The sequence below is a fragment of the Ambystoma mexicanum genome, chromosome 6q (assembly GCF_040938575.1).
Source record: "Ambystoma mexicanum isolate Mex_15411 chromosome 6q, UKY_AmexF1_1, whole genome shotgun sequence".
Lineage (NCBI taxonomy): Eukaryota > Metazoa > Chordata > Amphibia > Caudata > Ambystomatidae > Ambystoma > Ambystoma mexicanum.
In genome coordinates, this window is record NC_090937.1 from 916428821 (window position 1) to 916500909 (window position 72089).

Sequence of the window (72089 nt, forward strand, 5' to 3'; positions counted from 1 at the left end):
GTCTAGATCCTAGCCCATAGTTTCTCAGTGAGAGAGGACATGGGTGTATTGTAGTGTGAGAGTAGGCAGTATGTTTTTGAGGAGGGCAACTAAGTGTATGGTAACTCCCAGGTGGGCCATCAGAAGGAAGAGCTGGTTTGAGGTTTCTTTTCATTATCCTATCTTTGATAGCAAAGGCTAAGGTATCCTGAGATGATGGTCTAAGAGGGATTTTGGGTAGGGCAGATGTAATTCTTTCCATACATGGTTTTAGGAATGGTGATGGTCGAATATTATGTGACGGTGGCATATTGGTTGACATCCTTAAGTTGATAGAACGTGGGTAGTGGGCCATATTGTTTGGGCACAGAATCTCCAAGGTGAGAATGGGTAGAGTTAAAACATTCAAAGTCTTGAAAAGGCCTAACAATAACATATAATGAGCATACATTTTGTCTGCTACAGCTGGTGGACAGTTGGAGCACACTTACATGGAATTCCATGGGTATTGTGACTATGCAGTACATAAAACGGACTAAAGCAGTATGCTGAATCAACAGTTAGTTGCAGGAGCTTGTACTAAGGAGCATTGCAACACAGTTTGTTAGCTATTCTTTGGTCGATATACAACTAGGCTCATGCCATGAATCGTTAGTTATATAAACATTAGTTTAGTACAGGCTAAGCTCATGTAATGCGATTCATACATTGTGATAGGACATAGAAGACAATGGAGTAGTGTCTGTTATCATGCATTAAGATCTAAGTTCTGAGACACTATTAGCACAGTAACATATTTCAGATAAGGTAATCCGGAAATGTGCAATCGGTAACGTATAATGATACATATACTGATACGTATTATACTTTACAATAAAAGGGATGCGCAGGGTGGAATAATATGTCCTGTAAAAAGTGTGGCTTTGTCATAGAATGCTTCTGTATCTGCCGAAGTGACTATTGTTATTAGGCCTCGTAAGGGGCTGGGCTGTTTAAGGACGTAAGGCAGAGCAGACGGCAGTGGGAGGGTGCAGTCTAACCCTAAATGGGAGCTCAGTGGATTCAATGAGATTCTCCCAGTTGTACGGAGGTAGTTCTAGAGTGCCGGGTGTGCGTAGTATGCAATTAACAGTATACTGCTAGGGAATTACTAGCTTATCCGAGTGGTAGGAGAACAGTTTGGATTCCTCGCACGACTGCGTTCCGGCTGGTGACAGGCTGAGTACAGGAAGCAGCCTTCTGTGCGGGCCTTGCCTGGGAGGGCCGGCTCACGGCTCCGGTCGTAACAGCGTAGTAGATATGAGCACGCTGGCCAATCACAGATTGTGGAGGTGTCGTCAGGTTTGCCAGGCAACCGTTATGCATCAGGGACATCGGCCATTTTGGAGATTAAGGTTTTAATTTGGTTGCAGTAGGTGCTCCCTCTGAATAACAAGTTCCTATGAAATCATTGACCTCTCTGTCATCTTGGAACTTGAAATAGCGCACCAGAGAGGAGCCTTAAGCCATTTGAAAGTCGTTCTGTCTCCTGTTGATCATTTGTTGGAACTACCACCTCATATCGAAGGACCTTAATTGGTTTCTCAGTTGTAAACGGTTCACATGCATGGTTCCCATGCAACATGCTCAACCTTGCATCATTTTGTGATTCCATTTACTCCTACGTCCCGTCCCCTGTCCTCCATACTTATGCGACATTCCGTTCTTCGGGACGGACCGGAGCACTTTTGTAAAAAAAAAAAAAAAGCATCAAAACTTGTTTTTTCCTTTTATTTTTACGCACGTGACCCCACCCTTCTGAGATCCGCCCGCACGTTGCCCTTCAGTGCTTTTCTCCACGCATCCGGGACTGAGCACACTTGTATCACTGGGAGTTTTTTGTTTTTACTCCCGTTGTCCTTCCTTCTTGCTCCGGTTCCACGGTCGTCTAGTTCTCTGTCTATGCTGGAGCGTCTAGGATTCATGTCCTGTTCTTCATGCGAACGTCGTTTCGCAGGGGCGGATCCTCCTCCTGTTTGTCTGGAGAGTCTAGGCCCAGAACATCACTGGAACTTGTGTCTTTATTGGGACTCCCTGTCTGTCCGGGCACTCCAGTGTCGTCTTCGGTGGGAGATGGTGTTCCAACGCGTTCCTCAACCGCATTTACAGCTCTTCATCGACGAGAAGAAGAAACGCCTGGTAAGTTCTCTAGGGCACCCTGGCCTGGGAACTCCTTTCCGGGGTCTTCCGGGACCGGAAGGGGCGTGTGTAGCGCTCCTACCTGGGACATCCCTGAGGTGTCACGCAAGGGGCCTAATAGGCACACTGGAGCGTCCTCTGAGGGCTTCCGTAGCGGGCCTGCCAAAACCAGACATTCTTCCGAGGTTCCCCTTTTGGGGACTAAAGTTCAGCCAAGTTCTTCTGCGGCTCTGAATACCATTTCTGGAGCTTTCCATACCGAGTCACGACTCGAGGCCCCTATTAAGGGAGCTTTACTTCCCAGGTTAAAAACCCAGGTTCCTCTTCTTGGGGCTATATCCAGTACCGGCAGAATCGAGAGACCTTCTTTGAAGGTCTTGTCAGTGAGGTGAATTCCTCACCCTTACCACGCTCGGCGTGCAGGTACCCATTCTGTCGAGGGGGCAAGGAAGGCAGTCACGCACCACAGGTCTCCGAGTACCGGCTCTGCCAAGATTCCTCCACTGTAGGCTAATTCTGGGACAGTATCGAGGATGTCCAGTAAACATCCTAGATCTGACAGCACCGGCTCAACCAAGGATGTTTGTTTCAAGGCTAAAATGCTGCTTGTTTCCCCTGAGGTGACAGTTGCCTCACTTACTCCGGTAATGCAGTTCTCAGGTGTTGACAAAATGGCGGCTCAACCTCTGTGGTCCACGGTGGCCATTTTGGATACCTCTCTTGGATACCAACGTTCACGACGGCTGGTGCTCGGAGCATTCCTTTTGGGGCTGAGCAGTTTTTTCCACGCCATGTGGACAACAAGAACCCGTTACGCGCTTCTACAGATTGGCATGCTCGGGCGCCGCTGGCTCATACAGTCTTGCTTCCTCCTGGTTCTGCACCACTTATTTACATGGACCCAGCCTGCAGTGGGCCGTCCTGGCAACCATCCTCGTTGCACTCCTGGGCTATGCCCCTTACAAGCGGCCTCTGCCTACTCCAGCGCCTAGACCTTCGGAGGATGTGTTTTTTGTGAGATTTCAGATGCTCATGCGCTCTGATCCCATGAGGGCATACTTTAAGGGCCTTTTTAAGGAGCTGTACCCAGTCCTCCGGTACCTTCTTCGGCCCTCGTTGATCCTACCCAGTTCCCGGTGGTGCCACTTCCTCTACCTGTCGGACCTTCTCCAGCGCTTCCTCCTCTGCTTCCGCTATCCCCGATAGAGAAAACATCGGGTGAGCCTCTAGACAACATGTCAAAACCTGAGGCACCACGTGCAGCGGACAAGCCTCCTGTTCCTGCTTCACCGGACGAGGACCAGGTGGACCAAGACAGCGATGAACAGCCCCACTCTATCGGAGCATTCCATGACCGGGTGCCTGATATGATGAACTTGCTTGATATCCCAGTACCCGAGCCCCCGGTTCTGCAGAAGGGGGTGCTTTCTGGAGCCTTTACGCTAGCGTGGAAAGAGCATATACCGGTCTGTTCCACCAGAAGGATGTCTTGGCTGATGCCCGTAAGGTCTGGGACAAACTCCATACCGGGCTGCATCTCAACAAGAGGATTGACGCTCAATACAAGCTTCTCGCCTCAGAAGTTATAGCCTTGTAGGCTTGTCCACACCCATCATCCATGGTAGTGGCAGCTGCCACTCTCCAGTCCAAGCCGGCATCTGCATCCCCCACTGCAGCGGCCCAAATCCTCTCCAAAAGAAGTCTTTTCCAATTCATCAAGCTAACGCTGAGCTGATTCTGGTAGCAGCCAATCTTGGGCTGTGGAAAGAGCTAGCTGATTTCCAGGTGTGTATCCCTACGGACAGGCTAGACAACTTCAAAGCCAGTTTGTCGGACACCAAAGTGTTGGCACAGGATCAGTTTGAGGCATTATGGTCGGGGTCGACCTCTCCAGCCAAGCGTGGCTCCATGCAACAAAGTTTTGAAAAGAAGTGCAGGACAAAGTTCTAGACCTTCCTTTTGATGGCAAGGAGTTTTTCCATTCCTCCACAGATGAGGAGCTCACAAAGACAAAGGCGAGTACTCAGACCGCCAAATCTTTATCAGTCCTGGCGAAAGCTCCAGCTAAGGCCCCTTATACACAGAGGTTAGGGTCCCAAGCTCAGTCCTTCTGTGGGTTCAGGGGGTTTCAGAATCTCTGTGTGCGTCGATCTGAAGCCCCGGTTGGGGGGCCCCGCCGTAAACAACAGCACCAAAGGTGCTGGTTTTTCTCTCTGCCATCTGCCTCCTCTCCAGGGTCAGGTAGTCTCCCTGCCGACAAATCAGCCAAATGATATTTTTTGTCCGTTGCACGAAACTCCAGTGAGAGGACGAATCTCGTCTCATCTGGAGGCGTGGCAGACCATCACCGAAGACCAGTGGGTTTTGTCCATCGCTCGGGCGGGCTCTGCTTGTTCCTCCCCCAGAGCCCACCCTTCAACCCTCAGAGCCGAGTTACAGAAATTCCTAGACCTCAGAGCGGTGGAGCATGTTTCTCCAGCATGGGGTCTGGCATGGATTCACATGCTCATGAATATTTCCCGTCGTTCACTGATCTCTGGCTCATACTGCCCTCAGCCAATGACTGCCCTCTCACTAAGCCCCTCCCCCGGGAGCCATCCTCAGATTTTTACAGCACGCTCAAGTGTTGGGAGTCCTCGTGTTTAGCTCTCGAGCTTTTAGCTGCGTTTTCGCGCTTTTTCAAAGAGATTTTCTCATTTTTCAGTCAAATAGAGCCTCAAGCTCCACCGTGTCTACATCCGATCAACGGGGACCCGTTTCGGATTTTCTGCGCCCCTCAAAGGTGAAGTTTTCATCGAGTTACGCTTCTTGGAGGAGTCCAGAAGTTTCTGCGTCCTACCCGGACATCGGGCATGGCCCAGGAGAAAGGAAGCTCGACGCCCGGAAAGCTGTTCAGGGTTTCCCCTGGATGCCAGCTGCAGAATCTGTTCAAGGAGGACGAGCACTCGAAATGTCTCTACTGACTTCATGAGGACAAAAAGCACGTGGAGAAGGACTGTGCGTTTTGTGGGAACATGTCGGAACGGACCATCAGGGACGGACGCCTTTGTCTCTCCAACTGGCTGGAAGGAAAGAGCCCGTCAGGTGAGAAGAAGTCCGAGCGGTCTTCTAAGTCCTGTGAGGGCGCCCTGGCGACGGGGGCCCAACAGAAGACAAAGCACTGCGAGTCCGCGGGCACCGGGCGCGCGGAACGGTCGGGCTCCTCCGCTGCCAGGCAGGGCGCATCCTCTCCAGCGCCATCAACCACGAGCCAACCATGAGCTCTGGCTCAGGGAAGAGGAAGGCCGAGAACCTGGCGAAGCTTCTGGAGAGGCCCCGGTCGATCTCGAAGGATCCAGCCGAGGGGGACCGAGGCGGTGACCCCCCCCCCCCCAAGATGAAGGCCAACAGGCCCGCAGAAGGTTGTGAAGGCCTTGATTCACCCGGCCAAGGCCTCGATCGAGGAAGTCGCGGCCGCCCTGGCGCAGCCTGAGGAGGCTACACCAGTGGAGGCGACCTCGGGGCCCAGAGTCTCCCTGCCACCACAGAGGGAATCCTCTTTCAGGACCATCGAGAAGACCCCCGTGAAGACCCCGTCGGAAAAAGAGGGGGGGAGCCAGTGGCCATTGTGGACACGGACACAGCCTCCAAGGAGGAACTGGTTGAAGTCTTGGAGGGCCTCGACGAGGGCGTCGAAGAGGCCCGGTCCCACGAGAGGGATCCCGATGATGGGGACAACGAGAGCGACGGCAGCGCTTCCGCAGGACAACTCGGCGGCCATTTTGTTGGCAATACAATCCTTATGCTTGGAGATAAGGACGAGATTGCCCCTACCATCGACGGAGGAGCCGGAACGAAGCCCGACAGAGGAGCCAGAGCCAGGCCCGTCGGGAAGTCCCCCAAACAAGAGAAGGCAGACCCATCCAGCCCCGCCTTTTCAGCCCTCTCGGCCTGCTCAGCCTTGCTCACGTCCCCCGTACGTGGGGATAACACGGGAACGGACACGACCAAGACTGGTACGGATGGCGACAACGACTGCGGCGATGACGGGACGGAGCTCCCATCGCCTCCAGCCCGGTCCTCCCCGCCCGACGAGATTGGGTCTTTCCACGCTATGATCGCCAGGGCATCTGAGCTTTTTCAGCTCTGCCCCGAAGAGAAGGAAGGTTTCCTTTACCAACGGCGCAAGGCCAAGAGGAAGACAGTCCTCACTGTGCCTCTGCTGGATGACATCTGGGACGAAGGTCTCACCCTTCTCAAGAACCCGTCTACGACGCCTGCCAAGAGGGATCGTTACGAGAAGTAGACCGGGTCCCCGACGCGGCACCTTTGTGCCTTAGGGCGCAACCGACCCCTGGCTCGGTCGTCTCAGCGGCGGCCAAGAAGAAAGCGGGGGGGGGGGGGTGCATCGGCCTCGACGTCAACTTCCCCGCCGGACGGCGGAGGAAAGAAGCTGGATGCAATGCTACGACAGGGAGTTATGGTACAAGATCGCCCCCTGTTGGACTTCTTACCGGACGACAAGAGGGCTGAGGCCCTGGAGATCTTGCAAGAAGGTGAGGTGGCGTCGGACCACGCCATAACGGTGGCAACGGACATTGCTGACACCGGTTTCCGCCAGCTAGGCAACAGCGTTTGCCTCAGACAACGAGGGTGGCTCAAGGCGATGGATTTCCGCCAGGACGTACAAGCCAAGGTTTTGGACATGCCGTTCGACGGGAACAACCTGTTTGGGAAAACAGTGGATGAGTCCCTCCAAGCCATCAAGGTGGACACGGAGACAGCATAGGCCCTGGGAGTTCTCCAGCAACGAAGGCCGCCCTTTCGGAGTTCCAGAGGCAAGCAGGGTGCCTCCAAGGGATTCAGCGGTGGCTCCTCTACGTACCGCCAAGCGGCCCGCTCCTCGTCGCAGGAAGCCTATAGAGGACGAGGCAAGTCGGGTGGACCCCGCCGTCGTCGCCAGGGAGGCCAAGGCGTCCTCCAAGCAAGATTGAACCGACCGTGGCGTCGGGGGCCCCCACCGAAGCACCCCGGTGGGAAACCGACTGGCAAAGTTCGTCAGCGTGTGGGAGTTCATCTCCACCGACTGTTGGGTGCTGAACGCCCTGGCCCAGGGGCATGCCCTCGAATTTCTAAAAAAGTGCCCCCGCATTCCTCCCGTGGCCAGAAGAGAAAACCATGTCCCCCAACTGCTGTTGGAGGTAAGGGCGATGCTCAAGAAAGGTGCCATCGAGCTCGTCCCAAAGAGGCTCCGGGGCTCAGATTATACACAAGGTACTTCCTCGTGAAAAAGAAGACGGGAGGGTGGCGACTCATCCTAGACCTGCGACGACTGAACAAGTACATCAAGGCACAAAAGTTCCGGATGGTCACCCTCCAGCACGTGCTGGGACAGCTGGAGGAGGACGATTTCCTGTCGTCGTTGGATTTGGAGGATGCATACTTTCACTTTCCCATTCTAAAAGGGCACCGGAAGTTCTTCAGGTTCGTGGTCCAAGGGTGGCACTACCAGTTCAAGGCTCTCCCATTCGGATTGAAGTCAGCACCCAGGGTTTTCACCAAGTGCCTCGCTCCAGAGGAGGCGCGACTGCAGGGGATCCACGTCTACCCCTACCTGGACGATTGGCTCATCCGCGCAAGGACAAGGGAGCTCGCCGTAGAACACACAGCGAAGACTGTCCAGCTTCTCACAGACCTGGGGTTCTACATCAACTTCCCCAAGTCCCACCTGGTACCCTCTCAAGTCGCTCTGTTTCTGGGAGCCAAGCTTGACACAGTGGCGCGTCTGGCTTCGCCGTCGGAGGAAAGGACAAAGGCCATCCTAGGCAAGGTGCAGCGTCTGCTGGCCACAGACGTGGCCAGAGTGAGGTCCATCAAGTCCCTCCTCGGGATGATGTCCTCTTGCATTTATCTCGTGCGCCTGTGCAGGCTTCGGATGCGCCCTCTACAGGAGTTCCTCGACGCCCGCTGGATTCAAGCGACGGGCAGCTTCGAGGACAGGATCCCTCAACGACACCTTCCGACGAGCGATCCGGTGGTGGGGCACCCGTGCTCATCTAGTGGCGGGGACAGACTTTCAGACCTTGGCCCACCAGGCGACTGTGACGACGGATGCCTCCCTGGAGGGGTGGGGAGCCCACACCGGAGATCTTCACGCGAGAGGCCTTTGGCTCCCGGAGGAGAAGCCGCTCCACATCAACATCCTGGAGCTCCGGGCAGTGTTCTGGGGCCTCAGGTCCTTTCTCCCATCCCTCAAGGGCAAGGTGGTGAGGATCTTCACCGACAACACCACCATGATGTTTTACATCCGGAAGCAGGGCGGAACCAGATCCCCGGCCCTATCCATGGAAGCCCAGGACCTGTGGCATTGGGCCGTTGCTCAAGGGATGTTTCTGGTGCCGTTTCATCTGGCAGGGATAAAAAACACCATCGCCGACTCACTCAGCAGAGAGCTGCGCTCGTGCCACGAGTGGGAACTATGCCAGGATCAAGTGGACCGACTCTTTCAGCGATGGGGCAAACCCCAGATCGACCTGTTCGCGACGGCGACAAACTCCAAGTGCCAGAGGTTCGCCAGCAGGTTTCCCCAACCGAGGAACATGGGCGATGCTTTCTCGTTCCCCTGGGACGGCCTGTTCCTATATGCGTTTTCTCTGTTGCCGTTGCTGCTCCGACTCATCAACCAGCTCAAGAGGTCTCGGTGCAGAATGATCTTCGTCACACCGGCGTGTCCGAGACAGATCTGGTTCCCGGACCTTCTGGACTTGTCAGCGTCCACACCAGTCAAGTTGTCGACGGACACAGATCTTGTCTCCAGAGAAGGAGGTGCCATCCTTCATCACGACCCGGAGTCGCTGAACTTGCAGGCCTGGCTCCTGTAGCACTAGAGTTTGGAGGGTACGATATCCCAGCTGACTGCAGAGAGGTTCTTGAATAGGCCAGGGCGTCCTCAACTCTCAAGTGCTACGGACATAAGTGGAAGAGGTTCTCTGTCTGGTGCCGTGCACAGAAGATTAACCCTCTGCGGATTACGGCCCCTCAAGTACTGCCGTAACTACTGTCACTGGCCAAGGCTGGACTAGCTCACGCTTCCATCAAGATACATCTGGCTGCAATCTCCCGATACACCAGAACTACGGGACGGGCGTCCTCGTGGTCTCATCGCCTGGTGAAGGAATTTATGAAGGGACTGTTCCGATCGTTCCTGCCGGTGAAGGCTCCTGCCCCGGCGTAGGCTCCTGCCCCGGCCTGGGAACCCAACGTGGTGCTGTCTAGGCTCATGGGGGCGCCATTTGACCCTCTGCATTCGGCGCAGTTGAAGTTCCTGTCGTGGAAGACAGCATTTCTTGTGGCCATCACCTCCGCATGACGAGTGGGAGAGATCCAGGCCCTATCCTACAAGCCTCCATACTTGACTTTTCACGACACAAGGGTGGTGCTGAGGACGCACCCCTCCTTTGTGCCCAAGGTGCCGTCGGACTTCCACCTTAACGAGCCCTTGGTGTTACCAGTTTTCTTCCCGTCTCCTTCGTCGCCGGCCGAGAGGACTTTGCACTCTCTGGATGTGGCTAGAGCGCTGAAGTTCTACGTGGACCGCACGAAGAGTTTTCGGAAGATGTCACAGCTATTTGTGAACTTTGGACCTGTGAACCAAGGGAAGGCTCCCTCGAAGGCTTCCATTTCCAGATGGCTCTCCGGCTGTATCATGCACTGTCACCGGTTGGCAAACCGACCGTCGCCCGGCCGTCCGAGAGCCCATTCGACCAGAGCGATCGCTGCTACCACAGCGTTCTTGTCTGGTGTGCCCCTGCTGGATATCTGCAGGGCTGCTACGTGGAGGTCGACACACACCTTCACGAGATTCTACTGCGTCAACCGGGATTCCATGGAGGAGTCCAGAGTCTGCCAAGCAGTGCTGCGCAACCTGTTCGCCTGAAGGTGGGCCTGGTGAGGAGGTAAGAGTGCTTAATGTTGAGTTTATGTAATGCTTAATGTTGAGCCTTTGCCACCTCCTGTGGTTGTGCATGAATGTACTGCTATGTATTCTTATATTCATGAGGATGTGAATCCATGCCAGACCCCATGCTGGAGAAGGAACAAGTTACTTACCTGTAACTGTTGTTCTGCAGCATGGGTCTGGCATGGATTCACATGCGAACCCTCCCTCCTACCCCTCTGCGGCTCTTCACTTGGTCATACTGCCACTTTACGTGCTACCAAATCTGAGGATGGCTGCCGGGGGAGGGGCTTAGGGAGAGGGCAGTCATTGGCTGGGGGCAGTATGACCCAGAGATCAGTGAACGACGGGGAATATTCATGAGCATGTGAATTCATGCCAGACTCATGCTGGAGAACAACAGTTACAGGTAAGTAACTTGTTCCTTCTCTCAGGGGGCAAGGGGAGGGCTACTACTCCTGTCTGTTCAGTACCCAAACAGGCTGGCCTGCGCGCTATCCTCGATCTTTCCCAGTTCAGTCTATCTCTTCCCCAAGAGAAATTCAAGATGATCACGCCTTGACAAATGAAGTCCTCTCTTCGGAAGGGTGATTGGCTCAGTGTGGTAGACCTCCAGGATGCATACATGCACATTCTGATTTGGAGCCTGCATCGAAAATATCTGCATTTTTCCGTGGGAGCAGAACACTTCCAGTTTCGTGTACTCCCTTTTGGTCTCAGCTCGGCGAAGTGCACCGGAGACTCAGAGGGCCCCTGCAGCGGGTCTGCCAAAACCGGATCTTCTTCCGCGGTTCCCTGTTTGGGAGCTACTGTTGGGCCCAGTTCTTCTGTGGCTCTGGATACCAGGGTTCGCCCTGATGCTTCCGCATCTGGAGCTAACCACACCGAGTCTTGGCTCGAGACCCCTCTCGAGGTGACTATACGTACCGGGGTTAAACCTGAGGTTCCCCTTCTTTGGGCTGAATCGGACACCAAAAGAATTGAGGGTCCCTCATCGAGGGTCTTGGCTGTAAGGTATATCCCTCAGCCCTCCCACGTGCATGGCCGTGGTGATACTAGTTCTGTTGAGGGGGCAAAGAAGGCGGTCACGCACCATAGCCCTTCCAGTACCGGCTCTGCCAAGGATACTCCACTAGAGGCTAATTCTGAGCCAGTCCCTAAGGTTTTGAGTAAACACCCTAGATCTGTGTCACGACCCTCGTCCATAACCCCCTCTGGCAAACTCATTGGCCAGGTGGAGTCAGGACTCTGGCCTATAGAGCCTGGCATCCTCTTCAAAAGCCCTCATGGGGCCAGTCCTGGCGCCTATAGCGCCAGGCTCATACACCATGAAAAACAATGTGCTTGGGAACTACTTTATTGTATTGTCAGCCAACATGGAGGCATCCACATAGTTTAGTTCCTAAGAACCAAGCTATGCGGTCTAGTGTTTTGGGTGTGGTAGCCTAGGGACTACTTTACCCGGACTATTTTGTTGGGGCTATTTAAACCATACCCGAGCAAGACAACATGCTTCGCGCTACTTTGCAGTTTGCAACATGACGCTCACCGTGTCCAGCTATTCCCTCGGAGAAGCAGAACCTGCAAGGAGACAAAAGGAATATCATTAACAGCAGCATCTTACCTGCAGTCTTCATTTTTAAACAGTCGCAGCTACTGAGAACAGCTTCCTCGAATCTGCACGCCTCCCAGACAAAAGGACCTGAAAGAGGAAGATAGAGGTAACATTAAAGAAAGCAGTAGAGACATTTACAAATTACGAACTGCTCAAAAGGCTTACCTGGCTGGTCTCCTCTCGGCTGACACCACTCCGGACATTCAACTCGTGGTGAAGAACACCGCGACCTACAAGGAAGGAAAAGAGGTTAGCAAAGGCAAGACTTAGCGCTTGCTTACCGCATCATAGCGCTCTTAATGCGCCATCATTTACCAGCGGGGCTCAACCAAGTCAGTTCGCCGCGCTGAAGCTCCGCATACCTAAGGGAGGAAAAAAGACATTTTAAACAAAGAAAGGCATGCAGGATAGCAACAAAACCAAAGAACAGCAATAAGACCTACCTGAACAATATCAAACTGGCCGGCGTCGGTTAAGTAACTGGACCGCACTCGCCCATGAAAGACAACGTGCCCCTGCAAAGAAGGCAGGACGGAGAGCACGCCTAATTCTACCACAAGGTGAGGAGAGGGCGCCAGAGGAACAGAAATCATACGGGGGTGGAGGGAGGATACTTACCCCAGTCGGTCAGTCTTGAACACAGTCCTTCTGTATTTTCAGGCAGAACCTTCCCTGCAGACCACATCAGGGCAAAGCTAACAAGCATACCAACGAGTAACCCGGCTGGGTGGCGTCCCTGTGGATACCAGTTGAGCGTAACAATCTGCCAGTACCGGCTCTGCCGAGGCTCCTTGTTTCAGGGCTAACATGGCACACAAGGCCCCTGATTCCCCTGAGGAGACTATTGCCTCACTTGCTCCTGTGACGCAGTTCGCCACGGGCATTGACAAAATGGACCCCGGCGGCCATTTTGAATACCTCCCTTACAGCAACAGTGTAGTTTGTGTTCGCATGGACAATTTGGTGGCGATGTTTACATCAACAAGCAGGACAGCACCAAGTCTCCTCTCCTTGTGGATGTTGCCATACAAATTTGGGACTGGGCCATCAGCACAATGTTTGGCTCCAGGCTGTACACATCCCGTGTCACATCTATGTGGCTGCAGATTCACTCAGTTGTCGGCAGTTACGAGTGGGAGATGAACAGCAATGTCCTCTCCAATATTTTCCATCAATGCAGCACTCCAGGGGTGGACCTCTTTGCAACTTCTTCAAACAAGAAACTTCCTCTTTGTGCCCAGGGACGGGCTCAGAGCGTCCTCCCTGGGGGACGCCCTCGAAATCTCGTGGGACAACATGGAAGCATATGCTTTTCCTCCATTGCCTCTGATCCATCGATCGCTCTGCAAGCTCAGGAGCACATCGAACTGCACTCTCCTGTTCATGGCTCCTTGGCCAGCCAGGTTCTGGTTTTTGGTTCTGGTTTTTGTAACTACAGCATCTGTCTGTACTCCCCCGATCAGATTGCCGCAGATTCCCGACCTGCTTCACCAGAGTTCAGATCGTTAGCACAATTTGATCTGTCTGAAGGAAATATGCGCATTATCCAAGCGGCCAGGAAGCCTTCTACAAGAGCTCAGTACAGGAGCAAATGGCTTTGGTTTTGCCATTGGTGTTTAGCTAAACAGCTCTATCCCAGGCAAGCTTCGGTCGACACCGTTCTATCTTTTGTGTCTCATTTGGCCGTTTCCGGCATTCATGTTCTGTCATGCAGAACTTATCTGCTATTGCGGCCTACCTGTCCACGGACCGCTGTTCCTTTTCATTGACCAGCCCAGTCCTCAAAAGATATTTTGCGTGTCGCGGTGCGTACCCCTCATCCCAAATGGGATCTGAATGTAGACCTCACTGCGAAATGCCATAAGCTGTTTGAACCCATGGCCACTACCGATCTAAAGTACCTCTCTTGGAAGGTTGCTTTTCTGATCGCAATAACATTGGCAAGGCGAGTAAACCAGCTCCAAGCTCTTTCTGTGGAACATCCGTTGCTCACTTTCCACAGGGATAAGGTTGTGCTTCGCACTCGTCCTTCCTTTCTGCCTAAGGTGGTTACCGATTTTCATATGAATCAATCGATCTCCTTACCTGTCTTTTTTTTTTTTCCTAACCCGGCATCTGATGCCGAGAGAGTTTTACACAACTTGGACGTCAGGAGAGCCCTAAAGTTTTACCTCGATAGAACGAGTGAACTCAGGGGCTCCTCACAACTTTGTCACATTCGGAGACCTGAAGGGGAAACCGGCTTCCAAAGCAACTATCTCCCGATGGATTGCCTCCTGTATTTCAGAGCCCTATAGCATTCAAGGCCTTCAACCTCCGAAAGTAAACCATGCTCATCTTGTACGTGGCAAAGCAGATGCTGTTACCTTTCAAAAGTAAGTCCCTTGGGAATCCATTGCCAAGGCGGCTACGTGGTCTTCCCCATCAGCTTTTTGTAATAATTACTGCTTGGACCTGAGCTCCAGGGCCGCTGCCCAATTCGGCCAGGCTGTTCTTAAGAACCTATTCCAGTAAAGGGGTTTTTCCTTCCACCCGCATTACCTGTGAGGTGTGCTTGGGAACCTCCCACAAGTATGGTGGAAAGAGGATGGGACGTAGGAGTATAACAAAGTTACTCACCGTAGTGACTACCTTACCACTAGTCCATAGTCCCCTTTCCTCCATACCCACCGTCCCCTCTAAAAAGTATCCTCTATTATTGCTTAAATGGTCCCAGACCTGGCGATAGAAAAGGACTGAAGGGCGATGCGTGGGGCAGATCTCAGGAAGGCAGCATCACGGCCGCAAGCTGTGCCCCGCGCAAAAATAAAAGGACAAAAACGTGTTTTGATGCTTTTTTACAAAAGTGCTCTGGTCCTGTCCCAAAGGACGGAATGTCCCACAAGTATGGAGGAAAGGGTACTATGGACTGTAGTCACTACAGTGAGTAACATTGTTATTATTCCCATTGTACAGGACTAGTGCAAACTGATTTAAACTGCCAATTCTGTTGTCCATTCTTGCTACACTTTCCGCGTGGTTGGCAGCTCAGCTTCTCCATAATGGAGTCAAGTTTTGTAGTAGCTAGGATATTCTCCATCGGTGCAGCGAAATTCCAGAACACAGATTTAAAATATATTTTTCCAACTAAAATGTATTAAAAAAGACCAATTTAAACAAAAGTCTTATTTTTATTTTTTTAACTCCAGCAATTCACCAAGCGCTGTGCAGGCAATTGGATGCTGCACATTTAAGACAAACCGCTCAATAGCAACGACAATGCAATAGTGCGGCACAGTGCCTTATTTCTACCTTTGGCTTGCCTCAGCATGATCCCAAACCGTGTATGCTTTACACCTTTTTGTCAAATCCAAGCTGCGTTTATTTTACTTTGCCTAGTCAGGAGGTTTGACAATAACTGTTCTTTTTTTAAAAAAAGGTTTTAAAATAGTTTTATTTGTATTAAAATGGCTTTTTTGGGGAAATGCCATTCTGGCCAGAAGACCAAGGGGGAGCAAAGCCTTCTGATTGCTGTGTACAAACCTCTACCACAGCCACCTTAGGTCAGAGGCATTTCAATAGTAAAGGTAAAACCGTTAAATCTAGAGAGTATACCTCCTTTCCCTCTATAATGCTAGCATGGGCCCGAGGATATGCTATTCTCTTCAGAGTTGTGCGTAATCATGGGATGCTTCCAAACCACATCGCAGTGTAGTAAGTACCAACATTAAAGTAGTTTTTCAAGTTAAAAATGAAAGGAAGGAGAAAAAATAAACCCAATATAAATTAGTATTGCACATCAAATGATCTGAAAAATGATTTAAAAGTTGGCTTCATGAAAGCATTTGCTTAATACTGATTGTCAACCATGATAGGTTTCCTAATTAACTGTAAAATGTAATGATTTACACACCAGGGGCTGGCGCTCACCTGTATTGTTTATCCATTTATTATGGCATGTATTTAGTAATTTGTGCAATAGTTGCCTACAAACAGAGGGAGAAACAAATTGTAAACCTTCTTGTCTTTCAAATTTCTGTACCAGTCTAGCCAATTAGTTCCAGGGCACCTGGTCTGCCTGGGAAAGGACACCTAGTCCGCCTGGGAAAGGGCACCTATTCCACAAGCTTGCTACCCTAGTCTTTGCTTAGTCAAGCAGGTGGTCTTGATGCTGCCTACGAGTTCAGGCCGTGGCTAAGATATAGTGATCTATCCGGATGAGAATAGAGCACCGCAGTGTGTATTGTTGTATAGCCAAGTGCAAGATACACAGACAGATGCTCAATTACAAAAGAATTGTATTCACATAAAAAGGAAATCAAATTTAGAAAACCCAAGGAAAACCTCACCACAAGACTGTTAGTCTCCCCTCCTTCCTGCATTTCAACTTTACAGGAGTTCCACAACTACTTCTGCAAGTTCTTTTCCTCACTGAATTGCCTGTATCAGATTCCTGATTTCTTAAACCGCTGTTGAAATAAAAGTAGTTACTCTGCAGTAGGCTGATCGAACCAGGATCTTTCCTCCACTCCCTCCTCCTGAAAGTCTGCGGCTGGGGCCTTCTCCTACTGGGATCGTGTTCCCACATCCCTCTGCCCTTCTCATAGCTCTCTATACCACTTCTGGACTTCCTTTTCTAGGCTTTGTCCTCCCCTCCTCCTGTCTCTCTGTAAGCTTTCCTTGAGCCAGCCGGGGATTATTCTGCCTTCCTGATCTGTGTAATTTACAGGTCTCTAGGCTCTGTCTCCTTTTTATCTCTCCAATTATCCTATATTCCCCAATATCCTATTTGTTGTTTCTCCAAATACCTCTTGATGTTACCGCTTACTCTGCCTGCTTCTCTGATTGCCTTCAACCTCAGATCGGCGGCTGGGTTGTCCACGTGGTCGGGCCCTCTGGCCGACTTTTACAGTAGGGAGAGTGGGGTCAGGGTGGCCATATTTTCGGTATGTCTTTCCTCCTTTCCCCTCTTTACCCATTTGGTCTGGTCATCTTCCCCTTTGGCTATGGAAAGGACTCCTTTTAGATTCTGCCCTAAGTGTAGGGCCAGATATCCTTGGAAGGACAAACACAGGACGTGCAATGCCTGTCTCCCCCTAGAACACGACGAAAAGCAGTGTGCGGCCTGCAAACTCCTTTGGCCTAAGACCCTTAAGGAGCGCTGTGTAAAGCGGTGGGCCGCGTACGGTATGTTGCGGGTGAAACCCCATTCCCCCACCGCCACACCCGCTGAGAGTGACGGGGGCACCTCTAATGACCAAACATCCGTTGCGGATGTTATAGACCTCGAGGCTGACAACTAGGTCCGCCACGCCCGTCTCTGACGCTTTAAGGCCTGACTCTGGTCTCGCTTCAGGGACAACACCCGGCGACAGGGGCGTACAAACGCATCACACTAAGAAGACAACCCCTACACCATTTTCAACGTCTTCATCAAAAAAGGTGAACGCGCCAACAGGGCCGCTGAAAATTTTGACGGTTTCCACGGATCGCTAAGATCCAAAGCCTTCCCCACATCCGCAGCAGCGTCTTGCGACTGGGCAATCAAAATCAAGTAAGGGCGCTACTCCAAAAACTTCACATGTCGAAGCGCGTAAATCCAACGCTGCGACGGTCCCGAAGGCCGCGGTAGGCCCAAAAACTACAACTAGGTCCCTAGTCGAAAAACGGACCGCTAGGCCCTCTAGCACCGCAGAAGGCAATACACCGACCGATAGACCATCGGAGCAACTATCTCATGCCGATTCGGCGACTATCGAAGACAGCATCGGGAGAATTACGGCGGCAGTGGGTCTTACCCCGGTTCCGCCTAAAATCATGGGAGAAGCCGCGGAAAAATCTTCGGATGCGGTTTGGGACCCCGATTCTCACGATACGTATGAAGATAGCCAAGAGCCTCTCTCCGACATCCTAAGAGACTCTTTTCGGTGCCGTAGGGTGGAAGACGACGTTTTTCCACCCGTAGGTCCGTCTGGATCCTCCAAATGGACTAGAGAGAAATTCGAAGGGTGTATGGATCGATTATCAGTTTTTCTGATCATCCATCCCCGAAAAGGGGATCAGCCTTCTGTCCCCGTCCAGCAGGAAGACATTGTCCACATGGACACATATAGGGACATTTACAACAAAGAGGAAGAAGCTTCATTTCTGCAGAATTATGAGGAGGAACAGCAGGGTACCACAGACAACTGGGAAGAAACCCAGCAGGAAGGAACAGACCAATGGACACATCAATATCATGACACTGAAGTTTTGTGCCTAGATTCCCCTCCGTCCACCCCGGCTCGCCAGTCCTCGCCTGTAGATGACTAAATGGCCTTCAACTCTATGTTGAAAAAAGCAGCTGAACACTTTCAAATCTCCACTCAAGAGGCTGTCCCTGAGCAAGATTTTGTAGAGGATATCCTTAAGGAGAAGCCTCCATCTAGCCAAGCCGTCCCTCTTCTTTCTTCCATCAAGAGAAGGTTGGCCCCCTCCTTGGTATCACCTTCTCAAACTTGGGCAGTGAACCCAAGAGTGGAAAAATTGTTTCGCCCTTCTCCTTCTGACCCTCTATACATTAGAGGGCACGCCATCCCAGACTCGTTGATAGTGACTACCACCCAGAAAAGGGCAGGGGTACCCCTTGCCACTGGGGAAGCACCTCCGGACAAGGAATCCAAAAGACTGTATGCTCTAGGCAAACAAGTCACATCGGCTGCCGCATACACTACGTGGATTGCTAATAATACAACACTATTGCCAAGCTATGCTGACGCTCAGTGGAACATGCTCCAGGAAGGCCTCCAAGAGGTTCCTGAACCCGCCAAATCCAAGCTTCTCTCTATTGTAATCGAGGGAAGACCAGTTAACCAGAATGTGATTTAAAAACACCCTGGTCATGGCTGAAACAGGAGGCACGTCTATGGCCCAAGGGACCCTACTTAAAAGACATGCTTGGCTGCGTACAGGGTTTAAACCAGAGACACAAGCCTCTCTCATCAATAAGCCTATTGAGGAATCTAACCTCTTCGGGAAAGCGATTGATGAGGCCTTGGAAACAGCTAAAAAAGAGCATGAGATTAAGTGTCTGCAACAGATCACACAAAAACCTTCGCCGCAGAGAGGTAATAACTCTCGGCGGTCCTTTTGAGGAATTTTAATACAGGACAAACTTCAGGAAGCCCTGCATACTACCCTTCAACGGGTCAGCGACGCGGCAGAGGTAGAGGCCCCAATCCTAGAGGAGCCACAGCCTCTGGTCAGAAATGACCACCAGATCCAGGTCCCCTCCCATGTCACCCTGGGCGGGGGGCGATTAACATCTTTCCTCACGGCATGGGAGGGGATAACTTCAGACCAGTGGGTAAAACGGTTGCCCACGGGTACTGCATGGAATTCGCCCGACCTCCACATTTTAGACCGCCGTGCTCACGGTACCTTTCACCGAACCATCTGGAGATCCTGAATCAAGAGGTGGAAGCACTGCTGGGAAAGGACGCCATAGAAGCCGTCCCTATTCTTCAGGTAGACAAGGGTATTTATTCAGTGTACTTCCTTGTACCCAAAAAGGACCTCACCATGCGCCCTGCTCTAGACCTGGGCCCAGTGAACAAGTTCATAAAACCCCAGACGTTTCACAGGGTAACACTAGAGGAGGTGATCCCACTGGTGAAACAAGGGGACTACATGGCAACATTGGACATGAAAGATGCATACTTTCATATTTCAATGTTGTTAGCGCACAGGAAATATCTAAGGTTCATGATAGAGGACGGGCATTACCAATTCAAGGTACTCCCCTTCGGCATCGCCTCAGTGCCAAGGGTGTTTACCAAGGTCCTGGCAGTGGCTGCAGCACACCAGCGCAGACTATCTGTCCCAGTTTACCCTTACCTCGACCACTGACTCATCACGGGGAACTCATTCAAAACATGTTTTTCAAACACGCAAAAAACAGTAGATCTTCTCTTCAGTCTGGGTTTCTCAATCAACGAGAAGAAATCCAGTCTAGTCCCCAGTCAAACGAAACAATTTATGGGAGCTCTAATTCGGACGGAAGACGGTCTCGTCTTCCCCTCCAACGAGAGGGTTCAGAACAGGCTTTTTCGTACTTCTCAATATGTGGCCAGTCGGGAGATGACAGTGCGCAAAGCCATGCACTTGCTAGGAATGATGGCGTTGTGCATATACTTGGTTCTCCACGCGCGGCTGCGCACGTGTCCCATGCAAGAGTGGCTCAACAGCCAGTGGTGTCAGGCCAGCGGGCAATGAGAAGATCTGGTAGTTGTCTCGCCAGCCCTCGTTCTCTCTCTGCATTGGTGGTTAAGAGAAAACCTTGAAGGGGAAGACCTTCACCACCCCTGCATTGGAAGCCACTCTCAGGACAGACGCATGTCTCACGGGGCGGGGGGCTCCTCTGCTTCAGCAGACAGTGCATGGAGTATCGTCCCCTCAAGTAGCATCCAACCATACTTACTGGAGCTATTAGCAGTGTTCAAGGCATAGAAGGCCTTTCAGGTGCAACTACAAGGGTAGACAGTGCTGGTTCTAACAGGCAGCACTACAGCCATGTATTACCTGAACAAACAGGGGGGCACTCGCTCTCCAGGGCTATCCATGCTGTCACAAAACATTTGGATATGGGCTCTCAAACACAAGGTGTTTCTGTTGTCCCAACATGTTCCAGGGGAACTCAATCTTCTGGCAGACGTGCTCAGCGAGAATTTCCTCTGCCCGAAAAATACGAATGGCGTCTGCACGAAGACCTTGTGTCCAACGTCTTCGCAGAATGGTGCTTCCCAGAGATAGACCTGTTCGCATCTCGGGAGAACGCCCAATGCCAAGACTACGCATCCAGGTACCCCCAGAACCGATCCAAGGGGAACGGTCTCTGGATAACCTGGTCAGGGAAATTTGTCTACGCTACCACCCTCCCCCCCCCCCCCCCGACTCCCCTTCTCAACAAGATTGTGCACAAGATGCACCAGGATCCAGTTACCATGATACTGGTGGCCCCCATGTGGGCCCGCTAACCCTGGTTCGCTCACCTGATGGAAATGTCCCTCTCCCCACCAGTGAAACTACCCTGCCCGTACAACATGTTGTCTCAGGACAGGGGGGAGACCCTACACCTATGCCCACAAACTCAGAACTTAGCAGCTTGGCTCCTGAGGTCATAGAGTTTGGACACCTACAGCTCCCTCAGAGGGGCATGGACATACTCGGAGAAGCTAGGAAACCGAACACACGTTATTGCTATGCCAGCAAATGGAAACTTTTTGTCATCTGGTGTAATTCCAAGGGCGTCAATCCCATCGATTGCTCACCCACACACATTGTGCTGTACCTAACCCATCTGTTGGACACTGGGTTAGTCTTCAATTCCCTAAAGGTTCATCTGGCTGCACTGTCAGCCTACACCACATCACAACAAAAAGTGTTGTGGTGGAAGATACCAGTGATTAAGGCCTTTATGGAAGGGAATAAAATGATTTATCCTCCCATTTCTCACCCAGCTCTTGGATGGGACCTAAATGTTGTTTTGACCAGGCTCATGGGAGCTCCCTTTCAGCCTATGCATAAAGCAAGTCTGAAAGACCTGACTTATAAAATGGACTTCCTAGTAGCTATCGCTTCTATCAGAATAGTTAGCGAACTACGGGAACTTTCTGTTCTAGACCCCTTTGTTACAGTCCACAGGGATAAGGTAGTTCTGCGCACGCACCCCAGATTTGCGCCTAAATTCATATCGAAGTTCCATGTGAACCAGTCCATTGAACTACCTACCTTTTTCCAGAATACCACTAGCATGGCTGAAAGAAGCCTACACACAGTGGATGTGCGCAGGGCAGTCATGTTCTACCTGGAAAGAACTAAACCACTGAGGAAAACGAACCAATTTTTCGTTTCAGTGGCAGCTGGTAGAGAAGGGGATCCTGTCTCTAAATCAGCTATGTCAAGGTGGATTGTCAAATGCATCACACTATGTTGCACTCTTGCTAAGAGAGAACTGCCCTTCAAGCCTAGAGCACATTATACTCGAGGCACTGGGGCATCTATAGCATTCATTGTAAATGCTCCCCTCGAGTCCATTTGCAAAGCGGCAACCTGGAGTTTTGTACACACCTTTACAAAACACTATTGCCTAGACACTCATTCTAGGTCTGATTCTCAGGTGGGACAAGCAGTACTAATTTTATTTTTAAATTTGTTTATTGGCATTTTCAGTAATATCAGTTTTGGCTTTCAAATGTGCCTTACGCATGTTCAATTATCGTGCATTTCAATTTAACTTTAACATTATAACAAACAACAATAACTGTCTCCTTGCAATGTTCGTATGTTTCAGCGTCTCTCGTCTCGGGGGAGGGGGGTGTGAGGGGGGGGCAATCGGATTGCTCAGGGAGGGTGCGGGGGGGGGGGGGTGTCTTCCTGGGACCCACAGTATCTCCGATTAGTTCTCTTCAGTTGCCCTTGCCTGTTTTGCATATATATCTGTTTCGGATCGCTGACTCATGGGGGTTTGTCATCCGAGGGGGGAAACATATGTCTAGTAAGTTCTTTCGATGCCTCGAGGGCTCTGCTGGACTCATCAGTAGATCTGGCCACACATTCCTCCCAGGCCTTGGTCTCAGCCAGCAACCATCGCTCCGTTTCGCTGCGCCATACTTTATGTTGTGGTCCTGTAGGTTTTTTCCAGGACATGGCTATAGTTCTTTTAGCCAATATGCATGTTATGTCCATAAGCCTAACTGTGTGCTTTAGTTTGGCTAGTCTGGGGTAAGATCCCAGTAAGCACTCCTCGGGTGTCCATTTATAGCTGGTCATGCCTGTTTTCTCACATGTCTGTTTCACTGTGTCCCACAGTGTCTTTGTTTTGGGGCATTCCCACATCATGTGGATTAGGTCTGCTTCCTCCCTCATGCACCAGGTGCAGCTTGACTGCGCTTGTTTGCTAAATTTGGCTATTCGTTTTGGGGTTAGGTAGGTTCGATGCAGCACATTCATCTGTATTTGTCGGAATCTATGGTTCCTTGACACCTCTTTGGGGAATACGAGCGCTCTGTTCCACTCCCCCTCTGTCATTTCTCTGCCTATATCTGTCTCCCATTTACTTTTCATTTCCATGCTTTGGGGGTTAGGTATATCACTCAGGTGTCTGTATATTTGGGATATTGGTCTACTGCCCTCCCCGATATTGTATAGCAGCGTTAATAGTGGTTCTGTGTCTGGTTCTTCGGGCCATGTTTCCCATTTGCCTCTTGCTGTGGAGCGGGCCCTCTGGTACCAGAGGAACTGACCCGCATGAATGCCTTCTCTGTCCTGTAGCGTGGTAAACTCCTTAAAGGTGCCCTCCTCATAGAGATCTCCCCAAGTGTAGACCCCTTCCCTTTCCCATAATCTGATTTGTTTCAGGTCAGTGGCTGTTATGTATAGATCTGCGACCAATGGTACTTCTGGTGCATAAGCATTCTGAGTGTGAGTAAGTGTTCTCGCTCTGCGCCAAATTTCCCTCCCCAAGGTGACTATGAAGGGTGTTTCTCCCAGAATTTTCGAGGGTACCCAGACCAATTATTTCAAATGGAGCGGGAGGATCATGGTCTGTAGCAGGGGTGTTTCGTCTGTGGGTTCGTCGGAAAACCATTTGGATACAAAGCTGAGTTGAGCTGCTAAATAGTATTTTTCTAGATTTGGGAGCTGAATGCCGCCCTGAGTGTATGGTAGAGCTAATGTCGACAGCGCTATCCTGTGTCTGTTTCCCCCCCATATAAACTCTTTTATTAGTGTCTCAAGCAGTCGGAAAAAGGGTTTATTGATATAGTAATGTACATTCTGGAACCCATATAAGAATCGCAGTAAAACAATCATTTTAACTATTGAGGCCCTCCCCATCATCGATGGAGGGAGTCTCGACCAGAAATTCATGGACCTGCGCAGAGCCGGGAGTGCTGCCTTAGTATTGTGTTCATGCATCAGTGTAGGGGTGTGCAATATCTGGACTCCTAGGTATCGGAATGTGGTGGTCTGCCATCTTATCCCCACCACCGGGAGTGCCTCCGTGTCCTCATGTTTCAGGGCCGCTAGGGGGAACAAGCAGGATTTTGACTTGCTGAATTGGATCCCAGATACTCTGGAGTAATTAACCAGGACTTCCAGCATGGTAGGAACATTGAGGTGTGGGTCTCTGACATATATGAGGACGTCGTCCGCGTAGAGCGAAATGATGTGGTCTACTCCTCCTAGCCTTATGCCGGCGTCAAAGAGTTGCTTCCTGAAATAGATAGCTATGGGTTCCAGTCCCAGTATGTACAGCATTGGGGATAGCGGGCAGCCTTGTCTGGTCCCTCTTTGTATGTCCCAGGCTTCTGACACGTGTTTCCCAGATTTCACTCTTGCTCTTGGTCTGGTGTATAGTATCTGAACCCATCTAATGAACCCAGGTCCGAAGCCAAATTCCCTGAGTACAGCCACAAGCCACTCCCAATAGATGGAGTCAAACGCCTTTATGGCATCTATGGATAGTAGTGCATATGAGCCCTTGTCTTCGTTAGTTTGCGCTATAATGTGTTGCAGCCTGCGCAGGTTCATTGATGTGTTGCGGCCCGGTATAAAGCCGCTCTGGTCGGTGTGTATTATGTCCCCTATTATTCTGGACAGCCGCTTGGCTAATATCGTAGTTAAGATTTTCACATCATAGTTTAGCATTGCTAGTGGGCGGTAGGAATCGCACAGATCTACCGATTTGTTTGGTTTAAGGATCGGGACTACAAGTGTTTCTCTCATGCTTTCAGGCAGTATCCCCTCCTCATATGCCTCTTGGTATACTTTGTGTAGCAGGGGTGTGAGGGAGGGCTCGTAAGCTTTATAGAACTCTGAAGGCAGACCGTCCGTGCCAGGTGCCTTGCACGTGGCCAGAGATCTAATGGCTTCAGTTATGTCTTCCGGCGTGATTTCTGCGTCTAGTGCCATGGCTTGTTCAGGGGGCATTCTGTGGAGCCCTATCTCATCCAGGGTATCCGTAATCTGTTCTTGGGGGACCTGATCTTCATGTGAATATAGGCGTGCATAGAAACATTTAAAGGTGTTATTTATGTTCTGCTGTGTGTAGTGTATGTTCCCTTCCTCGTCTCACAGTGAGGTGGTGGAGTGTCTAGGGTGCTCCCTGCGCCATAGCCAGGCCAGTAGCCTGCCCGGCCTATCCGCCTCTGTGTGTGCTCTGTTCGTTTTGGCCGTGTAGTCGAACTTCTCTAGTCTATTCCACGCTGTCTCATTCTCCCCCCTGAGTTTCTGGAGTTCTGTTTCCCTTTTCCGGCTGTCTATGGGGGCTGCTTCCAGCTTTTCGATCTCCTTCTCCAACTGATCTAAATCCTTCCTGAGCAGTTTCCTGACTCCCCCTGCCTTCGCAATGGTTTCCCCTCTTATCACTGTTTTTAGGGCGTCCCATGCCGTGCTACTGTGTTCCACGCTTCCCACGTTAATTTCTATGTAGCTATCAATGGAGTCTTGTAGTTCTTCTCTGAAGGCTGGGTCTTTAAGGGCTTCTGCCGGCATTTTCCACATGGGGATCAGGGTTCTGGGGCCATTGTGGTTCCATGTTACTAAGAGTGGGGAGTGGTCAGAGATGGTTCTTCCTAAGTATTGCGCCCCCTCCACTTGGGGCAGGTGCTCCCTGCCTATGAGGATGTGATCGAACCTCGTGTATAGGTTATGCAGGGACGAGTAGTATGAATATCCTCTTATTGCTGGGTGCATTTCCCGCCATGTATCTGCCAGGTCCAGCCTGTCTATCATTGCGGTCAGAGCTGTCGTTGCTGCTGATGGGCCTTTCGGGTGGGGAATGGATCTATCAAGTTTTGGGTCGCATATGCAATTAAGGTCGCCCCCCAAATGAACAGGCCGTCTGTGTTGTGCAATTTTAGGATATAGTGAGTTCAGGTGGGCCGGTATGTTGCTATTAGGAAAGTAGGAGTTCATGATGCATATTTCTGTCTGCTCTATGTGACCCCATAGCATTACAAATCTTCCTTCCGGGTCTATTTCTGATTTGGCGAGGCGAAAAGGGAGCTGCGGGTGTATCCAAGTATATACTCCTCTGGCATATTTGGAGTAGGTGGTGCCGAATCCCTGCCCTTCCCAGTGTGTTTGGAGTTTGGCCACTGAGTCCGCTGTACAGTGGGTCTCCAGGGACAAGCAGTACTAAGACATCTTTTCTCTACTGTTCCTTCTCACAACCCACCTCCAACTCCGGGTACTGTTCGCTAGTCTATGCACAGCATGTGATTCTAAGCAGATTAACAAGCATCAGAAGACATGCATTACTCACCGTAATAGCATTTCTGATGATTGTATATGCTTAGATTCACATGCGCCCTCCCTACCTCCCCGCTCGGGGTGGAAGGAACATAGACGTCTTACTGCTTTCTCCAGTATGGGGTCTGGCATGGATTCACATGCTCATGAAAAATCAGTATCAGTTTCGTTTCTGATCTGTCTTTCTTAGTAGTAACCAATCACTGATCTCTGGGTCATACTGCCCCCAGCCAATGACGGCCCTCTCCATAAGCCCCGCCTCTGGCAGCCATCCTCACATTTTTACTGCACGCTCAAGTGTTGGGAGTCCTTGTGTTTAGCTCTCGAGTTTTTTACTGCGTTTTCAGCTTTTTCAGGAGAATTTCTCATTTTTTCGGTTTAATCGAGCCTCAAGCTCCACCGTTTCTACTTCCGATAACGGGGACCCGTTTCGGAATTCTTCTACGCCCCTCAAGGGTGAAGTTTTCGTCGAGTTTACACTTCTTGGAGGATTCCGGAAGATCTGCGGCCTACCTCAACGGACATGGCCCAGGACAAAGGAAGCTCGACACCCGGGTCCAAGCTGTTCAGGAACTGCCCAGGATGCGGATTATATAAAGTTTTCAAGGAGGACGAGCATTCGCGATGTCTCTACTGCCTCCATGGGGACAAGACGCACGTGGAGAAGGACTGTGCGTTCTGCAAGAACCTTTTCGGAATGGACCAAACAAGATCGTCGTTCCCGCCTCGCCTCTTAGCTGGAGAAGGGCACAGCAAGTGAGAAGGCGAAGAAGAAGGCTGAGCGGGCTTCTAAGTCCTTTGAGGGTGCCCTGGCGACGGGGGTCCAACAGAAGGCCAAGCACCGCGAGTCCGAGGGCTCCAGGAGCGCCGACAGGTCGGGCTCTTCTGTTGCCAAGCAGGGCGCTACTTCCCCGGCACGTTAGACCACGAGCCAGCGCTCTGGTTCGGGGAAGAGGAAGTCCGAGAACCCGGGTATGCCACTGGAGCGGACCCGGTCGATCTCGAAGGGGGAGCGAGGCGTTGACCCCCCCCCCAAGGCGAAGGCCCAGGACGCACCTAAGGTGGTGAGGGCCTTGATCCACCTGGCTAAGGCCTCTACCGAAGTGGTCTCTGCGACCCTGGCGGAGCCGGCTGAGACTACGCCAATGGAAACGGCCTCTGGGCCCAGAGTATCCCTGCCGCCGCAGAGGGAATCCTCTTTCCAGCCCACCGCTAAGACCCCCGTGAAGCCTCCAGCTGAAAAAGAGGGGGGGGGGCCGGTGGCCGTTACAGACTCGGAATCAGCATCTGAGGAGGAACTGGTGGAGACCTAGAAGGGCCTCAACGGGAGGTCCATAGGCCTCAACGAGAGGTCCATAGGCCTCAACGAGAGGTTCGAGAAGGTTCGATCCCAGGGGACGGTCCCTGCTGACGTGATCGAAGATAGCGACGAGGAGGACGAACAGGGCCCAGTGGAACGGCCATCCCGTCCGTCGCAGTTATTGCCCGAGCCCCGAGATTACCACGGACCCCGACGGAGGATCCAGAACCAGGCCCGTCTGGAAACCCTCCGAACAAGCGGAGGAGAGTCCACCCCTCTCCGCCCTTCGTGCCCGCGAGGCCGGTGGAGCCCTCATCCCCCTCGCTGGGAGAGGATACGGCGACAGGGACGTATAACGACGGCGGCGATGACACAGCAGACATCCCGTCGTCACCCGCCCCGCGGGCGTCCCTAGCCGACGAGGTGGGCTCTTTCCACGCCATGATAACCAGGGCATCCGAGCTCTTCCATCTCTGCCCTGAAGAACAGAAAAAGGAGGGGTTTCTGTACCAACGACGAGAGGCTAAGAGGAAGACGGTCCTTGTGGTGCCTTTACTCGACGACATCTGGGACGAGGGGCTTGCTGTCCTCAAGAACCCTGCCACGACACCTGCCAAGAGGGACAGGTACGAGAAGAAGTACCGAGTCCCTGATGCCGCCCCCTTGTGCCTCAGGGCCCAGCCCACGCCGGACTCGGTCGTCTCGACAGCGGCTAAGAAAAAGGCAGTGGGCGCGGCGGCTTCAATTCTACTTACCCGCTGGACAGCGAGGGTAAGAAGTTGGACTCTATGGGACGACGAGTCATCTTGTCGGCGGTGACGATGATTAAGGCGGCCAATGCCTTAGCGATCATGGCCCGCTACGACAGGGAGCTCTGGTTCAAGATAGCTCCCCTGCTAGATTTCCTGCCTGATGACAAAAGAGCGGAGGCCCTAGAAATTCTGCAGAGGGCGAGGTGGCATCGGATCACCCATTACGGTGGCAATGGACATTGCCGATACCGGATTTCGCCAACTGGGCAACGGAGTTTGCCTCCGACGACGAGGATGGCTCAAGGTGACAGACTTTCGCCAGGACGTCCAGACCAGAGTGGCAGAGATGGACCGGGCCCTTGGAGTGCTTCAGCAGCGACGGCCCTTTCGGAGCTCTGGAAGCAGACAGGGTGCCTCCAAAGGATCGGGCGGTCGCTCCTCGACCTACCGCCAGGCGGCCCGCTCCTCTTCCCAGGAGGCATATAGAGGTCGCGGCAAGCAAGGGGGTTCCCGCCGTCGTCGGCAAGGCCGTTTCCAAGCAAGACTGACCTGGCCAGGTGGTCGGGCCCCCACCGAAGCACCCCAGTGGGAGGCCGACTGACGAAGTTCGTCAGGGTGTAGGAGTCCATCTCCACCAATCGTTGGGTGTTGGACACCCTGGCCAACGGGCACTCGCTGGAATTCCTAAAGAAGTCCCCTTGCATTCCTCCCGTGGCCAGGAAGGAGAATCATGTCCCTCAACTGCTGTTGAAGGTAAAGGCGATGCTCAAGAAAGGTGCCATCGAGCTCGTCCCCAGGAGGCTCCGGGGCTCTGGAGTGTACTCAAGGTACTTCCTCGTCAGGAAGAAGACCGGCGGTTGGCACCCCATACTAGACCTGTGTCGGTTAAACAAATACATCAAGGCGCAGAAATTCAGGATGGTCACCCTCCAGCATGTACTGGGACAGCTGGAGGAAGGTGACTTCCTATCGTCTCTGGACCTGAAGGATGCCTACTTCCACATCCCCATTCTAGAAAGGCACAGGAAGTTCCTCAGGTTCATGGTTTAAGGATGCCACTACCAATTCAGAGCCCTACCGTTCGGATTAAAGTCGGCACCCAGGGTTTTCACCAAGTGCCTGGCACAAGTGGCGGCGCGGCTGCGCCTGCAGGGGATCCACGTCTACCCCTACCTGGACGACTGGCTAATCCAAGCAAGGTCAAGGGAACTCGCCGTCGATCATACGGCGAGGACCGTCCGGTTGCTCACGGAGCTGGGGTTCTCCATCAACTACCCCAAAACCCACCTGGTTCCGTCACAAGTAGCACTGTTTTTGGGGGCGAAGCTCGATACAGTGGACCAATTGGCCTCCCCTTCAGAGGAGAGGACCAAAACTATCCTGGGCAAGGTACGGCAACTGTTAGCCACGGACGTGGCCAGGGTGAGGTCCATCAAGTCCCTTCTCGGGATAATGTCCTCATGCATCTACCTTGTACCCCTTTGCAGACTTCGGATGCGTCCGCTAGAGGAGTTCCTCGACACCCGCTAGTTTCAGGCGGGGGGCTGCTTCGAGGACCGGATCCCCCTCGACGAGGAGTTCCGTCGGGCGATCCTATGGTGGGGCACCCGGGCTCACCTCACGACGGGCACGGACTTTCTAACCCCGGCGTTTCAGGAGACGGTGACTACGGACGCCTCTCTGGAGGGTTGGGGGGCCCACACCGGAGATCTCCATGCAAGAGGCCTCTGGCTCCCGGAGGAGAGGTCTCTTCACATCAACATCTTGGAGCTCCGTGCAGTGTTCTGGGCGCTCAAGTCGTTCCTCCCGTCCCTCAGGGACAAGGTGATGAGGATGTTCACCGACAACACCACCACGATGTTCTACATAAGGAAGCAGGGAGGCACCAGATCCCCAGCCCTATCCAAGGAGGCCCAGGATCTGTGGCACTGGGCTGTCGCCCAGGGAATGTTTCTGGTTCCCTTCCAACTGGCAGGAATAAAAAACACCATTGCTGACTCACTCAGCAGGGAGCTGCGCTCGTGCCACGAGTGGGAACTGCGCCAGGATCAAGTGCCAGAGGTTCGCCAGCAGGTTCCCACAGCCGAGGAGCTTGGGCGATGCTTTCTCGTTCCCTTGGGACGGCCTGTTTCTATACGCGTTCCCTCCGTTGCCGTTGCTGCTCCGCCTCATCAGCCAGCTCAAGAAGTCCATGTGCAGGATGATCCTCGTCGCACCGGCGTGGCCGAGGCAGATCTGGTTCCCGGACCTTCTGGACTTGTCAACGTCCCCGCCAGTTAGGCTGCCGGCGGACGCGGATCTTCTCTCCAGAGAAGGAGGCGCCATTCTACACCACGACCCACAGTCGCTGAACTTGCAGGCCTGGCTCCTGCAGCGCTAGAGTTTGGAGGGTACGATATCCCGGCTGATTGCAGAGAGGTTCTTGCAAAGGCCAGGGTGTCCTCAACTCTCAAGTGTTACGGTCATAAATGGAAGAGGTTCTCTGTCTGGTGCCGTACACAGAAGATTAACCCTCTGCGGATTACGGCCCCTCAAGTGCTGCCATACTTACTGTCGCTGGCCAAAGCTGGACTGGCTCACGCCTCCATAAAAATACATCTGGCTGCCATCTCCCGATATATCAGGACTACGGGACGGGCGTCCTTGTGGTCTCATCACCTGGTAAAGGAATTTATGAAGGGACTATTCCGTTCATTCCCGCCGGTGAAGGTTCCTGCCCCGGCGTGGGAACTTAATGTGGTGCTGATCAGGCTCATGGGAGCCCCATTCGAGCCTATGCATTCAGCGCCCTTGAAGTTCCTGTCATGGAAGACAGCGTTCCTCGTGGCCATCACCTCTGCACGACGAGTGGGAGAGATTCAGGCCCTATCTTGCAAGCCTCCATACTTGACTTTTCATGACACAAGGGTAGTGCTTAGGACGCACCCCTCCTTCATACCCAAGGTGCCGTCGGACTTCCACCTCAACGAGCCCTTGGTGTTACCAGTTTTCTTCCCGTTGCCTTCGATGCCGGCCGAGAGGACTTTGCACTCGCTGGATGTAGGTAGAGCGCTGAAGTTCTACGTGGACCGCACAAAGAGTTTTCGGAAGACGTCGCAGCTATTTGTGAACTTTGGGACTGTGAATCAAGGGAAGGCTCTCTCGAAGACTTCCATTTCCAGATGGCTCTCCGGCTGCATCATGCATTGTCACTGGTTGGCAAACCGACCGCTGCCCGGCCATCCGAGAGCCCATTCGACCAGAGCGATCGCTGCTACCATGGCGTTCCTGTCTGGTGTACCCCTGCTGGACATCTGCAGGGCTGCTACGTGGAGGTCGACGCACACCTTCACAAGATTTTACTGCATCGATCAGGACTCCAGGGAGGAGTCCAGGGTCGGCCAAGCAGTGCTGCGCAACCTGTTCGCTTAAGGTGAGCCTGGTGAGGGTGTAAGAGATGCTTAATGTTGAGTTGTTGTATTGCTTAATGTTGAGCCTGTGGCCACCTCCCGTGGTTGTGCATGTGTATACTGCTATGTATTCTTTTATTCATGAGCATGTGAATCCATGCCAGACCCCATGCTGGAGAAGGAACAAGTTACTTACCTGTAACTGTTGTTCTCGAGCATGGGTCTGGCATGGATTCACATGCAAACCTTCCCACCTACCCCTCTGCGGCTCTTCACTTGGTCATACTGCCACTTGGCGTGCTACCAAATCTGAGGATGGCTGCCGGAGGCGGGGCTTAGGGAGAGGGCAGTCATTGGCTGGGGGCAGTATGACCCAGAGATCAGTGATTGGTTACGTCTAAGAAAGACAGATCAGAAACAAAACTGATACTGATTTTTTCTTTACCGAGGATTCCCAGCCTGACGACGGGAATATTCATGAGCATGTGAATCCATGCCAGACCCATGCTGGAGAACAACAGTTACAGGTAAGTAACTTGTTCCTTCTCTCTTTATGTACTCACTCACTATAGCCTTGGGCTCCCTCATGGCAGAAAAAAATACAATCGGAGGGACCTCGGCGTGTGAGGGATTTTGGGTACACTACAGGTCACGATAGGGATAGTGTTACAGACACGCCTATGCCGACGTCCCCTTTCGGTCCCCGAAAGACAAGATGCAATACTCCGTGGTTACCACTGGATGTCGGACTATATGCACAGCATGTGAATCTAAGCAGATACAATCATCAGAAATGCTATTACGGTGAGTAATGCATGTCATCACTTGTGGGTTGGAAGGATGCCAGAAGCTCTCCAGGCCTTTGAAATGTAAGTGTTAATCTGTGCCACGATATGTTTGTTAATCAGAGCAGTGTGAGTTTTTGAAGTGTCTGCAAATTCATGAACCAACAGCATTGTATCTCACCTACAAATCTTTCTGTCAATCTGTGCATTCATGTGTTTTGGGGGGGGCGGGGACTTTGGCTCTGACAAGTGGGAGCTTTAGGCTCCCACAGTTGGGCAGGGTGTCCATAGGCATTTTCACTGTTACTGTCCCCTGCCGTGCAAAGGGGACCACAGGGTGATGGCTAGAAGCTCCTCCCCAAATCGACCCACCACCCATCATATGTTAGCTTGGGGAGGTACATTGTCCCTATGGGCAGGGGTTTTGTCACATTATGTGCCATCAGTGATGGTTCAACCGCATTCGGGTACTGTGGCGGTGTAACATGCAGCATGGCTGCATTGCCTTCTCGATAGATGAAGAGTAATGTCCAGTCCGTAGGTGTTGGTTAGTGGCTCACACATGCTCGGTCACATACTGATCACCTTTGGGTAAGGTAGGCTTGATTGGCTTTCACAGACAACTGAACATGCATTGTGGTGCTCAAAGCACAAGTGGCAATCTTGTTTTTGATGGGATATTGCAGCTCAATCGTGGCTCGAAGGTGGCTTGACATCTCAAAACACTGAGTGTTCTGCAGGTTTGCCCAGCTTCTGCAACTACCAGAGAGAATACCACTGTACTTAGGAGTGCTGAGGACTACTAAAGAGAACCACACAAACCATGCAGCTCTATTATGCTGTTCCAACACTGGATGAGGATCAGGCACCTCCAGGCACACTGTCTCTCCTCTTGGAAATTATGGTCTCTTGTCCTCAGTGTGGGCTGGTAATTTCCCAAATTCTTCCATCAATAATGTCCCCTATGTTTGCAAAGAAGGTTAACAGAAGTCTCTCTCTCGACATGATACAAATACAGTATCATAAAATCCTATTGTCCACTAAAATCAATAATTGAATATAGAGTTAGATAGAATGAAACAAACTGAATTATTTGAACCATGATTACATTTGATCATTTTGTACCAGTCACTCTCCAATCGCTAGACTAAAAACGGAGACTGTTTGTTATTGGACCTAAAAATAAGTTTCAGCCATACTCGTGGTTCGTATATCCTGGATTTGGGTGGTAAGACCGTAGTTGAAAAGTTCGAGGAGAAAAAAAAGACGGAAAGTTATTTTTCCGAAAATACCTTTCGGTCTTCTCTCCCCTGAACATTCAGACTTTGCCCTTGCCTCCACCCCCTTATTTAACTGTGGGCAACACACTTCGTTGTGTGCCGACAACATCCCTCTGCGATGCCTGTTCCCTTCACTTGCATGTATGGGAACCGCGCTGCAGGGTCCACTTCTTTTAATTTTTTTTTATTCTTGAGTCGGAGTTGCGGGAGACACCCGTAACCTCCGCTCACATTACAGTGAAGAAGGGTACGGGGAACGCCCTTGCTGCTCTTATTCACTGTAATGTTTTGTATGGCATATTTGTTCGAATTTTTAGGCTATATGAGATTTTCGTGTAGCCAGAATTCAGACAAATATGCCATACAGGAGGTTTTTTCAGTCGTTTTGGGTGATTCCGGTATATCATGTCCCTTACAAAATGGCAAGGCTACGAGTGTTTTACAAAGAGCTTGCAACCCAGAAAAAGAGGAGCATGTACATCGGGCCTGGTCAAATCTGATCAAGACTGCACAGTCCAACTGCAAGATTGATTGTGCCAGATAGATGAAGTTAGTCCTCATAATAATGATATAACTTTAGACCAATGGACTGCATATTTTGGTACGCTATGTAATAAAAGCCTGTGCCGGTGAACCATGCCCCAGTTCCAATCTTGTCACATATGACATGCTAGGAGCTTCTCTAGCTCCATATACAACAATCGAGGTAATGGTAGCCTTGTTACAAAACAATGGATGGGTTTCCCCTACTTTGCTGGCAGAGGGGAAACAACAAACGGTAATTAACAGGGGTCAAACCAGCGGAATAAAGAATGGGTTCACTCAAAAGGACCTTGTCCCACCATACGAGAAGGGAAGAGTCCTCTAGTCCACCACACAGGTCACCTTACATAAAACAGGAATAGATGTAAAATACTACATTTATTTATTTGAATTTCTCTTTAAAAATGAGTATTAAATCATTCAAATGCTCATATACAATGTACAAGGACATACAACTGTGCAACAAGGATAAAACGCATGTGATAAAGGGCTAGTTTCAAGTATTGGCTGCTGCAAAAAAGTAATAACAAAGATATAAATCACAATAATCCTAAATATTGATATACAGGTGCCAGAACGGACGACCCAAGCGCGTGAAGGGGATCACTCAGATGGGGAACCCCAGGTCATCTGAACAAGTCTAAATAGAAAACCAACTAATGTACCAGTGAAATCTGAACCGTAACAATAATAAAAAAAAATCAATTGTGGCAGTCCAGTTATATCACAAATATGAAACTGTAAGAGTAAAAAAAAAAACAAGAGACACATGCGCTAAAATTAAGCCATGGGATGCTGTACGTTGACTACTAAAGTGTCATGCAAAAATAATGACAAAAACAAACAATGCAATAAGCATGACACCATTAGAAATAGTAGTTTCGATGGAAATAACACATCTAACTTAAATGCAGATGATGTCCATCTTCTTCAGGACGTGGCATTCCCGTAAACATCATTGATTCTTGGTAATTCATCTGTGTCTTTTATGAACATACCCAGATTAGATATTAAAAACTTTTAGAATAGACAATTTGACATTTTTAAACACGTAAAAGGCAAGAATTGCACCTGAAACAAAATATGAGTAAGGTGATCTGTGGGTTGGACTGGGGACTCTTCCCTTCTCGTTTGGTGGGACGATGTCCTTTTGCGTGAACCCATTCTTTATTCCGCTGGTTTGACCCCCTGTTCATTACCTAATGGTAGCCTTGTTAACATAAAAAGCTGGTAAGACACCAGGCCATGATTTGATACAATTAGGTATTTTTAGAGAATAACCTAGCATCTGGGTACCTTTTTAACAAAATTCTACAATGAGATCCTGCAGATGGATTTGGTCCCACACAGTTTGTAAAGGGCCATCCTGGTGCAAGTATATAAACAGGGAGATCGTAACTCACTGCATAGGTATCGCCCTATTTCACTGCTGAATTCCCTGGGCAAGTTATTTGGCAATCTGTTTCAGACAAGAATTGAAGAATGCTGAAATGAGCACTGTTTTATCATCCCTCCATGCAGGCTTTAGGACATGGGTTTGTACAATACATGAAGTATTTTGGCTCCTACTCGTTCTTGATAAGTTTGTTTTACTCAAAAGGCAACTAATGTATTTAGCCTTTGTAGACCTGCAAACAGCATTTGTAGGTCTAAAAAGGTTACATTCTGGAGTTTGATGGAACAGCTGGCGATCCCGGTTCTCTCATGACCGCCATCAGACTAGTATATAGTGATAAATATGCAGCATTGAGAAGAGGTCTAGACCAGGGATATAGTTCTCCATTCAACATTGATACCGGGATCCACCATGAATGTGTCCTGGCACCCCTGCTGTTTTCATTGGTCATAAATGACATAATAAACGATATACCAGAACTCAATGCTCTGTGCTTGGGTGGCCATAACTTGCGGATCTTTTATTGTTTTGTTATGCAATGCAATTATTTATCAAAATCACTGATGGGCCTTCAACAACAAATGGAGTCTTTTAACAATTTAGTAAAGGAGAAGGGTCTTAAAAACAATATTGCACAAACTAAAATCTTCACGCTCAAATTGTCAGTATTGTAAATCGTGTGATGAAACTATAATTAATTTCCTTCTGCTCTGTCCTCTCTATAATGTATCAAGGTGTTAGATGAAAACTCTTTTTTAGCAAAAAGAACTAGAAATGTGTGAGAGGCATTAAATATCTGCAAAATGTGTAATGATTCTGCAATTGAAAAAGTGCTAGACCAATTTCTGGCTGACGCATGGATGCAAAGTTCAAGATATTCAGCGTTAAATGTTTAATGCAGGGATGATCCTGGTTCTCTAACTTACTCAAATTCTACTAATGTATTTGTATTTTAGATGGAACATAGCACTTTATCTTTGGAAGTATAGAACTTTGATCCCAGTGTTCACATGGGAGGAATGTTTAGGGCAGGTTTGATGAATTGTAATTAATTTGTATTCCAATTGCTGTTTTTACCAAATGGTGTTTTATTCTTTGATATGTTATGTCGGTTTGCTTTATGGCTATGCAAAAATGTAGCCTTCAGAACCCAGAGTGTCCTAAATAACAAAATAACCATTCAGCAAGACAGGCTAAATCTAAATATTTCCTTTATATGCCAGTCTTGGTGCGAGTCCATGGTTATCTCCTTTGCTTTTCCGTTAATTTGATCAGGGCAGAAGCTTCAAAACATTGATTTAAATGTGCTTACAACGGGGGTGGGGGGGCGGTTGTTCTTGTTCAATACTCGATAGGTCGCAGGATGATTTTTGTATATTTCAAAGTGTGAACAAGATCATATCCTATTAATGTTGTCACCTAGTTCAAACCTTTGAGCCAAAGCTCTAGTCGAGGTAAAACCTTAGGCTTACTGTTCGGTAAAGCCAAATGACCAACCCCAAACCCCTACAGGATCATATTTTCCTTGATAACAGTATTAAGACAATTATCAAATCCCCACACTTCTATGCTGTAAAATGCAGCTTACATAGCCTGGGCCCTGTTGTCTTCTATAGCATGGGGTTATTGTATGGCCTCCATAAGATTTAGTGAAACGAAGAATAGCCTTGCTTCCCTAAAATATCAATTTGTGATCTCCATTTACCATGCTCCAGAATCTTCCTCTCCTTCCCTCCCAACTGTTTGATTGGAATAGCCTGCACTGCATGCTGGATGGGAGAAAAGCTTCTCCAAAAGAAAGTGTTGTCACTTTGAGTTTTGATTGGTGTTTGGTACGTGTACACATCCCTCCATGCTCCCGTTCCCTGTTTTTCTGCACTCCAGATAAGATTCAGACGGTATCAGAGACGAGTGTGTCAGCCTTGCACCATCCCAAAACAGAGAGTCACTCTAAAGACTGCAAGGTTTTAAAGAAGGTGGAGTCTAACTCCCTTCCTTCGAAGGTCTAGTCTAGCTCCCTCCAGGGTCATGGTACCGCAAAGTTGGTATCTGTGCTTTCAAAGTCGACTAGCCCCTTACCAGCATACCAAAAGCAGGCCAAATACTCTGCATATACTCATAAGAAGAAAAACCATAGGCCACATTCGGCACTGGCTTTGGTACCAACAACAGCTTCTTAACATAAGCATAAACACAAGCAATCTTCACAAAACCATGTGCATAATTTCTCCTCAGAACCTACTCGGCTCTCTAACGTGAGATTTCATCATTTTGATCCATCCAAATACTTCTAGGGCCCACCTGAGGGACTTTTTGGTACTCCAGTGCAAGAGGAAAGTTCTGCTACTCCACATTCTTCACATGGGAAGGGCTTCCCCCCCTAACCCACCCTCCGCATCCTCTCAACCTTCATTACTGATTTTCCTTGCAAACGTTCAGGTCCCTAGGCCTGTAGTTGTGAACATGTACCATAATACTGTTAATACATCTTTAGCTCCTTCTTTGATTAGAGATGAATTGCAAACTTCAGTAGGCGCTGCTACATCTCCAAAGGCTTCCTGTGGAGAATAAGCAGTTCCAGGCCTCTGCACCTTTTGTAGAATTCATTGATTCTATTACCTCTGCTGTCCGTTATGTTGAATTTATTTTTGGATTTCTTGAACAGCTGCTATCTGATAAAGTTCTAAGGGCCAATACATTGGTTCCTATTCCAACTCTTTGACCTGCGTATTTAGCATTGAATCCTCCTACTCCACAGGCCAAAGTCGACGAAGTTCCTTCTTCCTCAGTCAAAGAAGAGACACCTATTAATTCCTCAAAACAATTTCACTAGGTGATGCCGAAGGCTATGAAGTCATTTGCTTTATTACCCTCTGAGAAGCCTGCTGCATTGTCTTTTACAAGACTTTCATCTTCTTTGACATCTAACAAACCTCTGTTAGCAATGGAGGCTTCTTTAATGGAGCAAGCAAAGCATCTGGCCAAAAACCTCACTCAGAACTAGCTATGTCCAAATCCTTAGACTCTTAATATAAAACCTCTAAGGGAAAGCCTTTTATTTTCATGGGAAACTTGCCCGCCCAGTCTGTGGTTGTCTCTTCATCCCTCAGTAAGGGCAAGGACCCTATTCAGAATCCGGCTCCTATCCTTGGAAAAAGGTTCACAATTGTGGGGATCTCAGGGCACAAAGGTTTATTAAAATGCTGCTCTTTCCCACAGACAGATTAATGCAGCATCTTTTGCAATCTCGAGAAGTACAACTCCCGAACTTGGAAATTGAAGCATCGGGTGACACGTGATGATCAAGTCCAGCACAGAGCTGGTCCTAATGAGTCTAAAAATATCCAAAAGTTGCCACATAACTCAATCCTATGTATACTTCCTACACCTCTACTAGAGGCCTCTCCTGCCCTTGGTCCTTTGATCACCTCTTTGAGATGGGTTTCCATCCCGATTATCTGTGGTGATATTGCCTTAAACAGGGGTAAACTACTGCAGACATTCTCAAATATTCCTGCACTGCGATTGCTACACTCGGACGATATAGACTTGTTGGTCTATCCAGAGGAGGGGGGTGGACAGATTGGTCAGCAATCTCCATTCTCATTTAGTAGCTCACCTAGTATGGAAGCAGAGAGACTCTCAAAGAACTTTAGAATTATGATCTCTATGCACTAAACCACTCAAAGGTGATCGAAGTATTTGTACAAGCTCCCAAGTCAAAGATTCTGCAGGTGCGAGGCAAGTGCCTCAAATAAACCTCGGTCAGAAGTAATCAGTTTACCAATGGCCCAAACATTCTCCCAAAAACAGGAGTGGTTATGTTTGGAGGCAGCAATAGAAAAGTTCACAAAATCAAGTGAATCTAAAAATTGTCTTCGAACCAAAAGCAAAGTGGTCTATCATGTCATGGAATGTTTGTGGTGTCAAGAACTTACTAATGACAGCACATAGAGACACTGTTTGTCATGACAAAAATGTTCTTATGCTGCAAGAATCGATGGTCGTTAAACGTGTGGACATTGATGGATTTGTGACATTTTCTAAGGCTGCAAGGAGAAGAAGTAGAGGACGTCCCAGTCGGGGCCTAGTTATAGCGATAGACACAGCTTTCAGAGGGCAGTGCTCTGAAATAGCAACACCCTCTGATAACGTGCTGTTAGTTCATTTAGTCGAGGTTCGAAAGGGGAGGTTGTTCTTGTTCATCAATGTCTACTGGAACCCGTTGTCCAATTGGAAAGTAGATACATTCAAAGTAGTGGAAGGTGTTATAGCGGACCAGTTTGAGGATGGTCTCCCCCAAAACATCATAGTAGGGGGAGATTTTAATTCGGACTGCTACCAGGGCTCTATACAGTAGAGTGTTTTGGCAGGAGTACGTTTAAGGAGTGTACGGACGGCCACCTCAGGGCAGAAGTGGCATTCGATTTTGTTGAATTGGGGTTTGAACATTTGTCTAACGGAGGTCTCATTGGAGGAAGGGCCAATTTACAGTTGTGGATAGACTACATCTGCGTCTCAAGGGAACTGGAAGATTACTGTTCACCCTTAGCTCTGATAGATTTGTGTATTAGCGACCACCTGAGCTGACTGTGAGAAACAAAAAAAAGGCAAATATATTGTATTAATTGTTTTGAATGTATTCAGTGCCTTGTGCTGGCACCCAGCCTGAGGCTGCAGTTGGCCTCCCTTCAAACATGGCTGCCTTGTTTCAGTCGGGGTGGAGTGGTGGAGCTGCTCCTTTGTCCACCACGGATTGGGCCTTTTCAAGGGACAAAGGCCCAATCGGATTGCCAGCAGGCGAACCCCCGGCAATCCTCCCTATCCCCGTTCCTAAGGCTCCTGTATGTTCCTGTCCGGGTCTGGACAGCCACAGCCCTGGGTCCCTAACAATGATACATCTATGGACACATTTTTATTTGTGTCCACTGCCACTGCTCCAAAGACTTGCCACGTCCCTGGCCAGCATGAAAGTGCATCCATCACTAACTCTCCTGAAGTTTCTACTGTCGCTCCAGCCTCACCTTATCTAACTAAATTCCTCTTGCATTTCATACTCATTTTATGTACATGTGTGCCATCTGCCTTCCACAGTTTGCTGCCCCTTTTTAAAATCGAATTTGGCTGTTCTAGCATTGCTTGCGTTCCATCTGCATTGCACAGTTGGCTGCCCCTACTAAAATAATCGACTTAGGCTGTGTTAGCCCAAAATTAAGCTGTGTGCACTTCCAACACTGTTTTTTCTGCTTTAGCTAAATTAGAACTCGGCTGAGTGCACATGCTGCACTGTTACTTTCTCCTTTAGCTAAAATCGAACTTTGCTGTGTAGTTGCTGATACTATTTCGTTTTTTGCTGGGTGCACAACTGTTACTTTACTACCTTTTCACAAACTGCGGTGCATTTGCTTTTGAGTACATCTTGCATTAACGTCCTGCGGTCCTACCTTGTCCTCCGTGCCTCCCCCTCGTACTCGGAACATCAGCCTGGTAAGTGCCCTCCTCACCCCTGCAGCTAGCTATGTCGCCATCTATCTCTCCTATCATCTCTAACTGCTTCTCTATTTCCTATCACTAAATCTCGCCTGAAGAAACTTAAGGAGGACATACTAGGCTCCAACCCAGGCCTTCCTATTGCCGACGTCTATGTCACGGCTTCCGCCAGAGAGACTCTCGCAGACCTCCTCTTTGTCGTTACCTCACCTGCCCTATGGATCCGGTACATGATCGCCTTTCTCTCTCCTATTGCCTCTTCTCCCATTAATGGTGGCACCCGCTGGGAGGTCCTCCTTGACCTCTTCGCCATTTCCAGGGTCATCATTAATGTCCATCGGAATGGAATCATCATGGTACAGGGTCATCAACCCAACTTTCTTCTCTTTGACATGATTGTACCTCGCCTCTCAAACCTTACCTCTCCTCCTGGACAGGCTCCCTTGCCTGCTGTGCCTTCCTCATCCTCTGCACAGGCTGCCTTGCCCACTGTGGCTTCCTCCTCCTCTGCACAGGCGCCCTTGCCCACTGTGCCTTCCTCCTCCTCTGCACAGGCACCCTTGCCCACTGTGCCTTCCTCCTCCTCTCCACAGGCTCCCTTCCCTACTATGCCTTCCTCCTCTGCACAGGTGCCCTTGCCTGGCCTCACTGACACGGCTCCCTTTTCGGCCTTGGCTCTTCAGCCATCCTCCACTACCCTAATCCCTCTGTTGCCACCCTGAGGGGGGACCACCGTCCCCTGCGCCACCCTGCGGAAGACCTTCAAAGATGGCAAACTGCTCCATATTTCCACGCTTAACTCTCGCTCTGCTGTCAAACACTCGGCTGACGTCTGCAACCTCCCTAAACACATGGATCTTGATGTGCTCGCCATCACAGAGACATGGTTCAAGGACAGCTCTGTCACAAGCTTTGACACACTCCTCCCTGAGAGATAAAAGATTCTCTCTGTGCAGAGGTCCAAGGGGTGAGGAGGGGGGGAGTGGTGTTGATCTTCCCAGAATGGATACCTGTGTTCATCATCCCCCACTCAGGCCTACTCATCCTTTGAGTGCCTAGTGTGCAGGCTCTCACTCTCTCCTAAATTCTCTCCCCTTATTGCCACCTTCAATCGGCCACCAGGACAGTCCACTCTCTTCCTCTCAGAATGGGCTGACCTGGCCTCCTCTGTACTCTCCTCATCCTCTCAACTCCTCCTGCTGGGTGACCTCAACATCCATCTGGGCTCTCCTGATGACTCAGGACCTTTCCACAACCTATGTGATTCTCTCTCCCTCTCTATTTTACCCTCTGGCTCTACGCACATAGCGGGCCACACTTTGTATGCTCTCGTTTCCACCAACATCCTTCTCTCTATCCCTCTCACTACCTCTTTCTTAGACTGACTACTCTCTTCTCTCTTCTCACTTGAAGTTCTTTTCTCCCCTTGCATCGGCACACCCGGTGCGGCCACTGGGTTTCAAAGTCACCAGACCCATGAAAAGAGTGACAGTGGCTGCCTTCTCCTCTGCCTACTCTCTTCCTCCTACTCCTTTGACTGACTCCCACCCTGACACGGCCCTCGCCAACTTCAGTCTCTATCTCGAACACCGTTGATGCTCTTGGCCCTGCCTTGAGGGTCCGACTGAAGCCTTGCAAAAAGTGCAACCCTTGGCACGACTCTGATCTGGCTTCCCTTTAACGCAAGTGTAGGGCAGCTGAGCGGAAATGGAAATCAGGCAGACCCTCTGACAAGCTGGCCTGCCGCTGTCATGGGCGCTACTCCCGAGGGGCCAGGACTGGCCCAGCGCCCTCGGAAGCAGACCCGTCTTCCACTACTCCGGACTCAGCAGACCCCTACAGGGGCCCTTTGGACCGTGTCCTGGCGCCTTTGGCGCCAGGCTCATGAAGGGTTTCAGTCCCGGCGCCATAGGCGCCGGGCTCATATTGATAAACAGTGTAATAATGCTTGGGTGGACTTACCTGAGGCAGACCATGCTGCATATTTACCCAGAACAATCCAGTCTGGTTGAAGTCCCCAGCCATCAAGGCTGGGAGGAACTATTCCCTCCATTCAGGAACTCTTTTCTTACCTGGGTGGCGCCGGTGGAAGAACACACACTGGAAGCACTTCTCTGCTATTTAAACCACACCCGATGGAAAACACGTACTTCGCGTTATTCTGCAGCAGCAGCAGGACGCTCACCGAGTCGGCTCCTGCATTCCAGGTCCAGAGTCATCTTCAGCTTCCGCGCAGCAACCTGTGGATGAAGAAAGAGACAGAACAATACTTACCAGATCCCGGAATTCAGTCACCGGCAAAACCTGCAAAGAATAAACATAAGGTTAGAAAAGTGCAACTCGCTCGCAGCCGCGCCCGCTTACCTGATCCATCCGTGATTGCAACGGAGCTAACCGCGGCCTTCTCTTCGGCAGCTTCTCTGCACCTGAAAGGCAAAGGACATAATTAAAAAGGGGTTCGGGTGAAGGCAGTCGCATTCATCTTAACTTACCAGTTTTTGCACGCGCAGAAGCGGCCGCATCAACCGCAGCATCCCGGCACCTGAAAACTAGAAAAAGGACATTATTAGAGGTGCCATTAAAAGCGGCCAACGATCATTATACTTACGTGCATCGGCACGTGCAGTGGCAACGGATATAAAGCCCGCAGCATCCCAGCACCTGAAAACTAGAAAAAGGACATTATTAGAGGTGCCATTAAAAGCGGCCAACGAACATTATACTTACATGCATCGGCAACGGAAAACTGCGCCCACAGCATCCCGAGGCCTGAAACAAAGGATAAGGGACATTATTGAGGTGCCCATCTTTTAAAGCCTAAAGACTACAGTATACTTACAGACATTCGCTCGTGCAGTAACAGCGGCATCGCTCTTCGGCATCCCAGCACCAGTGCCACAACTAAGGCCGCAAAAGACTTGAGCCTCAACACTGAACTCATCCAGTGACGTAACTGGAATCCACGCACCCCTGCACCAGACGCAGGATGGAGAGCTCAGCATTTATACGCCTAAGGTGAGAGCTCGCTGAGACAAGTAGAAAGCTAGGCTGTGGGAGAAACTGGCGATTGGTGGGAGAAGAAATCCCATCAAACGGTGATTAACCCTTTTTCTTCCACCTGCAGAAAACTTACCCTGCAAGTCAGACATTCGATAAGAGGAAGCCCAGTCCTGAGAGTCGTCCGAGCTCTACGCTTCTCAATTGAAGAAACGATAGCAGCCTAGCCGGGATCAGCGCCTCCGTGGGAATCAGGTGAGCGTTACAGCCGCCTCCTGCAAAGGCAATATCAACTCTGCATCCACACCAAGAAAATACTCTTTATTCAAGCCTGTATTTCCGCGGCATCAAACACGGCCAAACTTTTCAAAGTCTGTAAGGAACTGGCCAATCCTGCAGTAGCCTCTTCTTCTGTCGCACCCACTCAGGACCTTTGACCCCAAGACATCCTTTCCTCTCACACTATACACCAAGACCTCTGGAGCCCCCCTTTGCCCCCTCCACCACTTCTCCTCTCTTTTCTCACTCCCGTCACACCTGATGAGGTCTCCAGACAAGTCTAGTCTATGAAGGCTTCATCCAAACAAGTGGACCCCTGCCCCTCCAAAACTAGCAAGGACAACATTGACTCTCTCACTTCAGCCTTGGCTGATCTCTGCAGTCTCTCTTTTGCCACTGGTGTTTTCCCAACTTCTCTTAATCACTCCCTTGTTCACCCTCTGCTGACCCCTCCATTACAGCAAACTACCACCATATCTCTATCACCCCTTTCCTGGGCAAAGTCCTAGAGAAGCTGGCTATCTCTCAGCTCACCCTCCACAATGAATCTGTGGGTTGCCTCTACGACCATCAGTCTGGCTCTAGTGCATCCAGGGGCACGGAAACTGCTCTTTTGAACACCCATGAAGACCTGCTCTCAAATTTTGACACTCACACCCCCTCTGTCCTCATTCCTCTTGACCGCTCCTCTGCCTATGACACTGTAAAACACAACATCCTGTTCTGCTCACCTGGTCTCTGCAGAGGCGTTTGGGCACGGTTGCAGCCCTCCCGGGGGTGAGGTCGCTCTGGTCCGACTTTGCCCTGTGCGCTTATGTGGTAACTGGTGGTAATAGGTGATGCTGCTCGGGACTGCTCCTACATGGAGAATAGGGGGTGTGAGTATGCCAATTTGTGCGCCTGATCCCCTTCCAGATCCCTTCTCCCAAACCGTGGTACTCGTGGGATGCGCTGTCCCTGGAAAGCTCACCTGTTTAGTTTTGGGAAGCACTCCGTCCTGCTGCTTCTGACAGGGGCGCTTGTATGATCTGGACCGAGTTCCTTCACTGGTCCCTTGCGCGTGGTAGTCCAGTCCTGTTGCGACTAAGCCACTATGCTTCAGGTAAGTGTTCCTGTTTGCCTTTGTCTTTCCTCGTCTGTTTTTGTTGTATTGTAAAGTTTGTTGTCTTGTATTGCTGTCCATTCCACTTTTGATGTTTGCTCTTTTGCTTTCTTCCCTTGCAGGTGATGTTACCAGCCGGCAGAAGCTGCGGAGCTCGAGGCGGCACCCGAAGGGAATGAGGAACAAAGCTGCAGCGGTAATTTAGCTGGTAAATTGTTAACTAGGGGGCGCGCCGGGTTCAAATGCGGCGCGGCCCTAGGACGGGTGCTCTAACCTTGTCTTTATTCTTCTTCACAGGGTCCGAGTTTATGGATACGGAGTGCTGTGCTGCGGCGTCTGGATCAAGATCACTGGATGTCAGGAGATGAGTCTGCAGATGAAGCACCTGTTTCCTGGAGGTGAGTATGCAGGAGAATGCCTGGTTTCAAAGGTAAGTAAACTGGTCCAAGCGGCGGTGCACATCACGTTGCACGCGAGTGCACAGTAGTGTGAAGCGCCGGCCTTAAGGATGGAGCAGCTTGTTTAGCTGAGCTTCTGAAGCCGCGCCCACCATGTTCAGCCTGCCTGGCACACCCGATGAGTCAGCACATGAAGATCAGGCACAGGGAGCCACACCCAATGAGTCAGCACATGAGGATGTTCTCTGGAATAAAGGCTTTCAGCTCCCGGAAAGTTCTTGTAAAGTAAAATAACTCCTGCACTGAAGTAAAGTGTTCCTGCTCACATCTCTATATGAGCCTGGTGCCAAAGGCGCCAGGACTGAGTCCAGCCAGGGCCCCTGTGTTTATAGGTCCCAAAGGGACATAAGTGAGTCAAGTGACCCATTGCCCCATTACTAGATGGTGTGTTTTTTTTGTGTTCTGGGGCCTGTGGCCATGACACATCCTGATTGCATGTCTTTGTGACACCCTGTGAATCACAGGTCAGGCTCTGGTATGGTTAACCTCCTTCCTTTCCGACTGCCCATCCCAGGTGGAACTCTGGTCCTTTCTCTCTACTACCACTCTTTCAACCTGTGGCGTTCCCTAGGGTTGTAACCTATGCCCCTGGTTCTTCAAAATCTACATGGCTGCCCTGACACGTGGAATTGCCACTTTCATCTCTAACTTCCAGTGTGATGTGGATGACACACCACTCTCCTTTAGGCTCTGTCTTACTGGCATTGAGGCAGAGGTCGTTTGCAGCACACCATGAATGAATTGCAGGCAGGCAGGCAGTCAGATATGAGTGAGGTAGAGGAAGTGGCTGATGGTAATCACCCACCTCCTGTACCTCACTCTTATCTGACTGACTACAATTCATTCATGGTGTGCTGCAAACAACCTCTGCCTCAACGCCAGTAAGACTAAGATGTTTTGCATTGGGACTCCTGCTTCTGCTTTCCCACTCACACTGGCCAGCCTCCCTTGGCCCTGCACCCACCTGTGAGGCAAAAAATCTTGGGGTCATCTTTGACTCTACTCTCTCCTTCTCCACTCACATTTCAGACATCTCTAAAAAGTCCAACTACCAGCTGCGAGTATCAGATGTGCTCTATCTATTCTCAACTTCCCCCAGCAGCCCACTGTCTCCAGAGCCCTCGCTCTCTCAAGGCTGGTCTACTCAACAGCCTCTTTCTCAACCTCCTTACCTCTGCTCTGCACCCTCTGCAAATCAAGGCTACCTTTCCCTTTGACGCTAGGGTAATGTTGACACAAACCTACAGTATGCTAGAGGATGTTTCCATTAGCAATGTATGATCACACTATCACAACAAGACTTAAAACAAAATATATTCTAAAACATCATAATAAAAGTAGACATCTGCATATGGCTAACCTAGTCAGTTACTATATAAGAACAGTACTAAATCAGTGAGGTTAGTAACAGGGTGCTCATGTGCTGCATACATATTTATAGCACATTTCAACTGTCGACACTGTTTAGCTTCCTAACCCGTTGCAACTCTAGTATCCCTGATTCAGCTACAGTCTAGTTGTTACAGACTACACATCAGACAAGTAGCCCAATTGTCTTTCGAATCAACTACATTATCCATTCATACACCGCCATGCAGACCATATTAACTATCACTGACACTGTACATTTTATGTATACATAGTAGTAGCGGGGCATAAAACAATATTTGCTCTCCCCCTTTTCAGGGTGATTCATGGAATAAATGTGCGCCTAAAATGGGGCGCACGTGTGAAAAACACACGCAAACGCCTGTTTACATATTCATGGAACACATGGCGCGTGGCTTACCCGAGACCTGCGCTGAATCCGCGCGGGTCCAACACGTCACTACGACACCACGAGTGCCTTGCGCGATACGCCCAGCGAAGGCACACACCGTCCAGCGCACACACCTAAAAAGGGGGTGGAACACATGGAATGGGGAACAACACGCGCAATGTGGGCGTTAAGGGGGAAGCACCGCAGTAAAATCCTCGCAACGCCCACATGCGCACTAACAACACGTATTCATGGAATTGAACAGGGCTCACCGGCGCGCGGCAAAAGACGTGCAAACCTGTAAACACGAAAGCAGTCGTAAGCGCCCCCACGCACCAAAGCCAATGCATAAAAGTGCACGCAAACAACAAACACGCATAGACAGCTGTGATGAATGTACCATTCCTCGCAGCAGTGATTGTGGGACACCGCAGGAGGACGAAGAGGATAGCCAGGCCCTGCATTTATTTACCCAGGACCAGCCTTTTTCTGATGCCTGATGACCAGGTCTATGGCAGATGTAGGTTTCCACCTCATATCATCCTAGACCTTGTCACTGAGTGGGAGGATGACCTTGCATCACCCACCCTTTGCTCCCAAGCACTGAGCCCCTTGGAAAAGGTGCTCAATGTACTGCATTTTTTGGCCACTGGCTCATTTCAGCAGACAACTGCCATAGTTGGGGGTGCCTCACAGCCCACGCAGTCACGCTGCCCACACCAGGTGTTGGCAATCATGACTGCATGCCCCTCATGACGGCACATATACATGCCCAGAACACCTGCAGAAAGGCAGGCCGTGGTCCAGGACTTTTACGGGGTGGCACACTTCCCCATAGTGATTGGTGCCATTGATTGCACCCATGTGGCCCTAGGGCCACTGAGCACATCTATCGCAATCGCAAGCACTGGCATTCCATCAACATGCAGGTTGTATGTGATGCCAAGTGAATCATTACCTCTGTCTATGCCAACTATCCAGGGTCAACCCATGATAGTTTCATACTCATAATGTCACCCCTAAACCAGGACCTGGAAGCTGGGAGGCATGGCAACACATGGCTCATTGGTGAGTACAAATGCCTGTGCACATGCATGCATGTCAGACACAGACAAATAGACAAACCCAACTAATGACAACCATTATCTCCTCCCCAGGGGACAGTGCCTACCCTCTGAGCACCTACAGGATGATGCCAATATGGAACCCCACCACATCACCCCAGGTAAGATGCAACGCAGCCCATATTTCAACCAGGGCCACAGTGGAGCGCATATTCGGAGTGCTAAAGTTATTCTTCCGCTCCCTTGACCACTCTGGTGGCCAGCTAGTAAATGCACCACCAGTAGTGTGCAGGATCATTGTCGCAGCATGTGTCCTGCACAACGTTGCAACACAGCGTGGCGTACCGGTGGACATGGTGGTGCCCCCCCCAACCACATGCCCGCTGCACATGGGAGGGAAAAGGACATGTGGCGAGGTTGCTCGTACCCAGCTTGTGGCACAATTTTTCACCTAAAATCCCACCCCTGCGGAGGGCACACAGGCCTGGCACATTCCAGGTGACAATCGATAGGGACAATCAACTGTCACAACCTTACCACCCTGAGAATGTGTCCTTGGAAGTGCTACATTGTGTGCATCCTTAGCTACTTAAAGCAACCCAATCCCGTGTGACCAAAATGCACACATTCAAGATGCAGAACGCCACTACCCCCATGCAAAACAGCACATCCAAATACTGGTATGTCACCGAAACTCTCCCAAACCCAATGTCACCTGGCCAACACGCCATGGCATGCAATGTAAAAACTCCCAAATAAATTCACAACACGTGACACAACTGTCAGAAAGTGCACTTTGACAAATGGAAATAGGCCAGAGACAATCCCCTCTGACACATCAAATCAAACCGTACACAGGAACATCCATTTACCAGCATAACGTATCATAAACACAGGACCCAACAGTGACAATGTCAGACCGTGACCAATCACAATATCACAAGTGCCTCAATGTGACAAAGCCACCACATGGACCCCTTCCATCTTGAGTGCTCTCTGCTAGTTAAAGGGGGCAGGGTAACACATACAGAATGAAGTGTCTCAACAATGGAGACCAGCAAGGTAATACATGAAGATGTAACATGAAAATATGCACATTTACCAATATCCAAACCAAAATTCATGCCAACCATGCACTGGACAAACAATCATGAATCCCCACTAGGGGTGTATACACAGGTTGGACTTCAGACTGTCCACAGAAATGATGGAAGCCAAATGCCTCTGTGTAAGTTACTGTCACACACTGCCCTCCTTGCAAGCACATGGAAAGGGGAAGCAGGTGTGGCATATGTGTCTAGACCCCAAGCCACAAATGCAAGACAAGCCTGTATGGGCCCAGCCGGAATACACAGTGGATGCCTTTGGATGCCACACAAAGCAACACACTGTCACATGAATGCACAATAAACCAAAAAAATAATAATAAAATAATTTAAAAAAGGCCATGGTGGGCAGGGGGAGACCACCCAGGAGGGAGGAGGATGTTGAGAATAAAAAAAAAACCTCCATGGGTTCATGGCCTGCACGGCTAGCCTGCAGTGGCAGTACTGTTGTCGCTGTCGTCACCCTCTGGGGGAACATTAGGTGTGTGTGTTAAGGGAGGATGACCACGCATAGCCCTGGTATGCTCCTCCATGGCAGCAAGCATGCGGCCTGAAAGGTCTGGTTCTGCATGATGATGGTCCGGAGTTCCCCATGTAGCACCTCATGTGTTGCACAGAGTTCCGCCTATCAGGCTTCACGTGACGCACGGATCTCCTCACGGGTTGCATGGAGTTCAGCAGAGATGTTTTGTGTCAGCTGCTCCATCTGCTGTTCTGCCCGTCTACTGCAGGCCATCGCAAGTGCAGCCAGAGTAGATCTGATGGAGGTGTTCTCTTCCCTCTGGGCATCCCTGTGGGCCTCTGCAGCTATGGCTGTGCGCAGAGCCCCCAGTTCAGCCAGTCGGTCCCTGTTGGCGGCCAACATGTCCAGCCTGTGAGAGCGGCATGTGGACCGCACTACCTGCTGATGGAGCTCCATCTGCCTTTCGGGGGGGAGAATGGAATTGGCCGCCCTTTCCACGCCCTGAGCCAACATCTCACATGATGCCCCCTGTTGCTGTGCAGTGGCATACATGGAATTCTCCCACACAGTATTCCCGGGTGGCACACAGCCACCGCGTTGCCAAACAACTCCTGTGGGGCCCAAGGATACCTGGCCCTTGCTGTGCAGGTACTGCCTGTGGCTGCAGGACTGCATTCCTCCCTTGATGAGCTGCCCCAGGAACAAATAGTGTGGAGCGTGACCCTGCATCCGTAACCACCAGAGATGGATGTACCAACACTGACTGGCCCCATGAGGGGTCTATCCCCCCCTGCAGGTGTCGGACAGAACAGCATCCACAGCAGAATCACTCACCTGCGACAGCAATGATGGTTCAATGTCCGATTCCGTACCTAAGGCATAGGGCTCCTCAGAGGTGTTACTCAGAGACACCCCTGCCCAGGCTGGTCTGGAGCACCAATGGATTTTCATGGGCCACCACACCACGGCCTCCACTGGTGCCTGGTTGGGGCTCTGAATACGTCACCCCCTCCACCATCTCCTCCTCCACTGCATTCAGTGCCTCATCACCTGCAGAAAATCAAAAGAAGACATGAACACACATGTTAACAGCATAGGCCACACACATAGGTATCACAATGTTGACGGCCAACACATGAACCTGTCAGTCCAGAAAAAGTAGATGCCCCTCAATAATGGAGGCAATGTATTTTGTTGACCAAAGACCAACCGCGTCATGTGATTGGTATTAGAAATACAGATCCGTAAGCCTGACTAAAGTGCGCCCATTTTGATGTGATTGAAATTGCCATTTTGTTTTTAACTTTTGCCTCCTGCCTTCTGTTGAAACTGCTTTGCTTAAAGCTTATTCTGCTCCACTATTACATTATTGTTCATGCATAGAGCAAGGCCGCAAGATACTTGTTGAAACATAACGCAGGCGACCCAGACAGAAATGCCCAGTCTCCTCCCTCACAAATCCTTGGAAGTAAGCAACAAGGCATTTAATCATTACACAGGTGCCAGCCAGTCTTGCTCATGCGGTAGAAATGATAGAACGAACAATTAATGGCTTGAATTATGCTCTTCTTTGCGGCCCCCCTTCCCCGAGCCCTGGAGAGCGAGTTGACCCCTATTACACGAATAGAAACTAGAAACTGGAAGATAGCGAGGCCTGGAATGTGTCTCTCCCCTGCACGCAGCTTGCTTTCAAGAACAGGAGCAATGTGTTCTCTAAAACAAGGAATTGTGTCTGCAGGCTCACGAAATTGCAAACTATTGCTAAATGAATGTCTGAAGGTGTCCTACTCGTCACAATTGTCAATCGTCGAAACCAATTCAAAGGAAATACATTATGGGAGGTATTGAGTATGTCACCACTGATTGTAAGATGCTCGCTTTGTATATATGTGACTGTTGTAAAATTCTCGCTCTCTTGCATCCCTCGGGGTCTGGAGAGACACGTCGCGGGGCGTGAGACCCAGTTGGCCAACTGAGACTATTTACTTTGCAATAAAGTGGCGTATCAGTTCGTGTGTGGTGATTGTGCCTTGTTTCCATACACGAGGGTCCCCTAAGGGCCACATCAAAATGGCACCCAAATAGGGACCCTCCCCCACTTGTTCCATCGTGTACGTTGTAATATAAGGAAGGTGGAGAAAACAGCGAGGACGAGACGGTCGAGCCGGGATCAAGAAGTGTTTGGGGCGCCCCTGTGAAAGTGATGAGAGACTCCTTTGCAGATCTGTACACAGCTGATCCCTGATCGATGTGTCCGGCCAGAGAACAAGGAGGCGAGGGTCCCGAAACGAGGAAGAGTGAGCCAAGACACGCAGACACGATGATTATTGCTTGCGTCAGTATACGGACAACTTGCGTCTTGAAAAAGGAGAATTCATTGATCAGGTGAGTCATACCCTGATTCGAAGTAACCCTGATATTGGTTGAGAGTTTGATTTTGCAAAATCAAACGCCCAGCATAAGGTTGATTAGCCAAGGGGAAGGTTAAAACATGCCTGGGGTATTGTCCACCTTAGTGGGATTTTTCCACTGCGGTAGACAATCTTTGGAAACTGGCCAGGTTGCGCCACCCGTGGGGTCGCCGGCCTATGAGATGTATGTGAAGTATGGTGTAGGGGCGATAATGTTTTGTGAAATTTGGCATAGGCAAACTAGAAAAGAAGAGGATTTACAATGGCCTAATCATGGGAGTTTTGAGATTTTGAAGATAGATTATTTAGAAAAAATGCTGTTGAAAAGAGAACACGTCCTGTGGCATTTGATGTCCTTAGAGACTGGAGGAAGGACAGAGAAGAATGCGCGCAGGCATAAGTCGAAAACAGAAAGAGTGGAAAAAAAGGCAGGAGGAGGAGTGGGATGAGAATTTGAGAAAATCAGACAGATGTGGTCAGTTGAGTATAGACGAGATATAGCCACACCAAGAGCTGCGTTCATCAGATGAGTTAATAAGCAAAATATTAACTGAAACAAGGCAAGAGCGCCCAACAAAAGAGACTAAAGAAGACCGCACCAGTGTCTATTGCTCAGCCCCCTTCAGTTGCTCAGCCCCTCCCTATTGTTCAGATCCCAGCACAACCACAGGTCATACCATCAGCACCTCCCATTAGCGCTGCAGCCCGCAACTCCAGCGCCGCAGCAGTTACTTCCCGTTCCCCTTGTCCCATCTGCATCTCCACCTATTGAACTTGAACTCACTGAAAGAAGAGAGGGGACGGGACAAAGTGAATGCACTAGAGTGACCCGTAGTGCGATTAGCAAGGAGAGAAAACGGGAGTTGCAAGAACAGGCAGCAATGTATATAGACGGGAATGATGAAACGTCGGCACTGGCTTCAGTGTATGATTTCAGGAGGAGCAATGAAAGACAGGTATTGTTGGAATGCATGGGGGAATATTTAATGGGGAGATGGAAGCAGTTAATTGGGATGGTACCGCTGCAGAAGTAATATTTGAATGCTTTGGCACATTGTAGAGAGAGAGATGAAGAAATAAAGAAACATGTAGACAGGGTTTTTGAATTTAAGAATGAACTTGATGATGCATATGCTAAAATGTTTGCCATGCCAGGGTGTAGGAATAAAGATGTAAGGAGAGACAGGAAGGAGGCAATACCATATGTACAGCAGCGATTTCTTCTGCCGTCATGACAGGTGAGTGAAAAACTAAAAATATGTATACGAGAGGCGTTAAAATGGATTACAGATCCTAGTATTCCCACAATGGAAATACATGAAATATTTGATTAATACCCCTTGCCAATGAAAAGAAAAGCACTGCAGACAATGGTTGAGTATTTACACGACAAAGATATAGATAAGAAAGCTAGCCCCCCCCCAAAATTGATGGCTATATCCAAGAGAGCATTAGAACGTGGAACAGGCGAAACAGCCTTATCACTTGATTTGGGAATAGTACTGCATATGAGAGAAGGGGGAGGAAAAGTGAGTGCGGCATTTCTCATGAGAGACGTCCCACCTACTTTTGTGCCTAAAGTAGAGATTCCTGCAGTAGGCAACCAACCAGCGCAGGTAACGGAAGCACATTATACAGCACACTATGTGCACGTCCCCTTCTCCAGACAGGAAGTGAATAATATAAAACAGACGGTTCCAGATTTAAGGAAGAATCCAGCGGGATTCTATAAGGAAATAGTCCTATTTGAGATCGTCCATGTTCACTATCAATGATATAGACTTAATATTCCCAGTAGTTGTGCCAGCAGATATATGGAAGCAAATAAGAAAAGTAAATGATGAGGTGGCCTATGGTGCCACTTGGGAAGATTTAGTATCAGAGGATAAGGATAGACAAGCGGGCCGAAAACCATCGCCAAATATGGCAGCGTTACCAGCACTGATAATACAAAAATTGAAGGAAATAGTTCCAGAAAAAAGAATTGTATGGCACAAATGAACTGCATGTGTTCAGGGCAAGGATGAGTTGTCCACAGATTATTTTAATAGATTTGAGGAAGTAATTACGTGTTTTAGTGGACAGGATGTAAGCACAGAAGCAGGTAAAAGACTATTTGTTCATAGGTATGTGAGAGGGTTAATACCTCCAATTCAAAACTTAATAATGGCATCAGAAAGTGCTGGGCAAGCAAAAACGTTGAGCGAAGGATTGCATATGGCCCAATATTATGAGAACAGAGTGAATACAGAGAAAGAGGTAAAGGATAGGGTGAATTTGAAAACATGGGTGCTACTTCAGCAAGTGGCGGGACACAATAGAGGGAGAGGAAACGCGCAAGGGAGAAGTAATTCGAACATGCATGGAGGGCCTCTGGGGCTAATTCAGTGTGCGTACTGTAGAGAGGAGGGTCACTGGCGAGCGCAATGCCCACATTTACAAAATAGGAATGGGTATGGTCAGAGAAGACAGCATAGGGGCCACCCTGGAACAAATGGACAGAATAGAAACAATATGCAGCAGCACCAAAATAATCAAGGAAATGGTACCCAGAATCAAAACCAAGCTCAAAATCAGACTGCTTTTAGCCAAAATCAGAGCCAGCAGAACCCACAGTATGGAAATCAGAGTGAGCGAAATAGAGGAACGGGTGGAAACATTTTTGATACACAACCAAATACATATTATAGTAATGATTACACATCGGATGATGTTTTGTTTCCTCAATAGGACAGCCCAAGACAGGTGTCGGAAGCAGTGTCTATTCCCGTGAATTTAAAAGGACCCTATGTAGAAAAGAAAGTTGGGAATAGAGAGCACAGCTTTCTCGTAGATACAGGGGCGCAAAAGTGATCGATAGACCATCACTTTGTTCTGGAAATACCAGTGTCAGGGCAAAGGAATATTTCAGTAGGGTTCGCAGGTACCCCAGTAATCAATCCAGTGTCCCAATCAGTACCAGTAACATTAGTTCCATTCACTGAATATTGTCCATTTCTCTTAACAGGAAATTCTTTTGGGATAAAATGTATTGAAAAAACTGAGTGCAGTTATCCAATGCACTCCTATTGGAGTGTTCTTGACAATTTTGCCACAGAATGTACCAGTGTCAGAATTTTTGTCCAAACCTTTGCCAAGAGAATTGGGTAACGTGCCAACTTGCATATGGGCGCGATGAATGACAATGATGTGGGATGCTTAAAATAGAGCCAGTAAAAATTGTTCTAGAAGTGGGAGTAACGCTGCCGCGTATTCCACAGTATAACATTTCAGCAGAGGGAGAAAAAGGATTGAAAAGTATAGTCTCAGATTTGGTAAAACTGGAGGTGATTGAAGCGATTACAGGCAGCACATGTAACAGCCCCATTCTCCCGTTGTATAAGAAAGGAGGTAATGAAATAGCATATTGTTTCATAATTGATCTGCACGCATTAAACAAAGTGGTTGACCCTCAATTCCCATTGGTCCCAGACGTCACCATGATTTTGACAATGATGTCCACCTCGGCAAAGTATTTTAGTGTTATAGACTTGAAAAATGCATTCTTCAGCATTCCAGTACACAAGGAAAGTAGATACTTGTTTGCCTTTACATTAGGAGGACGATCATTTACATTCACGCGCATTCCACAGGGCTACACAAAGAGTCAGAGTATTTACAGCAGGGCATTGAAAGAACAGCTAGGTATGCTAGAATTACCGGTAGGTTGTGTATTGTTACAATATATAGATGATCTATTGATTGCTGCTGATACAGAGGAGATTTGTAAAAGAAATTACTGTTTTATTGTTGTCACACTTAGAAGCACATGGCCATAAAGCAAACTTAAAGAAATTCCAATATTGTCGAAAGGAGGTGGCTTATTTGGGCTACCTACTTTCGAGAGAGGGGAGAAGACTGACGCCAGAAAGGATAGAGAGTATCTCTGATATGCCTATTCCAAAAACACAGAAAGGAGTCGGAGCTATAATAGGCATGGCTTTCTATTGCAGGCAGTGAATTTTGCATTGATTGTGAAACCAATGGTGGCATTGACAAAAAAGGATGCTGTAATGCCTTTGCAATGGAATGAAGAATGCCAGAGAGCATTTGATCTGCTCAAAACTGCATTGTGTTCCGCTCCAGTTTTGGGCACACCAAACTATGAAAATATTTTCAGATTGTTTGTACATGAGTGAAGGCTGCGCGTTGTCCGTTTTGACACAGGAACAAGGTGGAAGAAATAGACCATGCAGCTATTTTCCTTCCACGCTGGACCCTGTAGCGTGCGCTCTACCACGTTGTTTGCGAGCTGTTGCAGCGGCTGCTGCGTCAGTGAAACAAACTGAAGGAATGGTGTTGGGGCACACCTTAATTTTGATGGTGCCACATGCCATAGACGTTCTATTAAATAGAACGCAGAAGCAACACCTCACATCTGCTAGATTGACTAGATGTGAAATTGTCGTATTTGCGCCACACATCCAAATAATGAGGTGTAGCGCTTTGAATCCTGCAGAATTAATGCCACTGCCCACGGAAGAATTAGGTGAGAATGAATCACCTCCCCATGATTGTTTAATGGTCACTGAGGAAGAAACGAAAGGAAGAATTGATTTAACAGATACCCCACAAAAAGAGCCAGATGGAGAACTGTTTTTTGTGACGGCTCCTGATTTAAATTACCTGATGTCACATCAACTGCTGCCTATGCTATCACTACACTGAAAGGTATTGTAGAAAGCAAAAGATTCCCTTACAACTCCACACAAGCCGCAGAGGTAATAGCGTTAACCAGAGCTTGCGAAATATCTGAAAATCTGAGTGTAAACATATATACTGACAGCCAATACGCCTTTGGCGTGGTTCATAAATTTGGCCGACTCTGGACTGAAAGGGTTTCTTGACATCGCATGTAGCCAGAATTCAACATGGCCCTTTGATTGTACGATTGCTGTCTGCACTTACGTGTCCAAAGCGCCTAGCAATAGTGAAATGCGAGGCGCATAAAAAAGTAACATGTAAAGTGGGAGAGGGAAACGCATTTGCAGACAGGATTGCGAAGCAAACTGCCACTGATTTGAATACCAAAATGTTGACAGTACAGTCAGAGGAAGTGCCCTGCATGATAGAAAATGTAATTGTTACTGTTAAAGAGATGCAGGCAGAAGCCACTGCTGACGAGATACAAGGATGGGCTGAGGGCTCTGCAGAATTAGATCTAGAAGGTTGCTGGGTAGACAAGAAAAGTAGAAACTGGATGCTGCCCAACTCCTATGTAACTGCAATGGTCACAATGGCACACAGTCCTACACACATTTGTGCTAAAAAGATAGTCCAGCATTTAGCCACTGTATGGCAGAACACACTGTTACGCTCACCTGGTTCCCCCAGAGGCGTCGATCCGAACTGGACAGCTGCGGTCTCCACCAATGTGTCGCGTAGGGCCGAGATGACGGACTGGACTGGCCCACCTAGCTTCGTTTGCTTGGCCTGTACGAATATCCTTCTTGGCAATGGAGAAAGGGAATTAACCACCCGCAGAGTCAAGTGTAAATTCCCCCCAGCCCCGCTGTTCTCCCCAAAAATCACCTTTGATGTCCCCTCCTATAGTCTCACCTGATGGTTTGAAAAGCTGAGCTCTCCAACCTGCATTGAGCGCAGGGGCGCATTGATAACCAATTGCTTCACTGGTTCGAAGGAGTCGGTGAGTTCCAGAACAATAAGGACTCCGAAAAATATGTAGTTCGTAAGAGTTCACATGTCTGACTTTCACTCTTGTCCGATTCCTTGCAGTTTGCAGCTTGACCCCAGCGAAGAGTTCCTCGTGGTAGCTGACGAAGTTCAGGTAAGGATTTGGCTTATCCTACACAGTTCAATAAAATAAGGCCAGAATGTAAGCTGCCTGTTCCCTTATTCAGGTGTGGCGAGAAAATATGAAGTTCGAGGAATTGTGCCTCTGGCGGTAAAATCAGGTAAGTCTATTGCGGTGAGAAGAGTTCCCCTTATTGTCCCATTGTCTCACCTTGTCGTCCTTTTGTTCCCCTTAGGGGCCGGGGTGCAGCGAGGATGCAATGAAGACTGCGCCGACCCGTGAAGAGGAATAGTACCCCCGGCGGTAATCCGGTAAGTCTATGGGGGTAGTTACTGTTGCCTCTGTTTATTTCCTTGGCTCACCTTTGCTGTTCTTGTGTTCTCCTTAGGTGCCAGAATGCGGCGGAACGTGCAGAAGGATGCGGTGGATCGTGAGGATGCTGCGAGGGCCGGTGAGTTCAGCGCGGCGCTGCAGCAGGCGAGGCGGTGCGTGTAAATGCTTCTTTCTTCCAGTTCGAAGGTGCGGTGGATCCGGAATCCAGGTAAGGATCGAAGGTTTGCTCTTATTCTAACCTTTCTACTTCTGTTCCTCCCTTTTTCTAGGAGCTGCAGACTCGAGGCGGTCGTGGCAGAAGACTGGATGCAGGCTTGCACACACGGTGAGCGTTACGCTGCTGGATGCAGAATAACGTGAAGCGTGTGCTGCTCTTCGGGCGTGGTTTAAATAGCCTCCAAAGTAGTCCCAGGTGAGTATTCTTCCCCAGCCTCACCTGAGTAAAAAAAAATAGTCCCTAGGTAAAATAGTCCCTTCCAAGCCTCATTTGGCTTGGAGCTCTGCAGCATGGTCTGCACCAGGTAAGTTTACTCTATGAGCCTGGCGCCATAGGCGCCAGGACTGAATCTCCATATGAGCCTGGCACCATAGGCGCCAGGACCGCACCCAAACAGCACCTAACAGGGGCTTTTGGGCTTGCTCAAAACAACTTGATGCCTGCTTCTGGGGTTGCTGGACCTGGTCTGGTTCCCTGGGGGTAGGCATCATGACACACACACATAAAGAAAAATGCAGAAAGGTTGGTACATAATTGTATTACGTGCCTGCAACACAATGTGGGGAAGGGAACGGTGACTCCAACAGGCAGTTTCGGCCCTCCCTCTATGCCATTTGAGGTAATCCATTTTGATTTCATAGAAATCGAGAGGTGCCAAAACTTGAAGTACGTTTTAGTGGTTGTGTGTGCGTTCAGTAAGTGGGTGGAAGCATATCCATTAAAAGACTGAACCGCCATGAGCACTGCAAAAGTAATGTTGAAGGAATATTTTTCACGGTTCGGTCTGCCCGGGTCATATGGTCAGATAATGGCCCGCATTTTGTGGACGTGAGGAAGGCGTGGATACATGCAATGCATGCTAAGAAGATCCCATCACCGTTGAAAAAACTGCCTGACCGAGACGACCAAAAAGAGACAGCGGCCCCAGAAATGAAAGAAATTGTTGTCAGTTCTTTGCTACAAAATCTGTCTGTTCCTGAAATAAAGCCTGAAACAAAGCCTGGAAAAATTGCTATAAAGGAGAAAGGGCAAAGAGTGCCCCAACGTTGTCCAGCAGAACCTGCATCACTGCTGGCTGACACAAAGCCTGAATCATCACTCTGGCGTCCATCATCTGTCATTGCACCTCAGGCTAACTCCAAACCTGAGTCTGGAAGTGCACCCGCACTATTCATTGATCACACAATACCAGGAGCGAGGCGGTATCATTTCTGGCCTTGGAAGGAGGAGTGATCAAATCTTTATTTTGTTTGATCTTTGTTGCCTCTGTTTCCCAAAAAACAGATGAAGTGGGAACCGGAGGCCTAGGGGAGAGCGGTGTGAGGGTTGTGCAAATCGGACAGCTCAAGAACGCGGCTCCCCGGTGCTAAAAAAAAAGAAATCCATGTGTAGATCACCCCTCACGGACAAGAGGGGCTGATATGATACAAAGGCAATTGATAACTGCTCTGGAGTTCTTTGAATAATGTGCAGATGCACAGAAATCTTGCCCAAGGTATAGCAAATTAGGCTGCTGAGAACTGGCAGAACAAACTGTTGACATTTCCGAACTTATTGACATTCGAACGAGTGCAACGATAAGAGATATTCACGACAAACATTGTTGGAGAAGGACCGCGAGAGAAAAATGCCGGAACCAGCTTTTGCCCCCTCCTGCACCACCGCTGATAATGAGTTAACTATAGAGACTGGAAGATTACAAAAAAAATTGCCAAAAAAGTTGTCATGTGTGTGATGAATATATTAGCCCCAATAATGACAGTACTGGTATTATGGTACTTAGAAGAAATACACCCATTAGAAGTGCTCTTGCCTATTAGAAACATCTCCACTACTGAAAGCCCGGTCCATGTGATTACTTACACTTTGTCCCCAATGGAAGAAAGACACAGGGAAGGATATGGAAATAACACATTATTGTTAATAATGGATATGACTCAATACTGAGAAAAGATAATTGTTGGGTGTGTGCCCACTTGCCACAGCATGGTGGTAAGGGAATAGGTTGGTATGTGCAGCCACTGCCATTGAGTTCTGCATGCTACGCGTCCTTGAGTGCATTATATTATGGGAAATGGAGCAAAAGTGAAACGGGTCAATTAGAACAAACATTAATGAATTTGAGGAGATTATTATGAAACCTGTAGGTTGTTCTATATTTCATAAAGCACGACTGATCACACCAGTAGTGATGCCACAAGATAGATTATTTGTGCCATATAAATCATCTGTAATCACGTTTCATATGAACCCAGAAGGAAATAAAGATACAGTGCCCCCCTCCTATACAGTAAACTACAGTCCACGCTCTGTTCCCTTTTTCCTAATGAAAAAGGGCTCCTATTCAGTGGGGACATTCACTAGATGTATGAATATAGCATTCCTTGATAGAGAGGTAGAACCAGTTTATGTAGGTGACCCTGTTTATTTCATATGTGGAGAAAAAGCATATCCCTGGTTACCTAGAAATTGGGGAGGTACTTGTTACTTGGGACTTCTGTTCACGGGAGTATTCCTTTCAAGAACAGCAGATATAGCCAAATAGTGCAGGTCAAGACCACGGCGAGATGGGGAAGGAGGTTTGATCGTGGAAGACATAGCAAAATCATTTATACCATTTTGGGGCCAAGCAATAAACTCTTATAATATAAGACAACTGTCCAGAATATTAGAGAAAACAATAAATGGAACAATGGATATATTATATAATATGACATTAGAGGAAAAAGGAATTAGATTAATGACACTCCAAAATAGGATGGCTCTTGATGTATTTCTGGTTGATCGTGGGGGAGTTTGTAAAATCGTGGGATCAGCATGTTGCGTATTTGTAAGCGACTCCTCCGCTACGATTTTCGAAATAATAAGAAAGTTGCATGTTTTGAGCTCTGACCTTCACCCCCCAGAAGGAAGTTGGGAATTGAACATAAGCTCCTGGTTCTGGGAAGTATTACGCTCATGGGGGTGGAAATTAGTTTCGATCCTAGTAGCAGTGCTAGGAATATTCATGACATGTTGTTGTATACACTGCTTACCTATAATTTGCACTGAAATAAGTGAGGAGTTTGTACAGATAGTAACAAAAAAGAGCACTACTAAATTAGATACTCAAACGAATGATGAAATGAAGACCGTAAAAGAATTCATGTCAATTAATATTGATGACAACGAGGAGGAAACTAGTAGTATGCAAAATTCAGAATCAGATACTTGGTCGGAAGAAGATGCAATGTATGGATGAGGCGTTTGGCATACGGCCAAAAGGAGGGTATGTCAGTCCAGAAAAAGTAGATACCCCTCAATAATGGAGGCAATGTATTTTGTTGGCCGAAGACCAACCGCCTCATGTGACTGGTATTAGAAATACAGATCCATAAACCTGACTAAAGTGTGTCCATTTTGATGTGATTGAAATCGCTATTTTGTTTTTAACTTTCGCCTCTTGCCTTCTGTTGAAACTGCTTTGCTGAAAGCTTATTTTGCTCCACTATTACATTATTAGACAGAAATGCCCGGGGGTCCTCCCTCACAAATCCTTGGAAGTAAGCAACAAGGCATTTAATCATTACACAGGTGCCAGCCAGTCTTGCTTATGCGGTAGAAATGGTAGAAGCCAACAATTAATGGTTTGAATTATGCTCTTCTTTGCGGCCCCCCTTCCCCGAGCCCTGTAGAGCCCTGGAGAATGAGTTGACCCCTAGTACACAAATAGAAACTAGAAGATAGTGAGGCCTGGAATGTGTCTCTCCTGCACGCAGCTTGCTTGCAAGAACAGGAGCAATGTGTTCTCTCAAACAAAGAATTGTGTGTGCAGGCTCACGAAATTAAAAACTGTTGCTAAATGAATGTCTGAAGGTGTCATACTCGTCACAATTGTCAATCGTCAAACCCAATTCAAAGGAAATACATTATGGGCGGTATTGAATATGTCACGGCTGATTGTAAGATGCTCGCTTTGTATATATGTGACTGTTGTAAAATTCTTGCTCTCTTGCGACCCTCGTGGTCTGGAGATACACGTCGCGGGGCGTGAGACTATTTGCTTTGCAATAAACCCAGCTTTTGGGAATACAACCTCGTGTCTGGCGTATCAGTTTGTGTGTGGTGATTGTGCCTTGTTTCCATACGCGAGGGTCCCCTAGGCGCCACATCAAACCAGCCATGTCACACATGACACAAACTCAGGCATGCAGTGTCTGTGAAATGGAAGGGGAGCTTGAAAGAAGACAAGGATGCGTGTGAAATGGCAAAATACATATGTACTGCATAGCACCTGCATCCCACACAAGCTTCTGACTGGCATAGTCCTTCCACAAACATGACAGATGCCAACACACAGATGGCACATAGCACAGCCATGCCCGAAACTGTCAGCCAGACCCAGATGGAAGCTCAATACTACTGTCCATGAGCCATGTACAATGCATGTCATTTGAAATTTCATTGAAATCACTATGATAAAACACGTGTCACAGGCTGCAACAACGCTAGGATGTTGAGATACAGTGAAGGAAGGCACATGGATTCATTAATGGCAGGTCACTTTGACATCACGCAAGTGAATAGGCATGTGGAAGGGGAGAACAGGGTTCAGAAGTGTGTGGGTGCAGTGCAGTACATGTGTACTGCCTCAACTATCATTGAGAACAGAGGCAGTAATGTGAATGTCGTGGACTGATGGCAGTGTAATGGCAAGTGCAGTCATTCTGTGTAAAGTGTTGGTAGTGGGTTGTAGGGATACAGTAAGCCCCACCCCCAAGGACGGGGGATGGCTTGGAGGCAGTGTATAGCTCAAAATGGTTGCACAGAGTACTGTGTTGTAGCAGACAGCGTGGGAAGGTGTCCATTGCATTCTTTCAGTCATCTGGGAATACAGCAGGGGAGAGGACGACAGAAAACACAACACATGAGGAAGCATCAGAAGTGCCCCCAGACCCGGAGAAGCTACAACATCAGTTGTATCAAGCCAGGGAGGCTGTACCAGATGGAGGCTTCCGCTCGACACAGATGAGAACCCCAAACTAATGGCCATGAGGAGCAACTGACCTTGAGTGAGCAGGAAAGAGATGATCAAATACCATGAAAAGGAAGCAAATACTGGAGATGGAGTTGAATGAATTGCTTGCCCATGATCCATATGGACTTGCTGGGAATGCACAGGGGCCAGGAACGAACACTCCTAGCCACTGTGAGCCTGTGCCATTCACACAGTCCGAGTGAGATACCCTGTACCAAGGCCAAAGGACGTTCCACACAGTCCAGGTCTGGCAGAGTTGCAGAGGGAAGAGTGTATATTCACAGAAAATCAGCTACAGTCCGTTGCAGTAGTCCACCATCGGAATCACTAGTCCCATGGAGACAGTGAGCTGCTGGGGGATGGAGAGGTAAGGAAGAATGCCTCTGAGGAGGAACAGCTTGCAGGGTGACCTCACAGGGACATCAGTCATGTGACGATAGAAGGTGAGTGTTGAGTGGAAGATCATCACAGGCTATCCGCAACCATAGGTTGGAGCAAGAATAGGGCCAAGAGAGGCTGCACAGAGATTGTCATGGAAGGAGGGAGCAGGTGTGGTGATGAGGGTTGCCTCCGTGTGCAGGACATGGTTTGTATGCAGTCTGCATGACAACAATCACGTATCAGTCCAACATCACATGTGTCACACAGGGCAGTTATGTCAATGTAGCCTGAACTGGCAGACAATCGTAACACATCATTCAAGCAACATACACATGGCCTGTACACGCATGCATCACCACTCACCGGACATTGTCTCATAATTCGGCAGGTCTCCCATGCCTTGAACCTGCTGCACTGCGATGAAATCACCAGTGATCTTGTATGCAGTGAGTTCAGCCTCCTCTGGTGGTGTCCCACTGCCTGTCACCAGAGTGGAGGCGAACTTTGCAGCCAGCTTGTCTTTGGCTTGGCGTCGAAGGTCATTCCAACGCTTCAAGACTTCACTGGCTGTGCGCCTCTGAAAAGACTGGAGGGGGGTGTCTGTACTTCTGCTCTCTATATGGCAGAGGAGAGGCACAGAGGACCCCAGCCAAGATTCTCTATAGCGGTAGCAGTGGACGAGCAATCAAGGCCTAGCTTCTCGGGAGGTGATGCAGGCTGGTTTTTAAGTACAGTGTAGTCCCCAAGCCCCTACAAAGGAATGTCCACACACTATCACAATAACTCACTTTGTGCTCAGAAAATCAACAATGGTAAATATATACAGTTCTAAAGTGGTACCACAATTATTATCAGATCTCATTAAAATGCGTCAACTATACTCTGGTTAAATGTCACACAGATCACTTAAGAAAAGCAACCAGCAATAGACAAAGGAGGAAAGCAGTTGGTTTGAACAATTGGCAGAATACTGGGCCCTACCACTAGACACAGTTCTGTGTGAAGATCCCCCCCACCTGGGCAACCTGTAAAATAAAGATATAACACAATCCCAGTCCATATATTGTTATTTAAGTCTTATTTCCTTCTATAATGTTTCTACCACCCCAATGTACCTGATAGAGCAGAGTTCTTCGAAGAGGCGTCGATGGATCCTTCCTGAATGACTCCCTTTAAAGCAGGAGCCACGGATCGCTGAGAGGTGTCAAAGAAGGTGAACTTGCCGTTGATGAAAAGTTCGAGGGTGCTGAGACCACAGCGTCGATCCAGGCGGTGCCCATCGCCAAAGTCCTCCGAGGATGAGGTGTGCGGGCACCTCGGCGATTGATAGTTCTGGACCGCAAAGAGTTTCTGAAGGACTGTGACCCAACAAGGGCGTTGAGTTGTCGAAGTCTTTGTGGTCTTTGGGTGGCGGGGAACCCACCGGTCGATTCTCCGTGGCGCGTCAGCGTCCTTGACTTTATTCGGCGTGATAAAGTGGTCGACTGTGCGGAGAAGGGAGTCCTTCGATTCAACAGTCTTGGGCAAAGGAGGGGACGGCTCTGGTCGTTGGCGGCACAGCATCAATTGGTCCCCTCTTCTGGGCAATATGGCTTTGACGGGCCTCCAGCAGTTACAGCGATACTCTGAACCCTGGTCGACGGCAAAGGACTTCGACGGCGTCGATGTAGGGGTGCTTCACTTAGTTCTCCTCGGCGGTCCCCGTCTCCGGTCGGCAGCCTTTCGAGGGTCTGACTTCCAGGGAGCTTCGGCGAAGGTTAGCGGTGCTCGATGTTCCCTCGGAGCACAGGAAAAGGGTGCCTAACCAGGTCCTCTCTCAGATCAGTCCTCAATGAACTCGATGGCTTTCGGATTGGGTCGGAGCAAGTGCAGCAGCATTTCTTCTTCTTCTAGCTGGGCGTCGAGGATAAGCAGTTCCAGTTACTCTTCAAGTGTCAACTCAGCTTCTGAACAATTTCCAGTGGTGAGAGGTCCCCAGATATATTATTCTGTCTCTCATCCACACTGCTGGGTCACACTCAGAAGGGCATTCATGCAGTCAGTCAGCCAATCAGGCATACAGTGCATTCAGGCCATACTCCTCCCTCTCAGACACTCACAACAAGGAATGTGGATTGGGACAAGTACCCAGCCATTCAACACTACACACTGCATTCATGCCAGTTTTGGGCAGGGCTGTCTCAGTCTTTGTCTCTCATACCAGAAACTAGACATCCACATCAAGAAGTGCATATTGCTCACACACACCATTCACCCAGGTCCCATCCACAGGGTGTACCCACAACATACAGTCACTGGGAAGGCTCCAGCCAGTCTGGCCTGGACTTCACAACAACACCTTATATGGAACTTCCACCCAACAATCAGTCAGGGGGAAGGGACAGAGTCAGGGCTTCCTAGGACTTTGTGAACAGGCAATAGAAAGCCAGAGGCCACAGGGGCCATCTTGTTTCCTATCAGGAATCAACTGATTCCAGTGGCAGGGCCTGGGTATCCCAAAATGGAGGATACTCGGAGCACCTGTCAAATTCAGATTGGAGCTGCTACCAGCCCATACCCTGCTCTGTGGGCCACACACAGGTACCCAAAAACATACACTAGGGGCACAGGGTTGCACCCCTCACCCATGGGTGCCATAAGGGTATCCCATGGGTCTGTACACCAACCCAAAAACAGGAAGAGCTGCACTGCCAGGAGTCCCACATGGACTCCTGGGCAGAAAACAATACAGAACACAAATGGAAAAGGACCAAAGGACAAGGACAGCGAGGCCCTGTCCCTCCAATGCATTTCCAGCATCACAGCCTCTCATATCCCAAGGCGCTAATACGGTCAGTGATGCACTACCAGTGGGCCCTACGCTGAGCAGGCGTATGTATGCTCCCTGCCGTCACCAGCATGTCGCGGCTGTGAACCAACACGTAGTCCACAAGCACGTCCAGTTCCTCATTACAAAAACTCTGCTTTCTTGATGTGTTGGACTCCTAAACCGTGTCTGGGGTCCCAGCCTGTACCGCTGGAGCACGCTTCTTCCTCTTGCGAGGTGGTGCGGACCCTGAGTGGCTTGTGCTGCTCTAGTCAGTAGAGGCTGAAGCGCAGGTGAACTGTCCAATGGAATCTGGCAATGATATGATGACCGAAGGTCAGACTGCAGGTATTGGCAGCTGGGTGCTGTTGCTAGGACCCTGCGCTGCACCTGCCTTGGTGACAAAGGCCGGGACCAATACAGTCCTGGCTGGGTGACCCAGAGCCGGGGTGGTGGTTGCTGCAGCTGCCCCTGCAGCTTCCACACCCTGGCTGCTCGGGACAGCAGAGGACACTGCTGCCCCAGATCCACGTATCCTGGTGACAACAACTTTCACCACACGTGCTTTGGCCTTCCCGACACGGAAATCGGCCTGTGAGTCACCCTGTGCCTGTTCCGGGACCACTGCAGTCCGGGCTGGCTGACCCTGAGCCTGGGTGGTTGTAGCCGCAGCTACCCATGCAGCTTCCACACCCTGGCTGCTCTGGACAGCAGATGGCACTGCTTGTCAGGTCTGACGGGTGCTGGGGATCTCCGCAGCAGCTGCATCTCCCTGACCTGCTTGGGTGGGGGGCATAGCTATCCCTGCATGGGCCTGGACACCTTGCCCTCGTCGACCACCCTGGCCACGTCGCCTACCTTGTCCACCTTGGCCATGTCGCCTACTTCGGCCACCTCTGTGAGGTCACCCAGCTTTGCCTCCCTTACCACTTGTTGCCCTCCCAGTCATGGCACTGATGTAGTAGCGCAATGGGAGGTGCAGTCAACAATTATCCTGGGAAATTGGGGTGAGGGGGCACGGTACGTGATGGAAAACATACCACTGTGATCCAGCAAGGCTCTATGTGACTCCTGAGGAAAAGATACGGGTCACACAACGCTCAGGCACCCTAAAAACAAATATGCACGCGACCCCTCGGTAGCCCACATGTGATGAAAAAACGTCCCGCAGTACGCTGTGGCACCTAGAAACCATAAATGCGTACGCATGGAACACGTAGGCTACTATGACCTTGAAAATGGGGTACGTGACACACGGGGGCAAGCACAGTGGTAAAAATGTGTGCGCGACTCACCGCCTGCCTAAAAAATGAAGAAAAACACACACGCGCATGTGTGCATATGTAACTCCCCCGCCAAAAGAAGTATGCACTGCCACTGTAGTAAACAATTTGCATGTGAACCCACAAAAATATGAATCTCACGTGTCGGTCCTCACGGAAAGCACATACAGTGCACTGTTGTCCTACACTGACTTTTAACCTGTACTGAACTGCAACGCCCAATGTACAGCGTGTGTCACGTAACCTACGTGCTTAGGGGCTTTCCTCTGATTACACGCTAACGCGCTGTTTACGCATGTGCAGAGTCACTGTTTGCGGCTGGCCACGCGAAAGAACACAGAAGACCCATACTCCTGCCCTTTTACCTGCCTCCAACTGCCCCAAGCTGCCTCCTAGAACCATTTGCTGCTTGCAGCCGACTCTGTGTGCCTGCTGCCCACATGCCCTGCATTTTGGTGCCTGCTCTGAAGCCATTGCCAGTCATCCTGTTGCTGTGACCACCTCTGCTGATCCTGAAGACTCCCGACAGCCATTCCATCGCTCCACAGCACAGCCCCAGGACCACCTGCCCACCCACACCTGCCTTGGTGGTTGCCATGTCTGACCCATCTCCATCTGCAAGTGGCAAACCACCCGGCAGAGAGGCCAAGGGCTGTCAGCTTCTCTTCCAGAGAATTCGGCATCCTGGTGGAGCAAGTCCTGGGGCATTATGATGCCCTCTTCCCTCGACCATTGCGAGTCAACAAGGAAGGACGGAGTAAGATCTGGGCGGACATCGTGGGTGCCATCAACGCGGAGGGGGTGGCACCCCGCAACTACCATCATATCCGTAAGCGCTGACAAGACTTCAGGTCCAGGACCCTCAACAAGGCCCGGCACCTCCTCAAGGCTGTTGATGATCGAGCGAGGTGCCGGGGCCGGTTGACCAACAATGAGATGCAGGTCCTGGAGGGCATCGACCCAGCGCTGTACGCCCAGGTCTTGGATTTGGTGCTCCGTCTGGAGTCGACTGGAAAGTGTTCATATGTTCTTTTCCACCATAGTGCATGTGTATGTTGACGTGTGGCTGGAGTGTGCACCTTGGCCTCATCTCTGGCATGCCTCCTGTACAGATGTGTGTGCATGTCCCTGACAATTCTGCATGTGAGTCCATTCAAGTGTGACCCACATCAATGGTGTCTGTATTGCCATGCGTGATGCGCATAGGCATGTAACGAGGTACACATGTTTGCCTACCTGTGTCTGCACTGGGGGATGAAAGAGGTGACACACATGGATGCTTATGTCACCATCATGGACATGCATGTGACTGGCCAACCCCATGGATGCATGACACATGAGCATCTCAATGCGTGAATGACTCCTGCGGCCCAGTTGTTCCCAAGTGCACTGTGACGGGAGGTCTACATAGCCTGATGCATGACTGTCAGGTGATGTGTGTATGTGATGTGCATGTACCATGATGCATGTGAGGATCAGCCTCTCTTCTGATGTGCCCGCAGTGCCTTGTACATGGATGTGAATGTTTGCTGCACATGGCATGCATGTTTGTGCATGTGTGTGCATGTGTGTTGCTTGCACTGACCTGTGTGTTGGGGAGGGTGATGATGGTTGTGAGGTTTGACAGTGCCACTCATGTGCATTTGCTTTGTGTCAAGCAGATGTGTTTGATATACTAATGCTTGTGTTCAATGTCTCCCTATCCACAGCAGTGATGGAGGAAGAGGGCGGAGATGGCGCTGTGGAGCACCAGTGCAGGGATGCCTCCACCAGGCAGAGACGCAGGGCCCCGTCATCGTCCCAGGTACCAACATCTTCCGGGAGCGAGGAGACTGGTGCCACGTCCGCAACAACGGCCGCAGCTGCTGAGGTGAGACCCAAGAGGGTGAAGTCGGTCGTGGGCTCCTCCGCAGCGGGAGGGACAGGTGAGACCACACAGGGGCAATCCGATGCGGAAGACAGTGGGGGGTCATCCATGTTGGTGGTAGTCGACGAGGAGGAGACAGAGGCCACATCAGCCCAGCACATGGGGACCGGCAGGAGTGATGAGGTAGGTGTGACTGGTGCAGTCCAGGATCAGGGGCCGGAGGCAGTGCAGGTCACCGTGGAGGGGCCAGCGACTGACTGCATAAGTGTGCACCTGCGGGCATGCCTCAGGCCGGACCCATCCGCAGGTAGTGGATGCATCCACGTCACCAGATCTTCCACTACCTATGGATGAAGCAATTCGTGACAGGGGTTGAGCCGATCCTAGCCGGTATTGCAAGGCATACAGCCGCCATTCGTGGTGATGTGCAGGCTTCCAATCGGGACCTTGCACATCATCATGATGAGGTCTGTTGCCTCATGAACTGGCTAGCTCAGCTCCTAGTCACAAATGTATTATGTTTGCTGCCCACTGCTGTGACCCCCTCCTCCTTTTCCTCCACTGTGTGCCAGTCGTCCTCCCTACCATCTTCCAGCCCAGATACCACTAGGGCCCCCTTCCCAACCACGGAGGCCAGTCTGGTGGAGACCACATCCCTGCCACAGTCGGGAGTCGGAGGAGGATCAGCAAAGGTGGTCCCTGCAGCAACAGTACCAATGGCAATGGAGGTAGTGCAGGCACCAAGCAGCAGGGCACGTGCACGACAGCCCCGGGGGTTGTCATCATCCCAGAGGCTGTCCCGGAAGCGCAGGCACTGGGCTTTTCGGTGGCAGCAGGCTCGACGTAGGAGGCGACAGGACTCGGGGCCCTCAACATCAGGGGGGCAGGTATCGGCCATCGGGAAGGAGGGAAACGTGGTCCATGACACAAGGATGTCTTTTGTGTTGCTGTGCATAGGCCAGCAAATCGGAGCGGCAGCGGGCACAGGGGGCTTGACTCGCCAGGGTGGAGAACACTCTGCATCGGGCAGAGAGACGGGCCGAGTTCCTCAAGGAGTCTCGCAGGGAGTTTGAGAGGAGCACAATGGAGTCCCTGCAGGCCCTCGAGGGGAGAGCACAGGCCTGCCTCGGGGAAATAGGCGCAGAGTTCGATGATGCCTTGGCCGAAACTTTTGCGGGGGAAATGGTGAGTCGTAGGACTAGCCTGCTGTCTCTAAATAGTTAATTATGGTTAGGTTTCTTTTTTAATTTTTTTTTTTTTATTTGGAGTTCAAGGACTTTGCTCTGCATCTTGTAAATAGTTATTTCTTCATGTTTTCCTTTCGGATTTCGATTTATGTTTTGGAATCGTGGTCCCTGTAGCTTTGTATATAGTTGGACCTAAACGTTTTTTGGACGTTAGTATTCACCATGGAGGAATGGTTTTTTTATTATTTAAGTTTGAAATTTGAGAGTCATCAATGGACATGGACCACTTTTTTTTTTTTTTTATACATTTTTTTATACATTTATACATTTTTTGGCATCACGTGATGTTTTTTTTTACAATTTCATTTTCATTTGGATTACATTCATGTTGATTTTACTGGTTGTCTTTTAAGTTAATACATTTTTATACCTTACAATCAAAGTGGTGTCTGCTCTCTATGGTTTGGTGCATGTCTCACTCTTCCTTGGTTCAGTTACATGTCCCTGCTGTTGAGCTATGTTGTTCATGTGTGTGCAAACATGCATGTGTGAATTTGTGATTGCCATGGGGCATGTACTGAGGAGTACAACCAATGCTACATGATTGCATGTTAGGCCAATATGTTGGAGGGGGGGGTGGGCATAAGTCAG